Source organism: Mesoplodon mirus (assembly GCF_964341445.2).
Source record: "Mesoplodon mirus genome assembly, chromosome: 1".
Lineage (NCBI taxonomy): Eukaryota > Metazoa > Chordata > Mammalia > Artiodactyla > Ziphiidae > Mesoplodon > Mesoplodon mirus.
The window spans coordinates 224,429,841-224,483,542 of NC_138976.1; the positions used below are offsets into that span (position 1 = coordinate 224,429,841).

General features: G+C 50.7%; 1 protein-coding gene across 1 annotated transcript; it reads left to right on the plus strand.

The window, feature by feature from the left end:
* Positions 1 to 22,527: 22,527 nt before the first annotated feature.
* On the plus strand, positions 22,528 to 48,159 carry LOC309807333 (uncharacterized protein C8orf74 homolog; the record flags this gene model as incomplete). The annotated part of the gene is made up of 4 exons (XM_082626770.1): positions 22,528 to 22,575; positions 24,088 to 24,280; positions 45,180 to 45,583; positions 47,920 to 48,159. 4 exons carry the CDS (start codon positions 22,528 to 22,530, stop codon positions 48,157 to 48,159), a joined length of 885 nt encoding a protein of 294 aa, XP_082482896.1.
* Positions 48,160 to 53,702: the final 5,543 nt, after the last annotated feature.

The following is a 53,702-nucleotide window of genomic DNA, read 5'->3' on the forward strand; positions in this document are numbered from 1 at the left end:
TGAGATTCCACTGGAGGCCCTTCCTAGCTGTGCCCCCAGCTACAGGAAGTTCTCCCCATGTTGTGTGGTAGACGTGCAAGTCAAACCCTTATGAATATGGTTTTTGTTGGGAAAAGGCACGGAGTACAGCAGACACTGATTGGGTGACCACATGTTTCATAGGCCTCTTCCCAGACACAGGGGTTGAATATTGACTTGTCTAAGCCAATCGTGCAATTCCATTTCCTTGTCATAGGGCATGTGATACAAACTTGGCCAACAAGAGTCTTCTGAGAAAGTTTTTATCCATTAAAAGGACTACAAGTCAGGGACTCATCTCTTCCTGCTTTTGATTGTTGCCAAATGTGGATGTGATGCTTGGCACCACTGCAGCCACCATGTGACCATGAGGAAAAAGCCCAAAGAATTCCAGAGTCTTAACTTGGTCAGGTCATTGAATTAATCAACTTTGAAACCACCCTCCTTCTGGACTTCTTGTCAGATGAGACAACAAACCCCATGTCTGAAAGCTACTTATAGCAGGAAATTCTGTTTCTTGTGGGCAGAAGCATCCTACCTTGCAACAGTGGCCCAACATGCAGCTTTGAGTGAAAGGGCCCAGGGACACAGGGTAGCATCAGCCAGGATATCAATCACAAACTGGCATTATCCACATCTAGAACAGTGAACTGCCATATGATCAGCGCTGGCACACAAGATGAACCCAGGGGCCATCCTGTCATACGATGGATGAGGAAATTGAGGGTTAGGGAAGTTATAAGAATAAGACTCCACAGTTCTCTATATTTCACAAATTGCTTTTATATAGATCCTCACACTTAATCTTTACAAAAATTCTATTATTATCCCCATTTTACAGGTGAGTAAGCTAAAGCTGATGGGGAATATTAAACTATTAATAATTATGTTGCGTTCTACAGTTTAGAAAGTGCTTTGCACATCATACTTTGTCTAATTATTACCTTTAAATCCAATCTGTAAGGTGGAAGTTTATAGATGAAGCAGCAGGCTCAGAGGGTCAGCTCACTTGGACAAGCTCCACTAAGCTCCAGGGATGTGCTTCCTACACCAGTGGTTCTCACGGAGCAGGCCCCAGACCAGCAGCCTCAGCATCACCAGACAACTTGTTAGAAATGCAAATTATGGGCCTCCACCCAGACTCACTGAATCAGAATCTCCAGGGTGGAGCCCAGCCATCTCTTTTACTAAGACCTCCAGGGTGATTCTGATGCACACTCACGTTTGAGAAACGTTTGCTTTGCACCACAACTGTCTCTATGGTGAATGGTCCAAAGTCACCCTGCCCAGTGAGCCAGGGGTCTCCGTCAAGAGCCAAGGGCTCTTTCTAATACAGAAAACTGAGACTAAACCAAAAAAAAGAGAATATGGACCCCGAACCATAAAGATAAAGGCGAAGATCACAACTGTTGTCCTAAGACTATATAATCATGTCCTAAGACTATATAATCACGCATAAACTGTACTATTGAGAGAAGATTGTCCTTCAACCCTGAAGAAAATATCTTAGTATCAATAAGCGGAGGCAATACTATTGTGCACTTCACATAGGAGACTAACAGAACTTAAGAATCTCAACTAGTGGAGCGCCCAGCAATATATACCCACCCAAAAGAGCTGAACATTCTTCAGAAACGGATCCATAATTTGGTGCAGAGAAGAGATAATAAATACGGATAACTTACTATGCACCAGCCATTTACAAATGTGATGTCATCTAAGCTCAAACAATCCTTCCTGGTAGGTATAATCCTGCCACGTTATCTTTAAAGAACCTGGGGCTCAGAAAGCTTAAATAACTCTCCCGAGATTCACTCGGTTAATGAGTGGTGAAATCACTATTCAAATAAAGGTCTGGTTTTCTCCAAATTCGGAATTCTTTTGGCTGCTTCACTTTATTATTATTATTATTATTTTTGTGGTACGCAGGCCTCTCACTGTTGTGGCCTCTCCCGTTGCGGAGCACAGGCTCCGGATGCTCAGGCTCAGCGGCCATGGCTCATGGGCCCAGCCGCTCCACGGCACGTGGGATCCTCCCGGACCGGGGCACGAACCCGTGTCCCCTGCATCAGCAGGCGGACCCTCAACCACTGCGCCACCAGGGAAGCCCTCACTTTGTTATTGATTGTGCTACATCTGGGAGAAAACCTTTCAAAGCAGCTCACACCCAGCACCAATGTCTCGTCTGCAAACTTTAGGTTGGCTAGGTCCCCACTGAGGATCCTCTTAGCCCTCTTGGCTTCCACGTCCACTCCCACAACTCTCCACCTTGTGCCCCTGCCTCCCGTCCCAGGGGTCAGGGACTGCATCATGACCGTTTTTGTAACCCTCACAGTGATTCCTTCAACGATTCCTTAAAGTACCTTTAGACATTGATGTTGGGGGAAGGCCCTGCTCCTTGGGGGATGCTGGCATTAAAAGGAACAATGTCCTCCCAGCATGACCCCCGTGCCTCTGGCCACTGCCGGACAAATGAACCCATGATCTGAGCCAGAGTGAACATTCTTTGAGTTCCTGTGCAGTTGGCTTGTATCAGCCAAGCACCTCCTGTAAGCCACAGGGTGGTTGCTCAAGAGATATTGTTGACAGATGGATTTACTGACTAATTTATATGACATACTTATCCAGTGACATAGGGGTCTTGGCGGGAGTTCAGAGGAAAATAACCAATATGATTAAAGGATTGGAAAATGTGCTTTACAGGGAAAGGTTACAGGGACCGGGGTTATTTAACTTGGAGCTCAGGAGCTGCTGAGCGCTGCGTGCACACACCATCTTGCTGGAAAGAAGCGATGGCTGGTCACGTCTAACCAAGTCTTTTCCCACCTGGGAACCAGGGCCAAGAGATCAGGGGTACCGTGCAGCCAGCCAGAGCAGGGCTGGGCATTGTGGTTGCTGGTAGCAACAACCTCTCCCCGACGCCAGGTCTCCCCAGCAGCACACGCACACATGCACAAACGCAAGGACACCCGTGCACATACACGCACGTGCAGGCTCACATACTCCCCCCCCACACACACACACAGACATGCATTTAAGCACCGAGGTGCTGAAAAGAGCAAGAAGCTCTTCTTTCGCCCCAAGGTTGGCCGAGGCAAGCAGGCCCGTCCCAGGTCTCCGTAACTGATAAGAGGAATTCGGGATGATGTCGACACGTCTAAGAGGGCACGCAGAGGACAACATGGGTTGCGCTTCTCTGGAGGCTGCCCCGAGCGGGGGTGTTTGCACTGTCTGAGGGGCCCTTCTGGATGAAGGAAGGACCTGATGCCTTCCCAGGGCCCCCTCCACGGTCCGTCGCCATGGGGCAGATTCCTCCTCTCTGGAGGGCGCCGTCAGCAGGGCCTTGGGGAAAGTGCAGCCCCAAGGCACAGGGACAGGTGGCGGCAGTCACGCCGGGCTTTGCCCTCACTGGTGAGAGCCCTCTGCCCATCACCCTACTCCCCTGGCCTTGGTCTCTTTGTCGGCAAACCCAGGACAGGAGGATGGCACTTGCCTCGCCCAGGGGTGAACGTGAACAGAGCAACGAGGAGGAAGGAGGGTAGAGGCAGACCGGGGTTTGGCTTTGGGGCCTTTATGTAACTTAATCTCTCTGCGCCTCCCTACCCTCTTCTGTAGAAGTGGGCGCAGTGATGCTAGCCTTGAGGTCAGAAATTTCAAAGAAGCAATGCCTGGGGACCCTGACCCACTCCTTCCACTCTCTCTGTTGCCCTGGCTCCTGATCCTCTGAGAAGCAAACGTGCCCTGACTGCCACATGGGGGTTCTCCCCCTGCGGGGCTTAAGGGGCAGCCCCGCTTCTCCAGGAGCCCCAGGAGGGTCCTCGGGAGGGATTTCTCCCTCTCTGGCTCCAGCAACTGCATTGTTTCCCTTCCAGGTCCAGGTGGGAGAACCAGACAGGCTATGATACTAACATCCTGTAAATCAACGTGCGGGAACCTGCATCTCAGCGGCGCCGTGTTGCAACAGGACCCGCCAGCATGCAGCCCAGCGGGCGGGGGAGGAGACCCAGCCTCGCATCACACGAGCATCCCACTCAGGACGCCTGTCCCGGAGACTCAGGCAGAAGCGCCTCCCTATTGGCTGTGACTTCCCAGACCCAGACACTCTGCCCCTCGGGTGACCGACCCTATGGGACACCAACGGCTACCTACTCACCATCCTCCGGGGGGCACAAGGGCACGGCCGGCTCCCCTGAGTCCTCTGAGCCCCGGGGAAATGTCCAGCGGAGGGAAGTCAGGCCAGTGTGGGTATCTCCCCTCTCCTGGCCGTGGTTCAGCCTCCTGGGGCCACAGGGCTGGTGGCCCTCCTCTGCACCATCCTCACGGCCCCTCTCCTTGGCCTGAGAGCCCAGAGCCCCAGCCCCACAGAGCAGGCGTCCTGCCTACTTTGAGGCCAGACACCCGGCAGCTCTCCCCAGAGGAGAGCTGGATTATGACAAACCCAGAGAGGATTAGGGGGAAGCCATCTGCAGAGAGAATAATTAGCTTAGTGGGCTACACAGATTTTTCTTGGCCCTCTGCCCAAGGGTACACTCTTCAAGACAGTTAAACACAGCCTGTGGGTTTGCAGAGGAGCCCTCCACGCACCAGGGTGTACCAGGGTCTCCCGGCTGCCTGATGCCAGCTGCCCGCGTGGCCCACAAGCAGCCTGTGCTGGCACGGGACTCTGAGGTACCCCACGGAAACACCAGTCCTGAGTAGAGGACACTAGGGGAAAAAGGTAACTGGCTGGCTTCCATATCCCTGAATAAAGCAGAAAAGGAAATACAATGCTGTCGCCTGAGACAGGAATTAGGTGCATGGAGGCCTGAGAGAACCAGCCGACAATTAAACCCATCCTTCAGCTGTCTTCTCTACCCATGCTGAGTGGCCAGTTTCCCCTGGGAGGACCGTCCTTTCTAATTTAGACTAAATTGATCATTTTGGCTTTACATTGGCAACGCTTTGGGGGAAGCCTGGAATTTTCAAATCCACCCTCTCTGAGGCCAGAAAATGATTCTTTCCTAGGATATCGTGTTTAGGTGATGCAGGGTTGCCTATAGGCAAGGATGAACTATGTGATCTGAAGCCTGGAAGTTTCCTCACTGGAAATTTATCAGGTTAATGAGCCACCTGTGGAAACTATTGGGCCTGAGAGTCCTGGGCCATCGAGAGGCAAAGACTTAGCCACTGTACGATCAACATCAATATGCCTGACAAATTCTGCAAACAGAATCACTCAAGGCTTGCTTCTGGCTGACGGATACGGCAATTCAGTCCAAACAACCACATATGAGTGGATGTGGGTTACAGGATGATGGAGATCCCTGCCTGAGAAACAGAACCAACAAGATACATGTAGACATGCAGAAAGACTCACAGAAAGAGAGTTATAAGGAAGGGTTGGCTCATGCACCTGTGGAGGCTGAGAAGTCCCATGATCTGCTGTCTGCCAGCAGGAGAACTGATGGTATAGTTTCAGTCTAAGCCTGAAGACCTGAGAACGAGGAGAATTGACGGAGTAAGTCTTGGTCTGAGACTGAAGACCCAAGAACCGGAAGCACCAATGTGCAAGATGGATGTCTCAGCTCAAACAGAGAGAACACATTCACCTTTCCTCCGCCAGTCTGTTGGGGCCCTCAGCAGACTGGACAGTGCCCACTGCATTGGTGAGGTCAATCTTCTGGCCTCAGTGTACCAATTCAAACATTAATCTCTTCCAGAAACAAACCCAGAAATGATGTTTTACCAGCTATCTGGGCATCTCTTACCCAGTCAAGGTGACACATAAAATTAGCCAACACACTGCACTTTCCCAGGTAATTTTAATAAGTTAAAACAAACACAAGAGTCATTGGCTGAGCTCCAGATTCTTCATGCAAAGTGCAGAATATGGGCGGCACAAAGAAATTTCAGGTGGTGTGTGTTGCCTCACGTTTATTGAGCTCCTGAGAAGTGTACAGCATTCACTGGTATTCAGTAACTGCCAATTCATCTGAACATATGAATAAGCACAGAAGGATGATCAAACCATTCACTGGCTTTTTTTTTCCCCCAGAGGAATGTGGGAAATCATTGCAAGTGAAAGGAAAATATAATCTGTTCAATGTCCACATTTGGTTCACATACGTGAACCAAGTGACCTCTACGTGGAGTGACCATATAGTTTATCAGCCAAACCAAGACACTTTGGGGATGGAAAGAGGAAATTATCAATTACTTTGGGACAACAGGAGTGAACAAGGACTGTCCCAGGCCATTTAGATCTAGGGCTACCCTACCTAAAAGAACAACCATGTGTAAATATCTATGATTCCATGAGTTGTGTGGTCAAATAGATTTTGTCCTACAGAGAACCGATTTAAGTTACTCAAAGCTGCAAAAAGGTAACTAGAATTTTGTGCCTGATGTTCAGAAGACTTTGAATCAATCAAAGGCTTGATATAGTCGTAAGGGATTCACGACTATATAGGTTTCTAAGATACTATATTCCTACTGCATCTTTAGCCACTATTTAAGGGGCAAAGAAATCTTAGATAAGCTCACATCGAATTGTAAAGACAAGACATAAGCAAGCAAAAGCTAACTATCGATCCCAGCGTTCGACAACCATTTGACTGGCCCAAAGCAGAGCATGCCCTGTGAGTATTAGACACAGAAAGTTCTAGAAAGACTACCGTGATTGGAAAGGTTTCACAAAGGAGGATGCCATTCTTGAAACATACAAAAGAGAGGAAATTCTGATCCAGATAAAGCAGTATAAGCATGCATGAATTCACATGCTCCCCTCCAAGTTCATAGCCATGAGAGATAAAAAGAAAAAAAAAACCCAAAAAGGTATAGCTGGGCTATGGAAAAAAAAAAAAAAAAAAAAAGGACAAACATTTCTTTTGCCCCAAATTAGAAGAAAAACATGAAGCAGTGATTACACGTGAAACCATAGGCTGGCTGGGCTCACCCACTCTTCCTAGGAAAACAAAGCTCTAAAAAGTAATGCTGAGCCCCAGGGTCAGGGTATGACTTTATGACAGTGGATCTCCACTCATAAAGCAGGATTTGCCCCCAGGGGACATGTGGCAATGGTTAGAGACATTCTTGTTGTCACAACTGGAGGGGAGGTAGCTACTGGCATCTAGTGGGTTAGGCCAGGATGCTACCAAACATCCTACAATGTACAGAATAGTCCCCCATGACAAAGAATTATCCAGCCCAAAATGTCAGTAGTGCTGGAGTTGAGAAGTGACTGGCCTAATAAGTGGAGAGGGGAGGGGCCCCCTTACTGGTGACTGGGTCTGGGGTATCTCCAATATCACTGTAGAACAAGAACTCTAAAAATGTCATGACTGGTTCTGACTGGAGACCAAGGAGCACATGAAGACAGCCATAAAACTACTACACGGGGAGGGGCATCAGCAAGAGAGGGAGAGAAAACAAAGCAAAAACAAACCTCCCGGGGCTTCCCTGGTGGCGCAGTGGTTGGGAGTCGGCCTGCCGATGCGGGGGGCGCGGGTTCGTTCCCCGGTCTGGGGAGACCCCACGTGCCGTGGAGCGGCTGGGCCTGTGAGCCATGGCCGCTGGGCCTGCGCGTCCAGAGCCTGTGCTCCGCGGCGGGAGAGGCCACGACGGTGAGAGGCCCACGTACCACAAAAAAAAAAAAAAAAAAAAAAAAAAAAACCAAACCTCCCACCCAAGGGAAACCTGCAAACCAAAATTTAAAAGCATAAGACAAACACAGTGTAAGGAAAGACACAGATGACAAAATCAGCAATTAGAACATGAATTCACTCCAGATGAAACTAATTCCATGAGACAGTCTGACAAAGACTTTAAAATAGACGTTATCTGGGCTCCCCGGGTGGCGCAGTGCTTAAGAATCCGCCTGCCAATGCAGGGGACACAGGTTCGAGCCTTGGTCCGGGACAATCCCACATGCCGCGGAGCAACTAAGCCCGTGCACCACAACTGCTGAGCCTGTGCTCTAGAGCCGGCATGCCGCAACTACTGAAGCCCACGTGCCACAACTACTGAAGTCCGTGCGCCTACAGCCCGTGCTCTGCAACAAGAGAAACCACCGCAATGAGAAGCCCGTGCATCGCAACAAAGAGTAGCCCCCGCTCGCCGCAACTAGAGAAAGCCTGCGCGCAGCAACAAAGACCTAACGCAGCCAAAAATAAATAAAATAAAATAAACAAATTAAAAAGAAAAAAGCTTAAAAAATAGGCATTATCTGGAGCTAAAGCAGTTGATGAGATAGCTCCAAAGAAGACAGGCTTTGTAATTACTATATAGCAGCCCCTGATCCTGAAAAGTTAACTAACTTTGCCAAGGTCATTTGGCTGGTATGCGGCAGAGCCAGAATTTGGATCCAGGCAGTTTGGCATCAGCCTCCCTGGGTCTCACCCCTGTGTTCTGCCTTCCGTAGAGAGAGCAGCATATGCCCAAGGAAGGAATGATCTTCTTACGGGAGCAGGAAAGAGAGGGAAGTGTCAAAAGGGAACGAGGAGGGAGGAGTGAAGAAGCAGCAGAGTCCAGCATCATGAGAACCAAGAAAAGCCCGTTTCAGATGTGAAGGAACAGTAATCCAGTGAAGGCAGTCGAGACGACAAGGAGAAGAAAGGTGGGGGGACGAGCAGCCCTGGTTGCGGGCAGGCAGCGCAGAAAGGCTCGGCGAACCTCACGAGAGGCACCGCGGGTGAGCGAGGTGGGAAAATAGAGGCGGGGGCTACAGAGAGTTTCTATTAGGGAGTTTGCCAGTGAAAGGCAGGAAAGGAGATGGTGGCCAGAGGGGACAGCCTGAAGGCAGAAGGCACCAGCCAATGAAGGGGAAAGCCCGAGGAAGCAGCAGGGAGGGGACAGTGAGAGGAGGGGTCACCGCTCGCCAGTGGGACCTGGGACCGGCATGTGAATTCCACTACAGACCATTCAGACACGTGGGAGAGACCCCCGCGGGTTTCTGTGTCCCCAGACCTGGGACTCCTGCAGCCTCCTGAATGCCATTCCTCCTGTGTGCCTGTCCCCGTCATGCCAGCGCCAGACCAAGCTCGGACCTCTCTGGGCCACCCTCCTTCCCTCATGGGCATTGCACACGCTGCCCCACGTGGCCCTTGAGCTCACTCTTCTTTGCACAGAGGATGCTGCGCTGCCCCATGCATGGTGTTCTCTGAGATCAACAGCTCTGCATCATCCACCTTTTCGTGGAGTGAACCCTCCACTTCCTCGCTGTCACTGCAGCCCTGCTCTCCTAATGTCCTCAAGGGACGCCGCGTCACCCCCTCGCCCTCCCAGGGACGGGGCTGGTCTTCCACAAAACTGTGGCCTCCACACCACATTTCTCACCATGGTGCAAAGTCCCTTGTCCCTTTGCGGGGCTCACCACCTGTCCTGTCTGGCCTCGTGCACTGTCTTCCTCAGTCCCCTTAGGCACCTTTGATGGAGACTCTCCCTTCCATTCCAGTCTAGTCACTGTGCCCAGAGACTGGGTTGTCTGTGTGGCAGCCCACAACCTGGCCTCAAATCCCCTTGACTCGATCCCCTGTGTCTACACCCCACCTCACCAGCTCACTGCCCAGGCGTGGTGCCTCATTCCAGGCCGGTCACCCCTTCCCAGCGCCACATCGCTTTGCATGAGCCCAGCGTCCACGGGGCGTGGCTTCAGCCACTCTCTTGCTAATCAGTCCAGCCACCTCCTTCCTCTTTTGTTCCACCTCCAGGGGTTGGAAGCTTCTGGAGGAATTCACTCTTTCCTATGGATGACTCCAAACCCAAGTCACTGTCTCCACTGACCTCTGACCAGGGCGACAGGATCTGGGCTCTTCGTCCACAGGCTTAGTGTTACTTCTCTTGCTGCGTGCCCCTCCCACCAGCATCTCAGCCTCCGCCCTCCCCCGTCACAGTCTCCTCTCCAAAAGAGGCCCTCAGGGAAGCAGCCACATAGCACAGGGAGATCATCAGCTCGGTGCTTTGTGACCACCTAGGGGGGTGGGATAAGGAGGGTGGGAGGGAGGGAGATGCAAGAGGGAAGAGATATGGGAACATATGTATATGTATAACTGATTCACTTTGTTATAAAGCAGAAACTAACACACCATTGTGAAGCAATTATACTCCAATAAAGATGTAAAAAAAAAAATACAAAAAATAATAAAGCAAAAGAGGCCCTCAGGGAAGCTTCAGACCCTGACTAAGCGCATTCACCCGGAGTGGTAAAGGCTCTGACTGAATCACATTCTCCACAGTGCGGGTTCCAGGGATGCAGGGTTATCCTCGTATCCGTCACTGTCCTGCTCTCTACAGCTGTTCTTCCAGACTTCTGCTTATCCCACCAGCCGGACCCCCTTCCTGCCCCCTCCCTGCCCCCTCCCCTCGATGATGACATCATCTGCGCCCCGTTACTGTAACGAGAAAACCAGACTGGGGTCACTGTCCTCTCAGAGAAGAAGTTAAACAAGCTCCAAGCCCATCTCGTGTAGACGGGAAACTCAGCGTCTCTCCCCACATCTCTGGAGGGATTTGGGGGCTAGATCTTTCATCTCGTTGCGCCTGAGTCTCATTTACTGTGGCTAAATTCCCCATATTGCTGAGTGGCTTTTGAGTTGCTACCTGTCTCTATCCCAGGTTGATCTTGATTTTTCCACAACCGGCTCATCATGCATAATAGATGTCTGTGGCCTTGGAAAAGGTAAGGAAAGGCAGTCGGGCTCCTCGCAGCCCAGCGAGGGAGGCCCTTCTGAAGTGGCTCTGACACACCCCTGGGTCCTCCCTGCCCCCCACCCCTGAGGACCTTCCTTGATGACCTCTCCCCAGACCCCAGCTTCCTCCATCATGTCCTCTGCCCAGCCTCCTGGACCGCCCCCCAGATCCCTCACCTCTCTTGCCTCTGAGGTCCTGCCACTCCTTTTTTTTCCAGCCAATGTGCCCTCAACCCAGGCAGGAAGGTTTTGTTGCTATGGCAGGAGGGGTTGATTGCCCACTCTCTTCCTTGCCAACAGAACCCCACCCTTTGGGATTGAATATTGAGAGTCCAGCCACTTTCCATGCAGAGCCATCGAGCGATCACGTAGCCTCTATCCTCAGCTCTGGTATTCCCCAGGGCCGTCTTTCCACAACCAAAGAGGCTCATGAAAAGCTATTAAAAAAATCCCTCCCCAAGAGGTTACCCCTGGCTCTAAGGCTAACTTCCACATTTCTCTTTCCCACATTGAAATTAGGGCTGTGTGGTGTGATATGGTGTGAAATTAGGGTCTCAGCCTTCCATCGGGACCCCACACCCGCACCTCACCATTTTCTATCTCATCATCCACCCACCCACTTCCCCGGGCTTAGGAGAAGCAGGGTTCTCCCAACCTGCCCTCCCCAGCTAACCTACCAGACCCCTCCTCTCTCTGCACCGAGCTGCAGTCCCCTGTTATTCCCACTCTGTCTCTGGCAGAGCCATTTCCTCCAGGAAGCTGTTCCCATCTGGACTGGGGTCCCCTCCTGTCTTCCCTCACGGCCCCCCGAGTGCCCTGTCATCCCATTTAGATGGCACTGCTTGTGACTTGGTCCGCTCCTGCCTGAGACTGGGAGCATCTGAGGGCAGGGCGTGTGTCCACCCGTTCAACAAATACACATGGAGTGTCTGCCGCATGCCAGACACTGCTCTAGGCACAGGGTCCCCATGGTGAGCAGAGCGAAGACCCTGCTGTCGTGGAGGTTACGTTCTTGTGGGAGAAGACAAACACATAGTAACTGATACGTGTCAGGAGGTCATTAAGTGCTGGGAAGGAAAACGCAGAACCAGAGGCTAGAGAGAGAAGGAGGGGCGGCCCGTGGAGAGGCAGGGTGGGGGAAGCCTCTCTGAGGATGTGACCTGTGGTCAAGGCTGGAGTGAAGTGAGCTGGCCAAGCAGGCACCTGGAGGCGATCCTCCGGGACAGAAGCGAGAAAAAGTCTAAAAGCCCTGAGGGGGAGCGTGGCCCGAGGCTTAGAGGGCCCAGGAGTGCGGATAAAGCAAAGGAGAGTGAGTGCGACGGGCCGGGTGAGGGAGTCAGGGGCCGTGTCGGAGCAGACACTGGAGGCTGTCTCTGCATCCTTTCACACTTTTAGCAGGACGGCTACTCTCCTGTGCTCCATTACATTCTTTGAGTGAATGAATGAACCAACGCCTAGAATCATGCTGAGGTTTACTAACATGCTGAGGTGTCCTAAAAATGACCTTTGTCCACTGTGTATCTGCCCATCCCTCTAGGGGTCCTTCCCCAGGGAAACAAAAGGTTCCCACCTGTCAGAGGGCTGCACACTCACAAAGGCTAAATCTGCCTTCCGAGAAGTGTCCACAGTAGGGTAGACTCTTGTTTCATCAGTGGGGCTCCTTTTATGTTAATGAGCAGACTTCCCGTCCTCCCCAGCCCTGGAAAAATCTCCCAAGATGACTGCCTGACTGTCCCTTTCTCAGGGTCCTGCCAGGAAGGTGGACGTGCAGCTCGCACTGGTGACCAGGGGACATATCCTGCAACCTAAACGCCTCCACTTCCTGGTTCTGGCAAATCGCTTTACTTGCGTGAACAAGAACGCTTCACTGCCTGGTGCATCTCATGACCTGATCTGACCCAACTAGAGGTTCAGAAATTAGTTTCCATACACTGAGAGATTGAGTGTAGCTACACGTAACTCTAAGCCCAAATAACAGTGGCTTAAACAAGATGGAGGTGGTTTTTCCTTTCACATCACAAGAAGTCCTGAAGTCAGTACTCAGCGGCTGGTGCAGCCGACCCTGGCTATCATCAGGGCCCCGGGATGGGATTCCCATTCATATGCTTGCAACACGACTGCTGGTGCTCCGGCAATCACCTCTGCATTCCCAACTGGAAGAAAGAAAGGGGCAAACGGCAAAAGGGCTTTTCAAAGCCTGGAAAACATATGCAGGAGCTGTGTCACATGGCCACTCCAATTTGCAAGGTAGGCAGGGAAATGTTTTTCAGCTGTGTACATTGCTGTCCCTGGGAAAATTGGGCCCCTATTGGTAAGGCTAGGGGAGAATAAATATCAGACAGACCACAAAGATTATCTGCCAGGATCCACCTCTTGAGCTACCCATCAACCATAAATACCCTTCTTCACATTCATATTCATGTCCACTAGGGCAATGCCCTCCTTCCCGTCACGTATAGATGTGGTCCCTGTGGCCCAGAGTTCTAAGAACTAAAAGTCAGAGTCTGCCCTAGCACAGAAGGTAACTGCCATAAAACTCCCATCAAGTACAGAGAATAATGGGAAGCCCACGGCAGTCATTGGTCCACGGCAATTACGGGAAACTCTGGAACAGAACCAGTGGGGTCCCTTGGCCTTGGCCATGGTCTTTTGTCCTTGGTGAACCAGCCTGGCCAGTTGCTTCACCCTCTCCCTCTGGGAGAATCTCCCTGAAACATTTCCCCCATTGTTCTCCCCTCTGGAAGGCTCTTCCTCATCCATTTTTCCCCCCAGCTGCATCTCAGAACAGTGTTTGGGAGGCTAACTTTCAATAGAAATTCACAGCCCTTAAACCCCGCCTCTTGTTTGGGTTTGGATGCTCAGGAATAGTTTTAGGGATTTAAGAATCATAGGATGTTGCAGGTCCGGTTGGGCTTCCGATGGCAAATGCCTCTCTCAAAACTTAGTTGACTTTGGTTTTAATTGCTTCCAGTCCATTCCATGTGCAAGTAACCACATGGAACCAAAAATCCTATCAAAACGTAACTTTTAGTGCTAAAGCTGGTCGCCTTTTTTTTTTTTTTTTTTTGTGGTACACGGGTCTCTCACTGTTGCGGCCTCTCCCGTTGCGGAGCACAAACCTCCGGACACACAGGCTCAGCGGCCATGGCTCATGGGCCCAGCTGCTCCGCAGCATATGGGATCCTCGCGGACCGGGGCACGAACCCTTGTCCCCTGCATCGGCAGGCGGACTCCCAACCACTGCGCCACCAGGGAAGCCCTGCTTGACCTTTTTTAATTGGCCGCTGTGTAATGCCTTAGCCCTTAAAATATGGCTACTGACTTGAGGTAATTTCTAACAATAAACTCCAGCTGGAAGGTTTAATCCTCTCTTTACTGCCTTTGCCGGACAGGATAGTAGTCTTATCCCACTGTGGCTGCCATTTTGAATTCGCCACTTGTAAATTGTTTGCTTTGAAGTATAGAAGCAGTTGGGTATTTCTTTTTTTAATCCTGCGAGAGTCTAAATTGCAGCACTCTCATTTGTACACTCACGTTCATAGCAGCATTAGTCTCAAAAGCTAAAAGGTGGAAGCAAGCTGTGTCCATTGATAGGTGAATGCCAAATATGGTATAGACATACACTGGAATATTATTCTGTCTTTAAAAGGAATGAAATTCTGACACAGGCCACAGCATGGCTGAACCGTGAGGACATTCTGCTAAATAAAATAAGCCAGTCACAAAAGGACAGATACTATAGGATTCCAATGATTTTTGAGGTACCTAGAGTAGTCAAAATCATAGAGACAGAAAGTTAAATGGGGGTTTCCAGGGGCTGGGGAGAGGAGGGGTGAGAAAGGGGAGTTATTGTTTAATAGGTACATAGTTTCATCTGGGGAAAATGAAAAGTTCCGGAGGTGGATGGTGGTGATGGTTGTAGAGAAATGTGAATGTACTCATGCCACTGAACTGTACACTTAAACATGGTTAAAATGGTCAAATTTATGCTGTATGTATTTTGCCACAATTTAAACAAAATTATCTTAAATAAATACATGAACAAAAATGTGCAGTGCGGGCTTCCCTGGTGGCGCAGTGGTTGAGAGTCCGCCTGCCGATGCAGGGGACGTGGGTTTGTGCCCCGGTCCGGGATGATCCCACATGCAGCGGAGCGGCTGGACCTGTGAGCCATGGCCGCTGAGCCTGCGCGTCCGGAGCCTGTGTTCCGCGACGGGAGAGTCCACAACAGTGAGAGGCCCGCGTACAGCAAAAAAAAAAAATGTGCAGTGCTCACAGCTAACACAGATTATAGATCACAGGCAGAAGGTATATGTCTTAGGAAAGCAGGATTTCCATCCATGTCTGCTTGCAGACTGTCTCACTCTGATCTGAATTCACCTCTCTCCCTGAACTTTGCTGCCAGCATCTGAACTCTTCTTCCCAAATTCCCGGATGCTACAGCTTGGTTGGCAGGTGGTCCACATTCCAAGGTAACAGGAGACAGTGTTAACAAATGTTTTCAAATGCATCACAAGATCCCCAGCTTTTAGTCTGTAAGGTCTGATATGTTAATATCTCCCCACCTACTTTATTCATTCAGTCTTGTTCAAATATTAGGTTCTGTTACTTATAGTACTCCACTCCTGGTACCATAGTCTGCAGTTAGGAATTGTGAGAGCTGTGAGTACCAGAGACCGGGCTTAAACATAAAGGGCTTAATTTTGTTATGTAATGAATAGTCCAGAAGTAGGTAACCGATGATGTTGGTTCGGTGTGTCAAGGTCAAGACCTCTCTGATTCAATTGGCCTTTTATTCATGGTCCAAGATGCTTCTGAGGTCTCAGCCATGACTTCCAAGTAGAAAGGAAGAAGGAGAAAAAAAGGCAGAAAATGTGTGTTCCAGCTGGGTATGCTCCTCCTAAAACCCTTCCCTGATGTTCCATCTAGAAACTTCTGCTTATATCTTTTTGGGAAAAACTTCATCGTATGTCCAGTCCTAGCTGAATCAGAAGCTGAGAAATGTAGCTTTCAGCTGAATTCATTGTTGTCCCTTCCCCTGAAACACAAGGGTTCTGATAACAAGGCAAAGGGGAAGAATAAATATTGGACAATGATCGGCATCTCGGAAACTCTACTGAAGAAACTCAAGTTCTCTCAATACCACAAAGGCAGCATCTCCCAGCCAATCTGTCAACTCTTCTATTAGACTGCTTTCACCTTTTCCTTGGGCATTCTTAGTAGGTATAAAGTGGGTTTTTTAGATAGTTTTGTAATTTTGTATATTTACTCTAAATTTATATATACTGTATATATGTGAACAAAAAGCTATGTGTGCCATGTAGGTCCCTGTAGGGCAGTGTTATCAGTCAGGGGTCTCCAGAGAAACAGAACCAAGAAGGTAGATAGATAGATAGATAGATAGATAGATAGATAGATAGATAGATAATAGATAGATAGATAGATGATAGATAGATAGATGATAGGTAGGTGGATAGATAATAGATTGATAGATGATTGATAGATAAATTGATAGATGTTTGACAGATAATAGCTAAATAGATAAGTAAGTAGATAGATAGATAGATAGAGAAATAGATATGAAGAGATTTGTTTTTAGGAATCGGCTTATGTGATTACCAGGGCTAGTAAGTCCAAAATCTGTAGGACAGTCTGGCAGCCTAGAAACTCAGGCAGGAGTGGATGATGCAGTCTTGAGGCACAATTTCTTCATTTTCAGCAAACTTTGGTTTTTCTCTCAAGACCTTCAACAACACTTAGATTAATGTTTGATTAAAGAACTGGGTACTGCAGCCCAGCCAAGTCAACACATAAAACTCACCATCACAGGCAGGTAACATGATATAGATGAAATGGCACTAATATGTGGTCAGAGGCTTGAGTTCCAGTCCAGACCCTGATATCTAACTAGTGATGCCCCCTTTGCTCAAGGTCTCATTCCATTATCTGGAAAGTTTAGGGTATGGACAAAAATACCTCTGTGTTCCCTTCCAGATGGAGTATTTTTAGATAATGTGACCTTACCATGTACCTTTGTATATTTCTAGCATCCAAACTCATGTCTTAATAGGGGTTCAATTCTGATGATGAAGATGATAAAAAATAATGTTGATGATGAGAATCAACATCATGGAGTATAAAGATTCCTCCAAAAATTAAAAATGAAACTACTGTATGATCCAGCAATCTCACTTCTGGGTCTGTAGCCAGAGGAAATGAAAACAGGATCTTGAAGAGATATCTGCACCGCTGTGTTCATTGCAGCATTACTCACAACAGCCAAGATACGGAAACAAACTAAGTGTCCATCAGTGGTATGTATCTATTGATACAATAGAATATAATTCAGCCATTAGGAAGAAGAAAATCCTGCCGTCTGACAACATGGATAGACCCTGAGGACGTTGTGCTGAGTGAGACAAGGCAGCCAGAGAAAGACAAATACTGCATAGTATTTACTTATATGTGGAATCTAAAAAGAAAATCAAACTCATAGAAAGAGAGTGTAGAAAAGTGGTTGCCAGGAGCTGGGGAGTGGGAGAAATAGGGAGAGGTTGGTAAAAGGGTACAAACTTTCAGCAAAATGATGAGCAAGGGGACTTCCCTGGCGGTCCAGTGGTTAAGACTCCATGCTTCCACTGCAGGGGGCACGGGTTCGATCCCTGGTTGGGGAACTAAGATCCCACATGCCGCATGGTGCAACCAAAAAAAAAAGGATGAGTAAGGTCTGAGAATCTAATGGTGACTATAAAAAAAAAAAAAAACCAATGTCGATGATGATGATGATAAAGGATAAAAAGAAAACGTAATGGCCAAATGTGCCCTGAATCATTCAAGGATATACAAAATCTCTATGTTATCGTGTATATTGTAGCCTGTAGCAAGCAGTTAAGTCAGCTCTACTTGGGTGTTAACTAGAGTCTCTGAAGCCTGAATGTCCTGGACTTATCTAGAAAACTCTTGAATTCTGCAGTAGCAATTAGTATGGCCAATTGTTAAGACCGGGGTTTCAGCGCTAGTTTTGTGATCTTGTGCAAGATACATAATCACTCTAGGCCTCAGTCTCCTCCTAGGTCAACTGGGAATGATTATCATTATATTGATCTCATGGAATTCTCGCAAGGATTAAAAGAGATAATGTATTTAAAGCTCCTGGAATATAACTCCCATTATTTACTAATTAAAAACACTCTTTAGCATTGTTCGGTAACTCTATGAGGTTTTTGTTTTGTTTTGTTTCTGTAACTAAACAGGCCTTTAAGATAGGTAAGCTGAGATACACATATTCATTTCATAAATGGTAAATAGGAAAGGTCATTACGTTCAAAGCCAGACTAGGTGCCGTTTATAGTGCCTAGGAAAGTTCTGTTCATAGCCTGTTTTCATTCCGTCAGTATCACTTCATGATACTTCCAATCATTCAACTGGCAAATATCTACTGAGCGCTGGCCACCATCCAGGCCATACACCAACCCCCGGGGCCCCAGGGGTGAAGAAGACATTGCCCACACCTTCATGTGATAAGCAGGCTGGACGGGGAGGCAACTGTTCCGTAGAAAGGTGAAAGGCCACATCATAGGGTCATGACAAAGACAGTCACAGCCATTCAACAGGCTGTGGCGCATAGAGTGGTGAGCAAAAGTGATCAGTAAGAGGAAATGCCCTCATGTCTTACAACCTAGAGGAAACAGGCACCAAAACAAATCATCAAAATGGTTAAGTGAACACTTATAACGTGCAAAGTGTTGCCGGTAACGCGTTCAGGGCTACCAGACTTGTCACAGGGACCCGGGAAAGGTTTCCCTGGGAAAGAGACGATTAAGCTGATACCCGAGGCACCAGAAGGATGTAGGCAGAGACACAGTAGAGGAGCTTCCAGGAAGAGAAGCAGCATATGCAAAGTTCTGGAAGGAGGAGAAGAAAGGGCTGGAGAAGAAAGAAAGACCGCGATCACAGAGGGCCTTGTAAGCCCCATGAAGTCTTCGGGGGCTACTCTACAAACAACGTTGAGGGTTTTGAAGCAAGAAACTGACATAGTCCATTTTTAAGTATCTATGTATCTGTGTGTGCAGAGAGAGGGAACAATATAACCTATATAAAATAAAATTCAGAGATCTTAAGCAAGCCGGTTATACCAGAATAACCAACGCCCCAAACAAGATGAGAACACTATGATCACCCTAGCACGTTCCCCCTTGCCAATTTCCAGTCTATAAGCAGATTTTTGTTTGTTTTTGGTTTTGTTTTTTTTTTTGCTGTATGCGGGCCTCTCACTGCTGTGGCCTCTCCCGTTGCAGAGCACAGGGTCTGGACGCGCAGGCTCAGCGGCCATGGCTCACGGGCCCAGCCGCTCCGCGGCATGTGGGATCTTCCCAGACCGGGGCACAAACCCGCGTCCCCTGTACCGGCAGGCGGACTCTCAACCACTGCGCCACCAGGGAAGCCCTGTTTTTGTTTTTGTTTACTCTGGTGACAGTGTGGAGAATAGTTGTTTGGGGTCTGGGTATGATAGTACCTAGGCAAGAAATGATGGAGGACTATCCTTGGGTCATAGTGATGGGAGTGGAGAGAAGAGAAGGGACCCGAAAATATTTAGGAGGTAAAGTCGGCAGAACTTGGAGAGATTGGGAAGGAGGAGTAGGGGAGGAGCAGGTAAGATGACTCACAGGTTGCTGGTTTGGGCAGCTGGAGGGACACTGAATCAGCCTGCGGGAGAAGAGGGTCCAGAAGGCTTTCTAGAAGTGCTGACACACACGTGGAGCTTTTCAGAATCAGTAAGAGTTAGCTAGGTGATCGGGAGTTAGAAGTGCATTTCAGGAAAGGGGCTCGTAAAGGAAAAGCTCAGGGACGATCCTGGGAATGAACACAAATTTGAGCACCTGGATCAAGCCTCGCCTGAAGCACACACTGAGACATTTTGGTTCTGTGAAGCAATAGATTCTCACTTGGTCTAAGCCAGTTTGAGTTTCTGATGCAACAAAGAGAACTGTGATTTACAGACCACAAGGAGAACATTGAAAGGAATGGGAAAAGAAATGAGAAAGGGCTGTAGGTCTGGGACATCAAGCTCTGGGACCCCAGACTTAGGACAGACCTCAAGTAAGGGGCATCACCTGAGAGCCCAGGCATGGCGGCCATCCTGTAGGCCCTACCCCAGCATTGCAGGCTGTGACAGCTCCTGCTTGGCAGGCCTGGACTTGGAGACTCACCCCCTTGGACCACTGCATGAAGACTCCCTCTGGCAACACACCCCAACATGCATCAGCCCCAGAGACCCCCGAAAACCTATCAAGCACCATAACTTCTCAATCATCCATTTCTGGGGAAAGACAACAGCATACCCCAAGCTGAGACAGAGAATAGTGAACACTTCCATTACCTAAATCTGGAAGAAATACGTCGCTTCTATGGACAGACATCAATGTCATGCACTGTATAAAATCTCTCAAGAATATGTGGCCTGTGAACCTTGAGGACATTATGTTAAGTGAAAGAAGCTGGTCACACAAGGGCAAACACTGTATGTTCCACTTACATGAGGTCTTAGAGGACTCAGATTCATAGAGATGGGAAGCAGAATGGGATAGTCAGGGGCTGGGAGAGGGGAAAGGGAAAGGTAGTGTTTAATGGTGACAGAGTTTCAGTTTGGGGAGTTGGAAAACTTCTGGAGATGGATGGGGGTGATGGTTGCACAGAAATGTCAACGTACTTAATGTCACTGAACTTACACTTAAAAATGGTTTAAAAAGGGGCTTCCCTGGTGGCGCAGTGGTTGAGAATCTGCCTGCTAATGCAGGGGACACGGGTTCGAGCCCTGGTCTGGGAGGATCCCACATGCCGCGGAGCAACTAGGCCCGTGAGCGACAACTACTGAGCCTGCGTGTCTGGAGCCTGTGCTCCGCAACAAGAGAGGCCACGATAGTGAGAGGCCCGTGCACCGCGATGAAGAGTGGCCCCTGCTCGCCCCAACTAGAGAAAGCCCTTGCACAGAAACGAAGACCCAACACAGCAAAAAATAAATTAATTAATTAATAAACTCCTACCCCCAACATCTTCTAAAAAAAAAAAAAGGTTAAAAAAAGTAAATTGTTGTTTTGTATATTTTACCCCAATAAAAGAATTAAATTTTAAAAATAAAAAGAGAGTACATGGGATGACTCTTGAAGACGTTATGCTAAGCCAAATAAGCCAGTCATAGAGCACAAATACTGCATGATTCTATTTATATGAGATATCTGAAATAGTCAAATCATAGAATCAGAGCATAGGACAGTGGTTGTTAGGGGCTGACGGGGGTAGAGGAGGAGGAGAAGTTGCTGATCAATGGGCATAAAGTACCAGGTGTGCAGGATGAATAAGTTCTAGAAATCCTCTATTGTACACTTAAAATGTTTTGAGGGTAGATCTCGTGTTGTGTTCTCACCATTAGAATTTTTAAAAAGGATGCGTGACCTAGAAAGACAGGAGTTTGTGGACAGAACCCTGGATCATGGCAACGTATAAGGGACCAACGGAGGCAAGCAGGTCTTCACAGAAGGCAGAGAAGGAATGAGTAGAGAGACCTAAGACCCTTCAGGAGAGAGTGGCTCGTTAGAAGCCGAGAAATAAACAGATGTTCAACAGAAGCATTGGCCGAGGATGGCAAGGACAGAAAGGGACAGTGGCATAGCAACTACACGCTGCAGAGGGGCACACTTGGTCCACTCGTTCCCTCCATGAGGTAAACGGGAGTGTGAAAGTTGCTGGAGAGGGAATGGGTACGTGTTCATGAGGGGCCCCAGGGATCCCCTCCCCCTCCCCTTGTCCCTAGTAATCTGCGGGAGTGGAACAAAGTGACCCTAACCCAGGTCTTCCCAGCGGCAGGAGAGGCAGCGAGGGCCCTGAAGTAACATGACCATGAGGACCAGGAAGGTGGAGTCCCGTGGCCGACGGGAATGATGGCTCTGAGTGGTTGACGTGGCAGAGGCTGGGACCTTCGTGAGCTCCCACGCGTGGCCAGGACCCCCCTGGCCAGGCCCGACACCAAAGAGCCTGGGCAGGTCCCAGTGGAGGCAACCCCAGGACCAGACAGCTCAGCCAGCGACTCCCCCAGAGCCCCGGGCTTTCCCCCCGAGGCTCCTGGGCACTGAGTTGGGGCTTATGGGCAGGGAGGCAGGGGGGAGCAGGACTCGCCCCTCAGGTCCCCAGCTGGGCTTCTGGGAAGAGAAGGGCCAGGCTAAGCGGGAGAGCGAGACCAGCTCCCCACAGATCTTGGCAAGCGGGTGTCTGACCTCTGCACGGGGACACCCCCCAGAGCTGTTTTCTGCAGCCAACACAAAACAGGGATGCATGCAGCAGGAAGTCGGGATGCCCCTGGCCAGTGCAGAAGAGGGTGGAAGCCAGATCCTGGTGGGATGAGGAGGTGGTGAGGAGGTGAGGATGGCAAAAGGAGGCCCACCTTTCCACAGAGTCAGATCCCTACTGTGGAAGGAAGCAGAGAAGCGGGGCTTGGGTTAGAAGGAGAGGGGTGGGACTTGGTAGAATGTGGAGCATGGGGGGACCGTGTGTGTGTGTGTGTGTGTGTGTGTGTGTGTGTGTGTGTGTGTACAGGGAAGCCTGAGAAGGCTCACTGCCTGGAGGAGAACAGTTTATGAGGGGGAGGCTGGAGATAAGAAAGGGTTCCAGGTCGCCGAGCAGGTGTGGGGAGCTGGGACCCAGAGCCAGCTGGAGAGCAGGGCCAGAGGAAGGAGCCTGGGAGAGCCACCTCTAAGTGGGTCTTCATGACCTCACAAAGCAGGCACCCTCAGCATTCCTGAAGCTCTGAGTCAGTCCTGGCTAGGTCTCCTAGCAACTGGATGTAGAGGCCATGGCACTCCTGACACCCCAGGGAGTGAAAAAAGTCTTCCAACTTCAGGTGAAGAGAACTTGTGACTTTTCAAAGGAGGTGTGCTCAGATTGATCTAAGAGTGAGGTGTGTCCTCCGAGGGACCCCTGGACAGGATCCCCTGTCCCAGTACACCAGCTCTGAGGCCCGCCCGCCACGGGTGTGTGCCCGGGGGATGCCAGGCCAAAGTCCTCCCAGCCCTTGGAGCTTGGGGCTATTTTCCGGGCCTGCAGTGACAGTCCCTGATGCAGCAGAGCCCGCGTGGAGGGACAGAGGAGGTGGGCATGGAGGCACTGTGCCCACCCGCACTCCAAGGAGGGCCCGGGAGGCCCCAGGGTCTCGTCACAGGGGTGCCACCTTCACCAGGAGCTCCAGGGCCCTGTGAGCCCCCTGGGGTTGTATGCCAACGTGTGGAGGGAGGGTGTGTGTGTGATTGTGTGTGTGTCAGAGGGTGGGGTCTGTGTCTCTAGGGCAAAGAAGAGGGCAGATTTTGATGGTTTCTCAGAACCATTTCTGAGGCCGGAAGACATGAGCAAGGTGGGCACCTGCAGAGTGAAGAGAATCCAACCTGCAGGGCCCAGGCCTCTGAGCTGTCCACAGAGGGGTGTCCGGGCTCTGCTGCAGACCTCAGGCAAGAAGACCACAGGCCAGCTATGTGCACAGGTCAGCCTCTGACTGGCAGCCTCAAACTGTTGGGGAAGCCCCCGGCCCAGGACCTGTGATTTCACCACCTTCCCTGGATCTTCCAGCCAGCTGTCCCATCAGGTGCCAACCTAGGGATCTAAAAGGGCTGCAGGGGAGGAGAGAGTAGTGACCAGGGGCTGAGACAAGGCTCTGGGCCTTGCTCGGGCACCGTCTTCCATCGGTTCCCCCTCCCCTCACCCCAGGGGAGCTCCAATGTTTGGTGGTTGCCCACTTCATGCCACACCTTTTCTTACCCCCTCCTTGAAAGGCACTTGATTCTCCTACATGTGTTGATGTGATCTCTAAGAACCTTTCTGGAAGGGCCAGGTGAACTCTCAAGTAAAATGAATCCTAACCTATAGAGGGAAATAAGAGGTACCCTGACCAGTCTCTATTGCCTAGCTTCACCAAGCAACACACATTTCTCTGCTAAAGCATTGCATCTCCAAACCTCTTCTTGGCCAGTCATTTACACTTTAGTATGAATTTCATGATCAGATTGCCATCTCTGGAGCCGTTAGCTGGGTGGGAGTCGTCTCAGAGGAATGTCAAATTTTGTTTGAGGGAAGGGGAAGCGAGGATCATAATAATTCAGGACTTGACGCTGGCTGGAAGTGTAGAAACCTGGAACTGCAGCAGCTAGCATGAGAACACCCAGAGGAAGGAGCAGTGCTAGAAAGGTGAGGGAAACCTGTCCAGAAATGAAAGATGAATTCTGCCCAAGCATACCCCCATTCTGGGTCTCTCTTCAGGATGCTGCAGAGCATATGCTGGGCCCCCAGTAGTGTTTTGCCCAGTGACGATGGCATCCTGATTCCTCAGTCTCATCCTCCACCCCTCATATATCCTGCCCTGCAGAAACCAGAAGGTCGGGAGCACCTACGGAGACTGTTGAACTGGGGAGAGTTTGACGAGCTCAGAGACTCCCGCAGAAGCATCCTGCTGGACACCCTCTACGAAAGTATCATCTTTGCTGCGGGCAAAGGCCTCCCCTGGGTAGAGGTGGCCCAGGTGGTCAAATTCACAGAAGAGCTGCTCAGAGAAACCAAAGGTACGGGACATCCAGGGCAGGAGTCAGCGAGGCTTGGGGAGGGCAGACAAACTCAGGAGCTCTCCGAGGAGCCTAGAGCCCCTTCTTTTTTTTCCCCTGGCATTTAGCCTCCTTGTGTGCTCACAAAGAGGGTCCCTGTCCAGATTTTCTGGAAAGTGGAGCAAACAGAATGTCCTTGCTGAGTCCTATCCCTGATCTCCCTGGTGGAAACTCTTGCACCGCGTCAAGCTGTTCACAAAGCAGCCAGGGGTGTTTGCTTTTCAGTCAGTCATTTACACTTTAGTATGAACTTCATCATTAGACCCATACCTCTAGGGCAGCTAGTTGAGAGCAGGCTCAGAAGGAAGTTAATTTTTGTTTTAGAAAAGAGAGAAGGAGGGACCATCATTTAGAATTTTTGTTTTGTTTCTGCTTAACATAAGTGTGTCACTATTCTGCTTAAAGCCCTTCATTGACTTTTCACTGTACTCCTGAGAGAACTTAAATGGTTCCCAGCATCAGTGTTTGCTCTGCTGAGTGTCTTGAGGGAATCCTCTACAGGTGTCAGCTTGCTGGCAGGGATGGGGGAACCACAGTCAGGTTATGGAGGGAGCCTCTCTCCCAACCCTACCCTGCATTGGGCTTCAGGAGAAGAGGGTAAGCATCTCTCCCCGTGATCCATGGCACAAGGGGATGTGGCTACATCTGTCCACCCCTTAGGCTCTGAGTTGCCGATTCATCCGTTAAGCAAATCCATGACCAACATCGTAGTAATACTCAGCCAAGAATCATCAGTAGGTGCTAAGCCCAGTGGGTGAATGCTTGATGGGAAATGGGATACTTACGCACTTCCCAAGAACCTCCCCACAACAACCTCACTGATTGCAAAGGGGAAAAGAATGCTTTTACAGTGAGGTAGCCTGGCAGACACCTCCTTAATCAAATGATCCACCCGTAAGAGGACACAGAATACTCTGCCGCTTGACGGGATGCAAAAGAATTAGCCAGCCTCCTTCTGTGATGGTTCTGGCAAAGACTCAGAGCATGATGTCATTAAAAAAAACACTCCCAGTTAGGGGAACTGCACCAAGTCCTCTCCTTTAAGCTTCAAAGCATTAAGGTCTTGAGAACCAAGGAAAGATAGAGGAACTGTTCCAAACTGAAAGACACTGAGGTGATGTGTCCACTAAACATGACAGGTGGTCCCAATTCGGGTCCTTTTGCTGTAAAGAATGTTATTGGGACAGCTGGAGAGACTTGGGTCAGGTCTGGGGATTGGACAGTAGTGACGTGTCTCCAGATTCTGGTGGCTGTGGTTATGAATGTCCTTGTGTGAGGAAATGCACACAAAAGGATCCTGGAGGGTGGGGCATTAGGTGGATCACTTATTCTTTAAGTAGTTTGGGAAATTTTTCTTTGTACTATTTTCTTCTAGCTTCATTGAGATATAACTGACATACAATACTGTATAAGTTTAAGGTATGCAACATGATTTGATATATGAATATATTGCAAAATAATTACCACAATAAGTTTAATGAGCATCACCTCACCTAGTTACAATTTTTTTCTTGTGATGAGAACTTTTAAGGCCTACTCTCTTGGCAACTTTCAAATACACAATACGGAATTGTTAATTATAATCACCGTGCTGTACATCATATCCCCAGGACTTCATTATCTTATAACTGGAAGTTTGTACCTTTGGCCACCTTCGCCCCTTTTGCCCACATCCCAACCCATGCTTCTGGCAACCACCTATCTCTTCTCTACTTCCATGAGTTCAGTTTTTTCTAGATTCCACATATAAGTGAGATCATACAATAGTTGTCTTTCTCTAACCTTTCTCCCATACCATAAAGCTCTCAAAGTTCAACATGTCACAAATGGTAGGATTTCCTTCCTTTATGGCTGAATAATATTGCTGTGTGTGTGTGTGTGTGTGTGTGTACACACATATACATATATATATATACACACACACATATATAGTATATATTCACGTTTTCTTTATCCATTTGTCTGTCAATAGATCCATGGGTTGTTTCCATACCTTGGCTATTGTGAATAATGCTGCAATGAACATGGGGGTCAGATATCTCTTCAAGAGTGATTTCATTTCCTTTGAAAATATACCCAGAAGTGGGATCGCTGTATCATGTGGTAGTTCTAATTTTAGTTTTTTAAGGAACCTCCATACTGTTCTCCATAGTAGCTGTATCAATTTACATTCCAACCAGCAGTGCACAAGGATGCCCTTTTTTCCACATCCTCTCCAGGACTTGTTATCTCTTGTTTTTTTGAGGATAACCATTCGAATAGGTATGAAGTGAGATCTCACTGTGGTTTTGATTTGCATTCCCTTACGATTAGTGATATCGAGCACCTTTTCATGTACTTGCTGGCCATCTGTATGTCTTCTATGGGAAAATGCGTATTCAGATGCTTTCCCCATTTTTATTATTTTATTTTTAATATTTTACTATTTGGGTGTTTGCTGCTGAGTTGTATGAGTTCTTGACATATTTTGGATACTAACTCCTTATTGGACATATGGTTCACAAATATTTCTTCACATTCTGTAGGATGCCTTTTAATTTTGTTGATCATTTCTTTTGCTGTGCAGAAGCTTTAATTTGATGCAGTCCCACCTGTTGATTTTTCCTTTTGTTGCCTTTACTTCTGGTGTCATATCCCCCAAAAATCATTGTTAAGATCAACGTCAAGGAGATTTCACTGTTTTCCTCTAGGAGTTTTATGGTTTCCGGCTGTACTGTTTTTTTAATAGACTTTATTTTTTAGAGCAGTTTTAAATTCATAGCAAAATAGAGCAGAAGGTACAGAGATTACCCACAGAAACACTGTCTCCACACACTCACAGACTCCCCTGTTGTCAATATCCCCCTCCACAGAGTGGGTACATCTGTTACAGTCCATGAACCTACACTGATACATGATTATCACTCTAAGTCCATAGTCTACATTAAGGTTCCTGCTTGGTGTTATGCATTCTAAGGGTTTTGACAAATGTATCATGGTGTGCATCCACCATTAAAATATACAGAATGGTCTCACTACCCTAGAAATTCTCTGTGCTCCACCTCCTCATCCTTCCCTCCCCCTCAATGAGCAGAAAGTAGATCCTTCTACTCTCTCTGCAGTATTGCCTTTCCAGGAGGTCATATAGTTGGAATCATACAGTCTGTAGCCTTTTCAGACTGACTTTTTCACAAGTAATATGCATTTTCGTTTCCTACATGTCTTTACAAGGCTTGATAGCTACTTTCTTTTAAGGGCTGAATAATATTCCAATGTCTAAATATAAGGGCTGAATAATATTCCATTGTCTAGATATATCACAGTTTATGTATCCATTCATCTACTGAAGGATATCTTGGTTACTCCCAACTTTGGGCACTTACGAATAAAGCTGCAAGAAATATCTGTAAGTTTTTGTGTGGACATAAGTTCTCAACTCCTTAGGTAAGTACCAAGGAGGGTAGTTGCTAGATTCTATGGTAAGAGCATGTTTAGTTTTGTAAGAAAGCACCAAACTGTCTTCCAAAGTGGCTGCACCATTTTGCATCCCCACCAGCCATGGATGAGGGTTCCCGTTGCCCCACATCCTTGCCAACATTTGGTGTTGTCAGTTTTCTGGATTCTGGCCATTCCAATAGGCATGTTGTGGTCTCTCATTGTTTTAATTTACATTTCCCTGGTGACATATGATGTGAAGCATCTTTTCATAAGCTTATTTGCCATCGGTATATCTTCTTCGGTGACATGTCTATTAAGACTTTTACCCTTTTTTTCAGTCAGGTTTTTTTCTTATTGTCGAATTTTAAGTGTTCTTTGTATATTTTGCATAAGAGTCCTTGGTTAGATGTGTCTTTGGCAAGTATTTTCTCCCAGTCTGTGGCTCGTCTTCTGATTCTCTTGACACTGTCTTTTGCAGAGTGGAACTTCTTAATTTTCATGAAGTCCAGATTATCATTTCTTCTCTCACGTATCATGCTTTGGGTGTTGTATGTGAAAAGTCATTGCCAAACCCAAGGTCATCTAGATTTCCTCCTGTTATCTTCTAGAAGTTTAATAGTTTTGTATCTTACATTTAGATCTGTGACCCGTTTTGAGTTAATGATTATGAAGGGTGTAAGGTCTGTGTCGATTCTTTCGCTGTTGTTTGTTTCCATGCGGATGTCCACTTGCTCCAGTACCATTTGTTGAAGATTATCTTTACACCACAGTACTGCCTTTGCTCCTTTGTCAAAGGTCAGTCACCTATATTTGCATGGGTCTATGTCTGGGCTCTATTCTGCTCCAATGGTCTAGTTGTCTATTGTTTTGCCAATATCACACTGCCGTATGTACTTTTGGGGAAACTTTTCTTTAGTTTGAAAAATTGTTTTAGCATGAAAGTTTTGTAATCTGTAATTTGAGGTCCTCCACTGGTCTTCTGACCGAGATCGTAAACAGCTGCCAAGCAAACAGGACTCACAATGCCTTGTCCCAGATGCACCCAGAGCTCACCCACCTGTCCTATCAGCAGCACCCGAACGTCCAGTCTCACCACTTTTCACCACGTGCTCATCCACCACCACCTCTTAACCTGTCCAGCGCTTTCACATATTGTATTTCTGCACCCATTCACCAAACTGCACCGTGATTTTTTTCAGACACAAATAAAATCCCATCACTCCTCTCTTTCAAGCCACTCAGTGTTCCTACCACACATATTATGTGCACTTGCACCAGCCTTTTTTTTTATTTCTTGAGCTGCCCGGGTGCCCTTCCATGTCTCTCCTCCAGGCCAGCATTCCAACCCAGTGGTCCCAGCCTGAAGGCTTAAGCAAGACATGACAATGCTCATGGGCTGGTTGCAGGGATCCCTGGGCAATTTCATCCCACCTGAGACATCCCTGCCCCCTCGGGGCCTTCTTGGCATCCCTCTGGGTCCCGCACCCCACTGCTCACAGCAACGCCTGGCTACCAGAGTTCAGCCCTGTTGTTTGAGCTCTGCAGTGGCTCGTGGCCAGAGCAAACACTGACGAGCAGGAGAAGAATGTCAGCCCCAAGCAGGTGGGAACTCGGACTCTTTCAAGTTTCCATTAGAGCCTTCCCCAGGCTGAGCCCTTGAAAAACAGTGGATGATGATGCAAACCCAACTTCAAACTGAGGAGATTAGATTGCACTGGCGCTTTCAGTATTTCTGGCAATCACATACCTTACCAGTACAGTCTATCTATGTCTGGTAGACCTAAACCTTAGAGTTGCTAGGAGACTTGGTGATTCGAAAATGTAATTCCCTTTACTGCAGGGACACCCCTCAACCAGCCAGTGAGGTTTTCCCAGCCTTTGCTGGCACTCCAAGCCATGGGGCGCTCCCTCCTTCTGAGGCAATTCATTCCTTTATACAACCACTCTCGGTATTAGGAATTCCTCCTTATATCTAGTTAAACCCGTCTCCCGCACCTTCTACTCACACGCCCAGAGTGTGTCCTCTAGAAGCAGTGGGCTGGCCCTGCAGATACTGGATGGGCTTCATGCACCCTGACCATTACATCTTCACATGTCGACTGGACATCCCCAAGGGCCTTTTATCTTTTTTTTTTAAAGAGAAAGAAGGTTTATTCACAGAGAAGCACACTCCATAGACAGAGTGTGGGCCATCTTGGAAGGTGAGAGAAGGCCCAAAGCACATTAGCTTTTGACTGAAGACACTGGGCAACCTCCCTTGCTCAGAATCTTCCCCTGGACTATTTCCTGTCTTTATCATTCTTAACACTGCATCCTTTCCATAGACCCCTCCACCCCACCGCCCCACCCCGTCCCCCCTCTCTTTCTGCCCTTCCCTGGGCATCCTTGTGTTTGTCAATATCATTCTTTTTTAAAAATTTTATTTTATTTATTTATTTATTTATTTTTGGCTGCGTTGGGTCTTCGTTGCTGCATTCAGGCTTTCTCTAGTTGTGGTGAGCGGGGGCTACTCTTCGTTGCGGTGAGTGGGCTTCTCATTGCAGTGGCTTCCCTCATTGTGGAGCACGGGCTCTAGGAGCACGAGCTTCAGTAGTTGCGGCACGCAGGCTCAGTAGTTGTGGCTCACGGGCTCTAGAGCACAGGCTCAGTAGTTGTGGCATACCAGCTTAGTTGCTCTGCGGCATGGGGGATCGTCCTGGACCAGGGATCGAACCCATGTCCCCTGTATTGGCAGGCGGATTCTCAACCACTGCACCACAGGGGAAGCCTGTCAATATCATTCTTAAAATATGGCATCCAGATCCAACACAATACCACCTGCGATTTGATCAATGAAGTGATCAGGGATTTTATCATCACCCTTGTCCTGGTGATGATGCTCCTATTCATATAGCCTATGGGTATATTTTCTTTATCAGCATTAACGTCACAACCATATTGGACAGGCAGTGCACCATCCCTAGCCATTTTCCCAATCTTGCCCTTGCACATGGCCATGTTGAATGCACATGCAAGACTTTACAATCATCCCCACTGATTCCGTCTTGTCAGTGTTGGCCCATTGTTGGCTTCTGAGATATTAGTTCCCCAACCAGGGATTGAACCCGGGCCCTTGGCAGTGAGAACGCAGAATCTTAACCAGCGGACCACCAGGGAATTCCCCTTCTTACATCTTTTAACTCTTGATCCTGGGACATCCAGCTTACAAAATTTTCCTCTTTTATTTATTTTATTTTATTTATTTATTTTTTTGTGGTACGCGGGCCTCTCACTGCTGTGGCCTCTCCCGTTGCGGAGCACAGGCTCCGGACGCGCAGGCTCAGCGGCCGTGGCTCACGGGCCCAGCCGCTCTCTGGCATGTGGGATCTTCCCAGACCGGGGCACGAACCCGTGTCCCCTGCATCGGCAGGCGGACTCTCAACCACTGCGCCACCAGGGAAGCCCTTCCTCTTACTTTTAAATCAGCTCCAAATTTGTGAAACATGGCTGGTACAAACATCAAGTAGGAAGAAGCTCTTGGGTGGGGTCCCAGTGCCTGGAACTGGACTTGCCGAAGACAGCGTCCATCTGGGGGCTCCAAACCTGGAGAGAAGACTCAAATCCTAGTTCAGTCCCTTGCAGGACATGAGGTCCTGGGCAGCCACACCATCTCGGAGCCTCTAATTACACATCAAGAGAAGGAGAAAAATAAGAGCGCCCACTTCATAGGACTGAGGTCATGACAATGAAGCCCACAGCACAGCGCTTGGTGCCTAGCCAGCGCTCAGTGAGGACTGGCCCTTAGTTTCAGGAGGGACCACAGGGGCAAAGACCCGGAGATGCGATGGGGGTGATGTGATTCCGAGATGGCCTGATCCATCAGGTGTGGCTGGCCGTGCTTTGTGCACACCCCGCTTCACATCAGCCTCCAAACGTCCAGGAGTTACCTCAGCCCCTTCTCAAGAGCAGCAGAGATGGTCCCGAGGCCCTTTCTCCTCAGATGCGTCGCAGGGAGCAGGGCAGGACAACTGGCAGGGAGCAGGGCGCCTGGAGGTAAAGTGAACTGCAGACTCATCCCCGAAGTGCGGCTGCATGAAAAGAGGCAGATAAGGCGGTCCCGGCTCCACCCCCGGCTAACGGACCCGCTGTGAGTGCCGACTCCAGCTGACTCTGGGCTTGGAGGGTGAAGAGTGTGGGTGCAGCAGGGGAGAGCCACCCGAGGACCCGGCCTCCTGAGCTAGGCCCACACACCTCAGGCCCCGCCACGCTGTCATCAGGATGACGCCTGCTGCTGTAGAAAGCGGCCACGCTGGCCGGACATCGCCCCGCAGAGCCACGCCCACACTGCCTCCCAGAAACCCACCACTGGGACACTCACAAGAGTGTGAACAAGCGCATCAGTCCTCAGAGGCAGGGGTGGAATTTCAGCGGGCACCTCCTTTCTCCCCCGGACGCTCCTGCTCACTGTGCATCAGCTCCAGGCCCAGGCTGGGCCAGGCTAAAGGCCGCATAGCCGAGCAATCAGGCACCAAAATCTGCAGTCAGTAGGCCTGGATTCAAGTCTGCCTCCAACACATTGCTGTGCACCCTTGAGAGCAGTACTTGACCTCTCTGTGCCTTCCGTTCCTTACCTCTACAATAGGGCCATGATAGTTCCAACTCATAGGGCGGTTGGAAAAACTAAAGAGACAGGGCCTGCAGAGTATACTAGAGTGGGAGGCATGTAGGAAATGCTCGGCAAAGTTTAGCTCCCACCAGGCGTGGGGGTGAAGCAGGCCGCACAGCAGAGGCTGGCGGTCCGGGACCAGAGGTTGCTGCACGCTGCCCCCACCCACCCACCCCGGGGTCTTGCTGTCTGGGTCATTTCTTGTCTCTCCCTCCCCCTGCAGGCAGGACTGCACATGGGTTCAAGTCATGGGCCCGCCTAATGGAGGTCCAGACTGGCCCCTAAGGCAGGTGCCCCGCCCTCGTGCACACTGGTGAGGACGGCCCAGTGCCCACCAGCATGAGGAGATGGCGTCTCTTCGTTCCCCCTGTTAGGGGACCCCGGCCACCAGGGGCAGGAAGCTCAGATCCCAAGTGAGCTCTAGTGCTTCTCACCTCGTGTCCCCCCTGTCCCTTCCCCCAGGCACACCCCACCCATCACAGGTCGTGGGCCGTGGGATGCAGACAGCCGGGGTGGGGGTGGGGGGGGTCACACTGGCCGTCCAGCTCACCTTCCAGCTTCTGTTTCGGCTAAAGTCCACAGTGGGCTGTCCCTCTTGGAAGGTAGCTTCTCCAGGGATGAATTTTTTTTTTTTTTTTTGGTGGGGGTTAATCTAGGGCTAGTGATGGTTGAGTTCTGTTTGCATACTAGGTAACAAAGTTGGCAGACAGCCTTTAAGGAGGGTCCTGTTTGCACAACAATGATTCAGAGCTCTGCCAGGACGGCCGCCAGCTCGGCTTATCTCCCGGCCCAATCGAGTCTCAGAACCAGGAGGGAAAGCGTGGCCCATTATTCAAAAGCATAAGCTGATTCCGTGCTGGCAAATGGCTCACCAGGACGTCCTGGTCTCAGTCCTTTAGTCGGCACCTCCTCTGCCAGCCTCCGGGAAGCCCCGGGCAGATCCCATCCTGCTGCGTCCTTGGGGCCCAGGGTGAAGTCACCAGTCTGGACAGAAGGCTGCCAGCTCCATCCCGTGGGAGGAAATCACAGGAAGCAGCAGATTTGCATACGCTGCCTCGGGTCCCGGAGAGGAGAGGAGAGAGATGCTGGGGCATTTGGGGACCTCGGGGAGCTGCAGAGATTCAGGGTGCCCGGGGAAGCCCCACGATTCTTATCTCCGACGGGCACATTGCAGCAGGGGAAGGGGGTGGAGAGCAGCCCCCCACCCCACCCTGCCTCAGGCTTCACTCAGGGCTGGAGGCACCCGAGCCAGCGCAGATGCTCGCCCGGGGCCCGTGACCACCTGCCCACCATCACTTCAGCCACTTTACAGCTTCTGCTTCTTGTCATCATCGACATCTGGCTTCTCTCTGCTGCTCCACCTGGACGTCTGGGCTAGGAAGAACCCCTTCCCTGCTGGCCTGGCCCCCAAATCCTGAGTCTGGGAGGAAGTGGGCCTCAATGACCGGCCGGTGGAGGCACGAGGCGGCCAGGCGAGTGTCCAGTGAAGTGCGTCACGGCACTGGCATCTGCCGTCCTACCCACGGCCATTCCTGATTCTCCCGGAAATGTCATCCAGGCAGCTGTAGGATGGAAGGCAGCCACCCCAGCCAACCCCGACAGCCCGGGGCTAAAGGGAGGCAATGACTCCCCCAAGCCCCCTGCACGACCTCTCCCTGCCAGCGCACTCACGGCCATGCCCGGGGCCACGCTGCCAGCCCCCAAGCATCTGCCCACACTGGCGAGCCTCCAGCCATTCAGGAGCGGCCCCGCAGAGAGCAGGGGCCCTTCTGTGTTCCTGAGAGGCTGCCTGTCCAGCGGCTTTCTCCTGGGCAGCCGAACCCCACGCCTCTCAGACCAAACCTGGAGGAGGGGCCTTTGGAGGCAACTTTGCTGATGGAGAGTGGAAGTTTCCACAGAAGCCACTGACTGAGATCTTAGAGCATCTCTTGGGGCAAAGGTACAGCTCTCATTCCAGAGATCCCTCCCTGAGTGTATTCGTTTGCTCGGGCTGCCATAACCAAGTTCCCCAGACTGAGTGGTTTCAACTACAGAAATGTGTTTTCTCATCGTTCTGGAGGTTGGAAGTCCAAGATCAAGGTGTGAGCAAGGCTGCTTTCTGCCAAGGCCTCTCTCCTTGGCTTGTGGATGGCTGTGTCCTCATTCCGTACCTCACATGGCCTTGCTTCTGTGTCTTGTCCTAATCTCTTCTTATAAACGCATCGGTCATATTGGATTAGGGCCACCCACGTGACCTCATTTAACCTTAATCCCCTCTGTAAAGACACTGTCTCCAAGTTCAGTCACATGCTGAGGGGCTGGGGCTTAGGATTTCAGCCTATGAATTGGGCGGAGGCGATGGGGAGTGGGGGTCACTGTGTTAACACAGCCCCTGACACCGAGTGGGGTCACAGCCCACCAGGAGAGGATGAGCCCATCAATCGGCCAGAAATCAAAACTGTGCCGTGGAACCTTCCCCAACCTTCCCCGAGGGGCTATCCCTGCTGTGTAGCGGGGCACAGAGATCCTGACATTTCCTCATGTAGCATCTGTAAGCCTCACTGTGACCTTGCATCATGGGCATTATTTTAAAGATGAAGGAACTGAGGCCCAGAGAGTTTAACTAGCTTGCCCCGGGGTCAAAGTGGAGTCAGGATTTGAACCCAGGTCTGTCTGACAGCAGAGCACATCCCCTACCCCGCCCTCCCACCTCCACCCCTGGCCATGCGACCTTCCATCTTGACCACAGGGCACCTAAGAAGCTGAGGAGCCCCCAGCCCTGCGGTGAGTGGAACAAGTCTGCTGGCACGCGGGGGGCGCTGAGCACCTGGAAAGCCAGGTGGCACACCTGGGGACTGGGCTCCTAACTTGGTCACCTGGAGCTACTCCCAGCATAAGCCTGGGATCCTGGCCCCCAGCAGGACGGCTCCGATGCGGCGGGTGGCGTAGGCCCAGCCCAGAGGGTGAGCTGTGCCCGTCGGCTAATGTGTTCTTGCATGGATGTGCCCAAGTGTGGGTAGGTGGTACTGGTGCCCTGGGGACCAGAGCTCTGGCCTTTTGGAATGACTCCCTGTTCTCCCTCTAACTTCCCACGTTCTTCCTCGGTCGGCTGGACATCTTGGTCAGTCTCTGAGTTCCCCAGCAGCAGAGGGGACAAGGGACGAGTAAGAAGTTGCCAAATTTTAGTCTCAGTACAGTGCCCTGTCCCTGAGACGGTGGGATTACGTGGTCATTTTCATCTCGGGGATGATGATGATGAGGAGGAGGATGAAATCCAAAGTCAAAGGCCCCTCACCAAACTTGAGATGGCTGCAGAGGGCACCCACGATGCCCTAGATGTGGCTACAGGGGACTGTCAGCTCAGTGGAAATCACCATGGCTTCTTAGAGTCAAAAGGACCCGAGAGGTCACCTGATCCAAGGCCCCTCTCACCACCACACACACACATCATTCAGGATTTCTCTCCCCAGCTAAATGCCTCCTCACTTCTCCGCTGATAAAGCTCTTGCTTCTAGAAATTTCTTCCTGCTTCTGAACTGAAATCTGTCTCTTTGAGCCTTCTGCCTGTTGGCTCCCGTTCTGACCTCCGAACCCTCCCAAATCAGCTTAATCCTGCCCCACTCACTCAGCCATTCTCCAGCAAGCGTCGCCAGAGCACCGCGCCAGGGCGTGGAGAAGAGCGGACATCCACTCAGCAGTCCTGATGTACAAGCCCTCCACGTGGATCATCTCATTTAATGTTCACACCAAGCTCTGTTGGGTGGGTACTCCTGTCCCCATTTCGTGATGATGCAACTGAGGTTCAGAGAGGTTAGGTAACTTGCAAATCGTCACACAGTAAAAAAAAACCCAGCATTAACCCTGAGATCACCTGGCCCCAGAGTTTTGGCAGTCCTTCTTGCCAAAGCACTTTAGCATTAGCCAACTTCTTGAGGAACGGGGGTGAGGGGAGCATTTGCTAAGCAGACAAGGCAGGGGACCACTATGGACAAAGAGAAAAACTTGGGCAAAAGCCCATGACAGTCTTTAAAATACCCGACCCTGTGTTTGCCCTTTGAGTCCCAGGAAAGTGAACAGAGAGAAAATCTCTAAAAGGACAACAAAGTCTTTCTAAGTCTTAATGTGTAGGTAGATTTTTCCTTTAATGTGACTATTGGTTTATCTTTAAAACAAACACAAAAAACCTAGTGAATGGGAACACAGCAGGGTACTTGCTCAAAAAATTAAACATACACTTACCCTATGATCCAGCAATTCCACCTCTGGGTATATACCCCAAAAAAGTGAAAGCAGGGACTGGAACAGATATTTGTACACCCTTGTTCATGGCAGCATTACTCACGATAGCCAAACAGTAGAAGCAACCCATCAACAGATGAATGGACAACCAAAATATGGTCTGTACATACAATGGAATATTATTCAGCCTTCAAAAGGAAGGAAATTTTGACACACGCTACAACATGGATGAACCTTGAGAACATTCTGCTAAAGGAAAGAAACCAGTCACAAAAAGATAAATACTGCATGATTCCATTTATATGAAGTAACTAGGGTGATCAGATTTGTAGAGACAAAGTAGAACAAGGGTTGCCAGGGGCTGGGAGGAGAAGGTAAATGGGGAGTTAGTGTTTAATGGGGAGAGAGTTTCAGTTTTGCAAGATGAAACAAGTCCTGGAGATGGATGGTGGTGATGGCTGCACAGCAATGCAAATAGACTTAATGTCACTGAACTGTGCACTTAAAAATGGTTAAAATGGTAAATTTGATGTCGTGTATATATATATATATATATATATATATTTTTTTTTTTTTTTTTTTGCGGTACGTGGGCCTCTCACTGTTGTGGCCTCTCCCGTTGCGGAGCACAGGCTCCGGATGCGCAGGCTCAGCGGCCATGGCTCACGAGCCCAGCCGCTCCGCGGCATGTGGGATCCTCCCGGACCGGGGCACAAACCCGATGTCCCCTGCATCGGCAGGCGGACTCTCAACCACTGCGCCACCAGGGAAGCCCTGTCGTGTATATTTTACCACAATAAACATAAAATTAAAATGCCCTAATGGAAGTACTGTACTTCTGTATATTCCATATCTTCTGTTCACTCCTCAAAAATACTTCAGTAGCTGAGGTATACTCGCCTTGGAGTTGGGGAATCTGGGTTTGAGTCCTGATTTTGCATAGGTCCACTAAGCGTCAGTTTCCTCATCTGTTAAATGGCAGCAATTACCTCTATTATAAGTTGATTATGACCAATTAAATAAATTGATGGATAATTAAATGCTTTAAAACTGTAAAGTAGCCTGCCAGCGTAGGCTGGTTGTATTATTATTTATTGAGAGCTGAACACTGGGCAACAACTACACGTCCAGAGTTTTTTGGAAAGATCCTCTGGAGCAGGTCCCTGCCACCGGGGAGCTCACAGTAGCAGGAAGAGAGAGAAGAGAATGCTCCAGAGTTGTTGGGGAGAGCTATGAACTATGGGGTCACTCAGTAAATGGTCTCACCAGAAGAGTTGCCCCTTCCTCTACCCTCTGAACCCCCTAACTGGGGACAGCCAACTCCCAGCCATCCTTTGACCTCAGCAGCCAGTGTGGCCAGGAGAAAAAGCACATCAGCATCCATGACCCACCCCCAGCAAGGTAGAGAGAGCTTCCAGGTGAGGACCTAGGAGGGAGTGGATTGAGGAAAACCAAGCTCTAGGAATGCATTACCCTAGGAGCATGCGGGATCCTCTGGAAAGCCAGATTTATCCCAGAATAGCTCACAGTCCCCGGGGAGCTGGACGCCATACCTAGAACCTTCACGATGACAATGATGACAGCCACGTTATGTACTGAGTGCCTCTGTGTACCTGGCGCTTCGGAAAGCTCCGTCACACATGCCCACATCTAACCCTACGAGGTAGACGTTTCTATTGCCTCCATTTTACAGCTGAGAACACTGATGTCCAGAGAGGCAAAATAACTCACACAAGTGGTTAAGAAGCAGAAGCAAGCTGTGAGCCCATGGCTGTCTGAATCCCCAGTCTGTGCTCTTAAAACCACACCAAGCTCTAAGGAACGGCCCCAACGTCAAGGCCATCTTCAGGCCAGGGGCTGCCCTGGGCTCACTGGGGGCCTCTTCGTGACTGAATGGTGCCTGAAAACAGAGCACGTGGCTGGCAAGGTGCAGTACGACCAGAACCTTGGCACTGTGGTCAGAGTGCTGACCAGTCAGCAGCTGTCAACATCCAGGCAAGACCCTCCACCAGCAAAAAGATTACAGCTCGCTGAAGGTTCAGATGATGGTTAGCATTTTTTAGAAATAAAATATTTGTTAATTAAGACATGTACATTGTTTTTTAGACATAGGGCTATTGCACACGTAAGAGACTACAGTATAGTGTAAATATAACTTTCATACACACTGGGAAACTGAAAAACTCGGGTGACTCGCTGTATTGCAATATTCGCTTTATTGCAGTGGTCTGCAACTGAACCCGAAATATCTCCAAGATCTGCCTGTATTTGCCTCAACTAAATCTAAGAAACATTGCATAGGCTCAACCCTTTTGGGCCATTTGCTGAGCCTATTAGCATATTTTGCTGAGCTCATTAGCACATTAAGGACATCTGTTTAATTTCCCTGGATCCAACATGTGTTCAAGGTCATGCATTTTTATGTTAACACTTGTTGCAAAAGAACCTTTGGAAAACTGTCACCGAGAGGGTTGGGGAGCCCTTCCAGTGTCCATCTCCAGGGTCTACAAAGCAAGCCCAAGCCTCTTGGATCTGGATGCTGAAAGGAGCCTTGCCCGGTCAGGCTGGGGTTGGAATTCTGGCTGTGCCACTCACCAGCTGTGTGCCTTGCAGCAAATCCCTTGACCTCTTGGAGCCTCAGTTTCTCTCACAGGTAAAGTGGGGATGGTGGCTAATCTGCTCACCTTGCTGGGAGGAGTTGGGCGGAGCCTGAGATGACCCAGGGCGTGCAGGCCGCAGAGGGAGCTTCCTGAACAAGAGTCCTCTCCCCGTCAAAGAAAACACACCCCTTCTGAGCTGGTACCGGCGCCGCGGGGCGGATGAGTTTGGCAGAACCTTTTCCAGAGCAGAAAGGGGACAGGGAGCAGCATTCGGGACCCCGGATGGGGGTGAAGTGGAGGGTGAAGTGGTGGGCTTTCCTTTCCCACCATCCCGGGCTGCCCTGATAGGTGCTCGGGTATTGGGAAGGATAAGCCGGGCCAGGCTGCAGCCTGACTGGGTTCCTCCCCTCACACCCAAGGCAGGGACAAACAAACTGGTTTGTCATGGGGCACCCGTGGCAGCTGGGTCCTCCCCCTCCCCCACCCGAAGGAGCAGCCCCTCTTCTCCTTTCCCAGCCCCCCAGGAGGCACCCCTGTGCTCGCCCTCGCCCAGCCCCAGCCCCAGCCCCGGCCCCAGCCCGTGAGGGATGGGAGGGAGGGAGCCCAGAGCGCCGGGTCCAGGCCCAGTGCCTTTTTGCCCTGATGCTGGAGCAACTGGGCTATTCCACCCACGTTCTGGCCCCGCGCTCCCCTCCGCCCCTCCCCTGTGCTCGGTGCAGGTACTGGCCTCCAGGCCCTTGGGGACCGTCTTCAGGAAGTGCCTAGCAGCCAATGCAAATGAAGGCCACTCCCTGTATTTGAAGAGCAACTTGCAAGGACAGATCAGCCCTCCTGAAGCCAGAGGCTTCTCCCTGAGACTTAATCCTTGGCATCCTGAGTCATCAGGGGCTTCTCAACCCATGACAAATGGAGGGTGATCTGGGGGCCAAGTGTGTCTCGTGAGCCAGCTTGGGACAATTTTTGCTGAAAACCAGAACTGGTCCAAAGAGTGTCTTGGGGCTGAAAGTTAGAATTCAGCCCAGGGGTCCTTCCCTGTTGACCCGGGACAAGGCCCACACTTGGGTTCTGTGGCTGAGGCCATGGCCAAGCCCGTAGGAGGGCATCTGCCAGGATGACAGGCAGCTGGGACACCTGGGGGTGTTAGCGCGACGGGGCTTGCACACTTCTTGATTCAAACCTGGACTCTGTGCATGGCTGCCGGGGCTGAGTGGAGAAGACCAGGGCTGGCCTAGCCGAACGAGGCAGCCGGGGCTGCCCATATCTGGAGGGTGCAGGTGACCCCAGCCCCACGTGCTGCCTGGCCAGGTGGGAAGAGGAGTAGGGTGCCTTCCTGCAAATCCAGTTCCTCAGAGCCCAGAGAAGTTTCCATGATTCACCTCACCAAGTTCACACAAAGATGCCTCCATACAGGCCTCAAGTCCAGCTTTGATTATCAGAAACCGATGACCTCACACTGCTGCCTGCCCTCGGGGACACTTTCACCGGCCATCCCAGCCATCCTCCACATACTACCCTACGGAAATACCTGCCTGACGTCTCGCTTCTCAGCTTAATGCCTCTGAGTGGTCCGCAGCTCCGAGCCGAGATTCTTCACTCTTCCTTTAGGAATTTGATGATTCTCTCTAATGTGCACTCTCCCCAAAAACAATGTGCTGCAAAATTCTAGATGCAATTCTGGGGTCCCGGTCAGTCCTGAAGCCCTTCCTTGGATGTCCTTGCGTTTCGTGAATTCCGGTTCAAGAGCCCAGCTTCTGTGATGAAGTCCAGCTCTCTCATGCGACCTACACGGCTTGCCCTCTGCAGACTGAAGACCTCAAGCCGTCTGTCCCCCAGCCCAGTCCCCCAGACTTCAGCCTTGCCTCCCAGAAACTCTGAACCAGGTGTGGATCCCTGCACCTGCCCCTCTGCTTCTATGAGTTCCACTTTTTTAGATTCCACATACAAGTAGAATCACACAGTATTTATCTTTCTGTGTCTTGCTTATTTCAATCAGCATAATCTCCTTCAGGTCCATCCATGTTGTTGCCAATGACAGAATTTCCTTCTTTTTTAAGGCTGAGTAGTATTCCATTGTGTGTGTGTGTGTGTGTGTATCACAACTTCTTTAACCATCCATTCATCTACAGACATGGCAGACACTTAGGCTGTTTCCATATCTTGGCTCTTGTAAATAATGACATGAACATGGGGGTACAGATATGTCTTCAAGATCCTGATTTCATTTCTTCGGGTATATACTTAGAAGTGGGATTGCTGGTTCCTTTTGAGAAGCCATTTTAGATGTTTTTCCCTAACTGCCCCTGCTATCAAATTTTAATATCCTAAGTATTCTGTATGTCTGATTATATACTATATGTATATCTGCTTTATACATAAAAAGATTACTCTTTGTATGCGATGCAAGGTTAAAGATGACTAAATAACATTTTAAAGTTAGATTAAGAACTGAAAAGCCATCAACGTTTAACTTAACTATACTTTCTGAGTAAATTTTAATGTGACTTATTTACGTACGTAAATTGTCAAATTACGTAGACAAAGAAGAATTTATACAAATATATAATGATGAGAGCAATGCAATCAAATCTTAAAATGTCATTCAAAATTGTTATTTTTCTGGCAAAACAATGGACAAAATTAATTTCTTAAAAACTATTTTCAGTAAATTTAACTTTCAACTTTTGCTTAATACAGCAAGGTAACCAGTTGATAAGGCTGTGGTGTGGGGTGGAGTGGTCTGGGAGGCCCCTGTGAGAACCAGTGGGACCCACCGGATGCTCTCCAGCCTGCCAACCTCCCAACCCCCAGCCTTTCATTTCCTCAAATGGGCCATGCTTTATCCAACCACAGGGCCTTTGCACAGGCTGTTTCCCCTCCCTGCTTTCATTCTTTTCCACCTCTCTTTGTCCAGTAACTCCTCTGACACTCCCCATCTCAGCTCCTTCACCACTTCCTCAGGGAACTGCTCCCCAATTTCCCTGAGAAAGTCACTTCTTTCTACTGTGCACCTGCCCAGGCCTATGTAGCCCTGAGCAGGGTTAGACTGTCTGTGTGTTTCCCCCCAGCCTTTCACCACCTTCCTGGACCATAAATGGGTTCTTGACACATGGAAAGAAGGCTCCTAATGAATATTTGTTGAAGGGATAAATGAACAGCTCCTTCACCACACTTCACATGTCAGAATTTGTTCATTTACTCACTGGATACCTATCGGTCCCTACTGAGCACAGAGCCCTGAGTTGGGGGCTGAGAACAAAGAGGGGATGTCATCTGTTCAACAGTCTCCTCTTCCACAGACTGGAAGGTCTCTGAGGACAGGGGTCACAACAGAGGTAAATGTCCCACGCTTATCATATACTCTTGGTGTCCCCCGCCCCTGCTCCCCAAGGGTCCCCAGGAAGAGCCTGGGAGTCGGGCAGGCCTCTATCCCCCTCCACACCTGGCCATCAGTCCCGCCACTCAAATCTGCCCCTTCTGCCCACGCCTGCTGACCTGGCACTCCAGTCCGGACTGGGCCGCAGTCTGCCCACAGGCCACCACGTAACCAGAGTCTCCCTGGGCAAGCCCTGCACTGCCTGGAGTACAAGGCCCTGGCTTCTGAACACAGCGCTCAAGGCCCTCCTGTGTGCCTTCCACCCACCTCTCCACTCAATGCTTGCCGCTTTCTGCCTCTACATTTAGGTGCCAACAACAACACACTCGGTCTTGTTCCCCACCCATGCCATGTGGCTGCTTGTCCCTCTGATCTTGCTCATGCTGAACCCATGCCATGCCTCCCCCCACCATCTTTGCTGGCTCAGTCCTACTCAGCCTCTGAGATGTCACTCATGCATCATCTTCTCCAGGAGAACCCCATCCTTGACTGAGCATTCCTCATCACCTGATTCTGTTCCTCGTTACACATGTATTAACATTTGCTTGTGTATCTCTCCTGTGAGAGCTTTGAGGGCAAGAGTTGCGTCTGATAAGACACATGATAATATTGCCAGAACCTAGCATAGTGCCTAGTAATTAATAGGCCCTCAGGAAGAGTTTGACAAATTAATTGTTGATGGATGGAGAGATGGATGAATGGATGGTGAGTGACTGGATGGTTGGATGGATGGAAAGATGGATGAATGGAGAGAGGGATGGGTAGATAGATAATGGATGGACGGGTGGATGGATGAATGGGTGGATGATGGATGGATGGATGGATAGAGAGATGGTTGGCTGGAGAAATGGATGAATGGATGATGAGTGAATGGATGGGTGGATGGAGAGATGGATGGATGAATGAACAGACCAATGGAGAGATGAAAAGATAGAATGAAAGAAGTGGCCAGGAGAGACTCTTCTCACAGCACAGAAACACATGCCTCTTTTCCTACAGCATTCATTGATTACTACCTTGTCGTGGGTTCTGTGCAAGGCGCTTGGACACGTCATCCCATCTGGTGCCCCTAACAATCCTATGAAGTACACATGCCTATCCCCCATTTTACATGTGAGGGAATGGAGGCCCAAGAGTCACAGCTCGGAAGGGACGGAGCTGTGTCAGCCACCCAGGCCCAGGGCCCTCCCCTCCACCACCCTGGGACACAGCACCATCTCGGGCCTCGGCGCCTGCTGACTTGCCTTGAAAGGAAGGGGAAGCACAGCCCACTAACCTTTAACTCTGTGCAGTGGAGAGGCCTCCCTCCTTCCATCCCCCAGGAGACTGAAGCCTAAATCCCAGTGACACCTCCCAGCACTTGCTAACGAGGCTCACGGTGGAGCAGCGCTCCATGTACTAATATTTCTCTAAGGCCCTGATACCTCTACCTTCTCAGGACTCAGGGGAGAGTTAAGGTCAATAGGCTCACGCAGATCCAAGAGTGAGGGGCCAAAGTGAACGCAGAATCGGTGGCGGGTGAGGAGGGTTTGAGAAACAAATGGTGTGGGCCGGGCTGAGACAGCCCCTCCTGAAGGCGCATGGGGCACCCTGGCTGGGGCGGGGAGACTCCACCAGGGCCCCGTGGGGGGGCTCCGCCAGGGGGAATGAGGACGGGGATCTATGGGCAGGCTGGCCTCCACCCCAGGAGGAAAGCCAGGCTCCCCGCATGCAATGCCCGGTCTCTGTCTTCAGTAGACGGAGCGGTGGAATCCCCAAAGCCTGTGCCCAGCTCCCGATCTGAAGAGCTGACACCGAGTCAGGAGGTGGGAGAGACTTGGCCGAGGTCACAGTGCGCCTCGGGGATGGCATCCGTGTGAGTACTCAGGTCTCCTCGCACTGGGGCCAGGGTCATTCTCTGTCCCTTGTCCTGCCCTCTCCCTGCCTGAGATCCGTTCACAGGACATGCACCTCATTTAGCTGGGACCCTTTAATGAACCATCCCTATCTTAAGATGCAATCATATGCTGGGGAGAGTCCTGCCCCAGCTCCAACCACACCCCTACCCCAGGCTTCTGACAGGCTTGTGAGCAAGAGGCGTGACAGGGAGGACATGGGAGAAGGCGGTTTACCCTCCAAGGAGTGTTGCCTGGTGCTACCCTTAGAGCTGATTGATCTTTGCCCCGTCTAAACAACACTTGCCTAACTCTGTGACCCAAGTCGCCAGTATAATGTCTCTCCAATCCTCTCATGCTCCACTCGATTCAGAATCCTTTTTTATACCCTCATATCCTTCCCAAAGGGTTTGAAGTGGAAACAACATAAAGCACAGCTGAAATAAGTCTTTAAAACAAGAGTTATGTGTCAAAATATAGGTAAGGCGTGAGATAACCGTATCAGAACAAATGGGATAAATGTAAGCTACTGCATAAAACTGCCTCTGAGCGTCCCAGAAGCCAAGGTAAAAGGGGAAACATGATATGCACTCCATGGCTTTCAAGACCTAATAAATGGTGACATAGAATAGCTGGTAGGACGTGGACTCTGGGGTCCAAGTCTGTATCAATCAGCCATCAATGCAGCTTCAGCCCCATTCACACTCGACGCCCGGCCCCTCTGTGCCCACAGGCTGCTCCATCACTGAGGCTGTGACGATCCTGGGGAACAAGCTCAGAGATTACCAGGGGCAGTTGAACACCACCCACCTGCTGGCCCAGTGCGACTACTTCCACAACACGTTCATCCGCCACTACAAACTCTACCAGTATGTCCTGGGCCAGGACCAGGACGTCAAGCTGACTGTCACTCACCTGGAGGTGTGTGTGCCACCCCAGCCCCTCCCGCTGGCTGTGGGCAAGGACCAGGCCGTCTGGAAGCATGAACAGCAGGTGGTGGAGCTCAGCGCGGCCGAGGTGCAGAAGCGGGCCTACATGCTGCAGCTGAAGGAGGCCCTGCGACTAGAGCAGCAACATCTGTTGCAGGAGATACTCCCGGAGCTGCCCGGGTGCCAGCACCAGGTCCTGAAGAGAGAGGTGAGGTGGGGTCCTCGGGGCGGGAGGAGGCTCGCCTGCCCCCCACCAACGTCCCTTCCCACAAAGAGGACGTCCGGGCTGGACCCTGAGGCCCGCAAGAGGTCCACACACCCAGGAGAGGGCAGAAGGGGACAGGCTTTGCGTGCACGTTGCATGAAACATCCCTGAGATGTATAATTCATGGCCCCATTTTAGTGATGAGACAACTGAGGCTCGGAGACTTTAATCGCCTGGCCCAAGGTCCCCAAGCTAGCCTGTGGTAGAGTTTACATTTGGACTGAGGTCTGGCTGACCCCAAAGTCCAAGTCCTTTCCACTGCAGATTCTGCCAAAAGAGCTCCCAGGCTGCGAACCACCATAGATTTCCTCAGTGCCCTTCGTCTGCTGCAGAGCCAGCATCCATGGAGGATGCCTGGGTGGGGTGGGGGGACATGAAGGAAGGGCCGTAGGGGACAGACAGCTCAGGGCAGTGATGTGATGAGGTGGGGGAGGGTGTGTGGAGCTAGGAACCTGGCTGCCCTCTTGGCAGGTCTTAAGGACTACTGGGGCTCCAGGAGCCAGAGTCCCTGATGCCCAGCTCTTCAATAAATGGCGACTAGCTTGGTCCCAGGGCAGCCAACTCCTTGAGGGCCTGGCCGAGTCTAACTTCATTTTTCAACTATATGTAGGCACTGATAACATCAGTGTTGCTTGTCTTTGAACACAGGGACAAGTGTGTGCGTGTGTGTATGTATGTGCGCGTGTTGGGGAGGTTGGAGCTGGGTGGGGACGGGGAGTCTCAGGGACTCTGTGTTCCGAAAGCGGTCTGGTTCTGAATTGTCAGCCAAAGAGTGGGTGGCTTTGGGAAGCATTCCTTTAAACGTGCATAAAACACTGGGGAAATCTCTAAACAACAATGAGTACAATGGAACCAGTGATACTCTTCTGAGTTTAAGTCTTCCCGGTAAATAGCGCATCGGCTGCTCTTCATGCGTTGAGCGGGGACCCAACAGAACACAAGCAACGGCTTGTCTCCACCTCCTTCAAGGGACCTTCCAAGATACGTGGGCAAGGCCACGGGCGGAAGGGGCCCCCTCCCCTCCGCTGCCCCCAGCTCCCCTGCAGGCCTCCATTACTTGGCTGCTGGTCCCTGCCAGGTGGAGCTTGTAGGCTAGAGTCCCCTCCGCTCTGTGCCCCTGAGCTGGGGACACTCAACACCGCAGGATAAACACGGTGCGTCTTCTTGGAGCCCAATCCTCCCCGACGCCCTAGGGGAAGAACACTATTTTTCTAGGGCAAATGTGAGATTTTGCATGGGATTCTAAGTTAAAATGTGAGATCTCAAAACAATGACTTGTAGGTAACCAGATACTCAAGGTATGTCCCCTGACACTCCCAGGACAAGCATGACCTCTCCGCTACTGACTGGTTGCTTGGGCAGGGAACTTGGAGAAACACAGTCACACGGTCCCTGTCGCCAGGATCTTATGATGCCATGGTCCTGATTGCGATGACAGACAGGGTCTCCTGTTTAACCTGGCGCGTGGTGGCTGAGTTTTCAATCTTCCCCAGTCTGGCTAGTTGGGGGACACACCCCCTCTCTGAGCAATTTCCCCTGACCCCTCCGATGAAGCCTGCAACTGGAGCTTTGAGATGTGAGAATGAGATGAGGGCAGAAGAGGAAGGGGGCTGGCATCCAAATGGAGCTTCACCAGGGACCTCCCTGGAGGTCCAATAGTTATGACTCTGAGCTTCCACTGCAGGAGGTGCCGTTTGGATCCCCGGTTAGGGACCTAAGATCCCACATGCCATGCTGCGGGGTCCAAAGAAAATAAAAACTGGAACTTAACCAGAAAGTAGGGGATATGGGGCTGGCCTCTGAGCCCAGAACAGTGTGAACAATAAATGACACACTCAAATGGGGTGAGTGCCGCAGTACGCCTGAAGGAGGAGGAGGGAAGAAGCTAAAAGAGAGCTGTAGGAGAGGGCCACAGGGAGGGAAGTGCCGCTGCAGGTAGAGGACCATGGCCATGTCCAAGCCCAGCTGGCTGGCAGGAAGATGAGAGACTTCTTCCTCTCCCCACCCTCAGATCTCCTGCCAGGGTCTCCCATTGGCTGAACTCAGCCAGCAGCCACAGCTCAAGGGAGCTGGTGGATGCAGACCTTAAAAGTCAGCCTCCCAGGGCACAGAGTGGGGTGGAGACAGATGGAGAGTAGGTCTGGGGGGGCATGGAAGGTCCCAGCACACTGAGAAAGGAGGCGGCTGTGTTGAGAAGTTGCAACTGCATGGGACTCTGTCTGCAGACGGCCTGAGCCTTCCCCAGGCCCTGTTCACCAGCCACATTCCATTTCTTTCAGGAGCTAGAAAATCTCATCAACGAGGCCATTCACATCCAGATTGAATGCCTGAAGGAGCTGCTGCAGTCTGAGATACAGATAACCTTTGATATTTTGGACCTGAAACTACAGAAGAAGATTCTAAACCTCAACGCTCCCACCCTTTCCCCGCTCCCCGTCACGGGCCAGTCAGGCCAAGATGAAGCTCTTAAGTTGTACAAAGCAAACAAAGGAAGGAAAGCAAAAGCAAAGAAGAAGTAAAGGCCCTGGTGGCCACGGTCCGAAGACTGACTGAGGAAGAGCCACTGACAGATAGAAAAGGATTATGTGGTGCGCCCAGCGCCCCACAGGTCAGAGGTTTCTAGCCATTAAAAGAAATGAAACAACACTCACCATATTTTCTCTATCTTCTTGCTGGAAACCATCCTACACCCCCTGAAAGTCCAACCCAAATGGATTTTCCTTGCGTGGAGGAGAGGGCTGTCCTGTGAGCCCAGGCAAACATCACTGACTAAGCCTGAGCTCAGACACGGACGACAGAACAGCCCCCAGAGGGCTTCAGCAGGTAAGAGGGAGGGCAACACCGGACGCCAGGAAGGACCTGCGGCCAGCACAGTGGGTGGAAACAGGGGCTGGGACTCCTTCCTCTCTGAGGTTTGTACGGGGCGATCCGTCGCGTGCAGCCTGCCCAGCCTGCCAGGTCTCCTGCTGGAGGACGCACACCTCTGCGATACTCTGCCTTCTGTGTGAATCCACACCATTTAGCCGGAAGCAGAGGAAGAGGTGCCCTCCTAGACGTCAGAGACCTGGCGTTGAACCCGGCTCTGCCGCTGGTCGGCTGCGTGACCTTGCTCGTGTTCCTTCATCTCTGAGCCCAGGTCTCTCTCCTGTCAAGTGGGAGGCCTGCTGCCTAGTGTGGAAGGCCCCTCTCACGTTAACATCCTAAGGGGGAGACGAAGCACGGCCGGCTCTTCTCGGTTTTCAAGGGGTTCAAGGTTCGAGGGGGCTAAGTACCTCCTCAAAGCTGCAGAGTGAGGCAGTGAAAGCATCAGGACTGGAGCTCAGGCCGCAGGACCCTTATCTGTGCCTCTTCCCCTGCAGCCCTGGGCCTCGTGCAAAGAGCCTCACAAACCCTGTGGTGGTTGGCTTAGTCATGCAGCTATATAGCTGACAGGTGACTGTGGCCCCCGAGATCAGGGCAGAAAAGATGGTACCACTCACTGCCTCTCGCCGGGCCAGGGACCCGCTCCGTCTCCTCGGCCGTCTGCTGCATGGTCTTTGCTCACGCCGGGCCAGGCCACTGTGCAGGACTCCCATCCCTCACACCCAGCTCCCCAGTGCCACCGCTGCTCCCTGGGTCTTGCCCCTAAGGTGTGCCTGGGTTTACACGTTTGCAGGCAGAGTTGGTCTGCTTTCAGGGGCCAGGCTGGATTTCAGGGGCCTGGAGCGGGCATGTCAGCAGCCCTGGAGCCTCTGAAAGAAGTCCAGGAGACAGGAGACCCCCGGCTGGGAAGGGGACCCCTCTGGGAGGGCTAATCCAGACTCTTCTGCCCACCTTGCTGCTGCAGAGAGTGTGTTCCGTGCCTGAGAAGTGTGCTAGGCTTCCCCATACCTCTTTGGACAGAGGAAGGAGGATCCAGGTTTTCCTTAAATGTTTTCATTCATTCATTCATTCATTCATTCATGGATTCATCCTTCACTCCACAAGCATTTTTCAACGTCCATGCCTACTGTGTGGCTGAAACCACTATGGCCCCGATGGAAGTGTGAGAGCTGCCATCCCATCCGGTCCAGGCCTGACCAGGACCCCAGCCTGTGTGGGTGGTCTGTGTGTGTGTGTGTGTGTGTGTCTGTGTGTGTTTGGAGGAGGTGGAGGGGGAAAGTGGGTACCCCTCCAGCTCAGGCCATGTGCTGGAGGACCCCCATCTAGAGCAAGAGAGACTTGGGCACCCTGGCCAGCCTGGGAACCAGCTGGGCTGGGAACACTGCTCTAGTGCCCAGAAGCCACTGGAAGTCCTGGCTGACACTGGGCTGGGTCACCGACATGCAAAGGGGTCGACAGCTCCATCCTGCCCTGTCTTTCTCCCAGGTTGCGGGAGGCTCAACCATCCTGTCCACAACCTCGTCCACATCCGTGTCCCAGCCTTGCCCCGCTGGTGCCCAGAGAGAACACTGAGGCTCTGGGCACTTTCAGACTCAGGCCATTAGGAGCCTGAGCTGTGGGCAGTGGACTAGGGGTGCTGTCCTCCCCACGGGACCTGGACCTTCCCCGGGAGGACTCCTGCCATGGGAGCCCCAGGTCGCTACCCCATGGTGGACCGCTGGCCTGGCCAGGATCCTCCTCTTAGGACCAGCCAAGCTGCCAGTGGTGGGGTGGGCGCTGCGGGGGCTGAGAGGAGGAAGGGGGCTCCTGCAGCCTCGTGTCCACGCTGCTTGCACCCCGGACCCTGCCTTCACCTTCAGGGGCAGCGCTGCCCCTACCCCTGGGAGGGTTGGGTGGGGTCGGAGTGAGGGTTTCAGTCACATAGTACGTGCAGAGGTTACAAAGTGTTTGGGGGAGGAAAGAAAGAAAGAAAGGAAGGAAGGAAGGAAGAAGGAAAGGAAGGAGGGAGGGAGGGAGGGAAGAGAGAGAGGGAGGGAGGAAGGGAGGAAGAGTGAATGAATAAAAAATTTAAGAAAACCCTGAGCCTCCCTCCTCTGTCCACAGGGGTGTTGGGAAGCTTACCACACTTCTCAGGTGTAACGCTCCCTCCCTCCTGCCAGGGCCTAGAGCAGAGCTGCAGGCTCTACCTGTGATGGAAGAGGGAGACCCTCCCGCCCTGCCCTTCCCCGTGGAACCCTCCAGGGGCCCGGCCCGGCCCTGTGCTGGAAGCCTCTGCCCTCGAGAAGATTGCCCCACTTAGCAAGAGAGACAAACGCCCCCCATACCCGGCTGGCTGCCAGTCATTTGGTGTCATCTGCTCAAGGCCAAGCAGAGGAGGCTGGGGGCTGGGCAGCTGGGAGAAAGACACCCCACAGAACCCCAAGGCCCTTCCAACCCAAGGGCAGACTAAGCGCCTTTGGAAATGCTGGCTTTCAGGTGTGGGGCCCGAGCAGGCTCGGGAAGCCGCCCTCCTCCAGCTTGTTCTCAAACACGCAAACGTCCTGGCTACAGTACTTGTCAAACATCTACTTCATGTGTAGCTGACTTACATTAGTGAAGGAGGGGGGGACAGAGAGGTCACAAGGGGCCAGAGATGAGGAGGAAAGTCACAGCGATGAGTGGATTCCAAGGCCTCCTCGGGGATAGGAGTGGAGACCTCGGAGCTAGAGCCAGGATTTCTGCATCAAAGTAAGGCCACAGAATGGGTGGTCCTACTGGGAAAAGCCTCCCTCTCACTGCCCTGAGGAAGCAAGAGCGAGCAGCCTCTTGCAGTCACTCATGGAGGCCCCCAAGTCTGCTGTTCTCACCTATGCCACACGCTCGTGCAAGGCCCGGACGCACACACCACCCCTGACTCCGGGCTGAGGTTGGAACATCCCCTAGAGCCCGAGGATAAAGGGCCCCGTAAGTGAGGCAACCACACGCTCCGGTTTGTCCGGGACAGTCCTGGCTGACCTCTCTTGTCCTGGAGTCCTGCCTGGTTTGTCATTGTTTAATGGAGTGTTAATAAGAGTTGCTCTAAAAGAAGCCAGGATGTGACTGGTGCTCCTCCACTTGGGCTTCCAGCTCCTGCCAGCTTCTTTTGTTTTTTTTAACATCTTTGTTGGAGTATAATTGCTTTACAATGGTGTGTTAGTTTCTGCTGTATAACAAAGTGAATCAGCTATACATATACATATATCCCTATATCCCCTCCCTCTTGCGTCTCCCTCTCACCCTCCCTATCCCACCGCTCTAGGTGGTCGCAAAGCACCGAGCTAATCTCCCTGTGCTATGCAGCTGCTTCCCACTAGCTATCTATTTTACATTTGGTAGTGTATATATGTCCATGCCACTCTCTCATGTCGTCCCAGCTTACCCTTCCCCCTCCCCATATCCTCAAGTCCATGCTTTAGTAGGGCTGTGTCTTTATTCCTTTCCTGCCCTTAGGTTCATGAGAACCATTTATTTTTTAGATTCCACATATATGCATTAATATACAATATTTGTTTTTCTCTTTCTGACTTACTTCACTCTGTATGACAGTCTCTAGGTCCATCCACGTTTCTACAAATGACCCCATTTCATTCCTTTTTATGACTTAGTAATATTCCACTGTACACATGTGCCACATCTTCTTTATCCATTCATCTGTTGATGGGCACTTAGGTTGTTTCCATGTCCTGGCCATTGTAAATAGAGCTGCAATGAACATTGTGCTACATGACTCTTTTTGAATTATGCTTTTCTCAGGGTATATGCCCAGTAGTGGGATTGCTGGGTCATATGATAGTTTTATTTTTAGTTTTTTAAGGAACCTCCATAGTGGCTGTATCCATTTACATTCCCCTGCCAGCTTCTTGGTATGTGAGTCACGTGTGCAGTGAGCAAGTTTTCAGTAAACTTGAGGCTAAATCCGGAAGATGACGAGGGCTGACGTGCCTCTCCTTCCCAGGCCTTTCCTGTCTCAGGGTAACCCTCTCAAGGACAGGGTTTGCGGCTCTCCCAGGGATGCTGAAATGCTCGCAGACACAAGCAACTCAGGAGAGCTGACTCCCCTCCACTGGGGTGGTGCAAAGGGATGGACTCAGTGCTGCTGATCCAGTTGGTGATGCTGTGGCCTGCAAGAGGCATAAGGCCACAAGGCCACTGGAGAGCCAGTGGGGGAGTGGGAGTGACAGGCCAAGGGCATATTCGGGACATGCAGGACCTCAAAGGCAGGAGTCTTGCTGAAGGGCTCATAGGCAGTAGTCGGAGCAGCTTCACTGCAGCAACTTTGCCACTTACTGGATGGTGTAAACCTACAGTTATTTATCGTAGTGTTTGCAATTGCGTTGTCACTTTTCAATGACCCTTAGAAGCAATGAGTTTGACGAAAAAGGCAAGTGCATAAGTAATGAAAATGTAAAGATCTTGACTTTCTCTTTTTCAAGAAAGTTAATGATGAAATGGTAACATGCGCAAATGCTTCTCTGCATTTACCATCCACCCTGAGAACTATAGCGGTGTTATTGACTATATAGAAAACAAGACATGAATCCACTCCAGAATCCTCAGCATCTAAGTCAAAGGTCAGCACTAACTTTAAAAAGCCTGTCTAAAACCCCGGTCAAACATTATTCTGTGTGTTTCTGTGAGGGTGTTTTTGCATGAGGTTAACATTTGAATCTGTAGACTGAGTAAAGCAGACTGCCTTCCCTAATCTCCACAGCATGTGGCCTCATCCCATCAGTTGAAGGCTTTAATACAACAAAACCCTGACCTTTTGAGCAAGAGCAAAAGGATTGGAGGGATATAGAGGCTGGAAGAAGGGAGACCAGGAAGGAGGCTCTTAAAATAATTCAAGCCAGGGCTTCCCTGGTGGCGCAGTGGTTGGGAGTCCGCCTGCCGATGCAGGGGACACGGGTTCGTGCCCCAGTCCGGGAAGATCCCACATGCCGCGGAGCGGCTGGGCCCGTGAGCCATGGCCGCTGAGCCTGCGCGTCCGGAGCCTGTGCTCCGCAACGGGAGAGGCCACAACAGTGAGGCCCGCGTACTGCAAATAAATAAATAAATACATAAAATAATAATTCAAGCCAAGTACAGGATTAACTGTCAGGTAGGCAGTACACAAATATTTAGTAAGTACCTACTGTGTGCTAGCAACTATTCTGAGCCTTGAGAATACTGCACCCAGCTGTAA